Raw genomic sequence first — 72,089 nt, 5'->3', positions numbered from 1 at the left:
TCTTTTACGGCCTCATAGCGAGATTAAGGAGAGTGGCTGACGTCGACATTGGTCATGAAATAGACTATTTGTTAGTTACAAATATTCAGCCATCGGTATTTCTTTTTATTGTTTTTTTTTTCGCCAGATGTATTTTTGGTTTCGTCTTTCCTTTCGAAATACATTTCTGTATTTCACTGAACTGAAATCTAGTATTTGTTCTCATTTACACTTTCGACAGCCACACTCATGACCCACGTATTGGTGTATAATTTTATGGATCTAACCCTACGAAATTGTGCCAAAATGGGGAAAAAACATGTTCACTTTCCTACTCCCCACTTAGGCCCCACTATTTTCCCCACGAAATGGTGTACAATTTGTCGGTACACTTAAGCCCACGAAGCCTATAAGTGTATTGGTCCACCTAAGTTTAAGTGTACCAATATGTGTACCACTATACTAATTTGAGGGGTTCACCACTAAATAGGTGGGCATTTACATTTTCCCACTTAAAAGTGGGCCAAAGTGGGGTTAAAATTTTTTACTGTGTACTTTATTTCAATTACTATATTTTACTATACTATACTTTATTTCATAGACTATTGGCTATAGTCTAACATTTGGTAGCAAAATGGGACATGCTGCTACTTTTTGTTTAAAGTCAGGGAAATCACGGAAAACCATTGATTTTTCCATTTTATTGCAAAATTTATCCTCTACCATCTGCCAAGCATTTCCAGAAGTAGACTAATATATCATTGACTACCACAAAAAAAAGAAAAAACGGAACGCAGTTTGTTAATATCACCAGTCGTACGCTTCACTTCTCAGCTACTTTCGCTTTACTACCCAGCTTCTGGATATATTGGGGATTCGGTGGAAGACATAACAAAATTCTCATTGATAATTAAAGTTAGTTTACAGTTAATACATATGAATATATGGTTACACATATATCTTATTTTTGCTACTTAGAAACCCAGTGTAAACCACAATTTCTGTCTTTTTTTGTTGAATCGTAAATTTAATTCAAATATTTCAATATAAAAAATTCAATATACAATAACAAGTAAAAGAAACATAATTAGCGAAATCCATTATGTAAAAACAAAGGCTACACTGTTAAAAATTCGACCCGCTTTTTGGGCATAAAAAATACCGAAAGTCAAGTCCGCGAGAATGGGTGTAAAAAACCCTTAAAAAATATTGAAGCTGAGACCAATCCTAAAATCGGGAATTTTTAAATTATAAAATCGGTATTTATGAGCCACTAAAATTGGGGTTGAAATTTTGCTATTACTGAAAAAAAAGACAAGTATCTGGTGGGCTTTGATCCCGAAACCTAATAATTTGGACATCCCATGTCAGACGCGTTGACCAATCAGCTATGATTCATATTTTAGGGGAGACCGGGGCTAGTTGGCCTGGTTTTTACACACCCTGTCTTACCACTTGTAATTTTTCCTGTAATGATAACATTTATGGCCTAGCTGATGCTTTGTTATCTTATCTAAATTGTAGCGTAAAAAAAAATGCTAATTTAGAAAAACGTTCTGCCCAAAAAACAGTTTTATTCGGACACTTTCAGCTGTTAACTTACCCCGTAAGTGGGGCAAGTTGCCCGTGAAGTCGGGGCAAGTTGGTCTTACATCTTTGCAGAGCACTTTGAACACACGTATGAATTTTCATCTTCTCCTCTGTCATCCACAAACGACTCGCACGCCCATAAGCAACATTTTTTAATTGTACAACGAATCCAATCTTCTTTAGTGGTCGAATAACGCCCTCCGCATTCTGGGAAAAATGATTCTTTTTTCTTGACTTCTTTTTTTCCCGCTTTGCTGGCTTGCTTTTCTTGAACTCATCAGCTTTAGAGTTAGAGGGCGGCTGTTCAGATAACACAATCTTCCTTGCGGCTTCTCGTAATTGTCAAAAAAGGCGTCGCAGTTGTGTTTGTTGAAAGATGATGTTCTTGCCAAGGAGGTAGCCTTGGGTTTCCTAATTGACAAAGTATTATGTCTCTTAAGAAATGAGCTAAACCAGTCAGGGCCAGCTAAGCATTTTGCAGTCCACGACAAGGGAATTTTGATGTTCATTTTGGTGGCCAATTGAAATGCTAGCTTCCTAACGTCCAGTGGTGACAATCCAAAATAAATATCTGCTGCTCGATGCAAATATTTCACTAGTATAGCCTCCTCCTCATCTGTGAAAACCTGCTCGACAAAATGTTTACACTCATTAGCCTAACTTACTATGCCTATAGCCTAAACTCAATGTATTTCTTACCTGACGAATCTTTGAATAACCATATTTTTGTTTACAGGGTAGCTCATTCTTATTCTTGTCTACGTATCTAGCAAGACTTCTTCTGGGAATCTGAAACATTTCTCCCACCTCAGTTATTCCTCTTCCTTCTGTAAGAACAACATCAATTGCTCTTTCGATAACCCCACTAGGCGGTTTTTCCCTGTCAGTTTTTCGTACACAGTTCCTCATCCTCGTGTAATACTAAAAAAACATAAGATTTTGACACACAAATAAACAAGGTCAGAAGCTAAAACAAAAGGCCAACTTGCCCCAAAAAAACAGTCAACCTACCCCATGGGTAGGGGTCATTGTTTTCTTTAAAATAATTTACTTAAAAATAAATTATATTGAATTTTAGAATTGACTGACCCTTAGCTAAAAGACTAAGGTATCTAAAGAAAAATTTCATTAACATCCACTACATACCTTATTTCTGAAAAAGAAAAATGCACGGAAAAAAAAAAGTTCGTGGCGAAGCGTATTAAAACGGTTTTTGCAGTACAACGTCAGCATTTAAGTGCAGACAAAATTAAAATTTTTTATAGACCATCTAGTGATATTAATTAACACTTCCGCTATCCTGAAAAACTCTACTTTTTAAGTGGCGTTAAATAATACGCAAAAGAGCGACTTACCCCTAAGCCAACTAGCCCCGGTCTCTCCAACTTATTGGTCATTTTGATTGTAAACTGAAAATTCTGGATTCTTGGTTTAAATATTAGTTTTTCACTGAAAACTAAAGTAAGTTACATTTAGAACATACGATTTACAAAAGTTACAACCTATCTACTAATCAGATACTAATTTTGCACAAATATCATACATAATCCGTAAAGTGGATTTTAAAATTGCAATTATCCGAATAGTTTTCTGCTTTTCGGAAAAGTATTCTGCTTTTCGGAACACGTTCTGCAAATAGGCGAGGGCTACCGATTTTAGATTATAGCCTTTCCGTTTAATAGGTCCAGTTAATGGACCATGGATCTATGTTAAAGAATTCATATCGAAAGATACGTTCAAAAAGCTAAAAAAATTTTGTCTTCATGCCCCTCTAACGGGGTAAGTTGGCAGTGGTTTGGGGTAAGTAGGCCCACCCAGTCAAAAATCCGACACAATTAAATGCATGTTTTAATACCAGATTATATTGGGACACTTCAGGACGATATAAATTATGTATTGAATTATTGATTCTGATGATTGAAATATTATTTTTAGATAAATCCAAATTCCATTCTAGTGCGTAAGATGATAGAAAAATTTTTGAGAATTTTTTTTAATATTTGGAAAAATGTTATTTTACGTGCTAGAATTTGGTTCTCGAACATCAACGATTCATAAAATTTGATTTTGTGAAATTGATAATGATAACTTAATTTAATTGAATTGACATTATAATTTGAAACAGATAAATCGACATTATAAAGTTAAACTTAAGTATTTATGCGGATACTTGGAATATCCAAGTCGCTAAAAAAAATACCATGAAATATTGATTTTTCCCAACTTTCCAAGTCAACAAAATATTCGGGGTTTATTCACGTTTATTTGGTTCAGGCGTTCACAAGTCCAAAAAGTTCTGGACATTATTTCATAATATAATGAATGGTATAAACAACCCCGAAAATTTGGGAAAATACAAAAATTTTGCTTTTTGCCATTCTTTCTGGGCTGCTAACCCCGAAAGAATTATATCCTTTTTAACAGTCATATAATAATTTTCCATAATTTTATACTCACTAATCACATCTATGCACTATGTGAACTTTTGTTTCGGTGTGAAACATGATTTATTGAAAATTATTAAATTACTTATAATAATTAACTTCTAACAATATATAACATAAGCAATAATCGCCTCTGCCTTATATCACATTTCATACTGTTATTTTTTATATTGCATTTCATTACCAGTTAGTATAGTAACATATGATTAATTTTTATAGTAGCGATTTATTGAAAACAAGCGTAATTAATTGTTTCTGTTTTTTTAGCATGTATTAAATTGCATGTTGTTACTTTATGATCATACTTAATACAGGTTAGTATCATAAAATCATGCTAATATATCATTAATTATACTAGTATGCGATTTTTTATAAACTTGTACAATTAATTATCTCAGATCTTTGGCTGGGTAATGTATTTCAAATGGAAACTTCAGTCAAATGTTGATGTTGTAAACAAACTAAAATCACATAAAGGAAAGTTCTATAGTTATTTCAGAGTGGGAAACTCAGAAATAAGTTCTGATAGCTTAGATAAAGATTAATCGTCTCAAATGGAAAAAATAAGATAAAATAATACACCTAATTCAGTCAAAGTTTTAGTCGGACAGTAATAGTTTAAAAATCTAATTGATTCATTCAATTCAGTTTTAAATTCTGAATTGAATTGCTGAAGACAACAAGGGGGATGCAATGAGAAAAAACTGAGAAATAAATGATTAAAATAACCATAACATTGATCTGTCAAAACAAAATGCCGTCTGCCCAAACCCAAAAAACACTAGATCGGAACCCTTCCAAAACACAAGACTCTATTTAATCAATAGAACGATTAATTTATCTCAATAGGTAGCCAATAGTCTCTCATAATTTTATTGTGTTCACGGACTTTCAAATAATTACAGCAAAAGCTATTCACCCCCAAAAAATTTTAAACCCTTTGAATGAGTCGTAAATTGAAAATTCTAAATTTTACAATAGAAATTTTTATCAATCAGTGATGTTCGAAAACAAAATTTTAGTACGTAATATCAAATGTTTCAAAATCTTTTCAAACTTTTTGCAAAATTTTTCTACCATCCACGCATTTAAATTGTAAATTGTATTTTGTAATTCAAAAGATATTTGAAATTCCCAATTTATTAAACATAGCTCAGTGGCAAGACACTGAGTTCGCAATTCTATGTTCACTGGTTCGAATCCCGTTCCCCATAACTATTTATTAAAAACAATGAGATATAACCCCAAAATTTGGTAGTTTATTCCTCAATTATTAGGCAAAAGAAACCCCGTGTTTATTGTTGTGCAAATCGCCCCAAATGTTTCGGGGTTTTAACCCTAAAACTGGTCGAACGAAAAATTTTGGGTTTTTCGCACGAAAAAAGTGTGATGATTTTTAACAGTGATACTTTACGTGGACGAACCATTCTTCTTGTCTATTAACGCATCACTTTCGGCATTGACAATGAATGGTCCTTCGACGAATATATGGAACAATATGACTGTGAAGTCTTTGCTTTCGATCCATCAATGAATGTTGAAAGTCATGACCTTAGCCCTAGAATTCACTTCTATAATTGGGGATTAAGCAATCAAGATGATCATAATGTCTTCGAAAATTGGACGATGCGTTCCCTTTCTTCAATTTTATGAAAGCTTTGTCAATCATCATGGCCATAGCATCATAGATTACTTGAAGATAATTGATATTGAATTTTACGAGTGAATAGCGCTTTCGCAGATCCTACAATCTGGAATGATGCCCAAAATTCGACAAATGCGAATCGAAGTTCATTTGGATCACAGGGGCAAGGTAGAAAAATATCGTGAATGGGCAAAAATTTTGAGAGCACTCGAAAATGCTAGAATGATTCGTTTTGATTCAAAACACAACCCGTGGTCCGTTAGTAATTTCACCGAAATCGGATTATGGGAATCGTTTGGTCACGAGATTGCGTGGTATAATGGTATACTTTCACAGTCTCAGTTATAGTACCATGGAAGTCTCCGAATAGTTAAGTCATTGTATCGTTGTGAGTCTCACGCCATTTGCATCTGGGTGGTTATCAAAACGGTAATAAACAATCATTTTAATCAACTTTTTCTATTTCATGCATTAAACAATCGTGGATCTAAAGTAGAGAGTTACACAGCGGTTGTAGAGTACTTATTTTTCATACCTAATAAAAGGCCAATTCTACTTATTTACTCAGCAGCGACAAGGTATTTAATTTTTGATACTTAAAAAAGGCCAGCCTACTAGATTTTTTTTACTTAGATACTTAATTTTAATTTTACCAGTAATTTAATTTTACTAATTAATTCGTCAAACCAACGTTGTTAAGAAAATAAAAAAAATATATTGCTGACGATGAGTAAAATCCAACGGGATCCGGGCACAAGTAATTTTTTTCACAAGTAAATGAAGTAATTAACACAAATACAAATAAATACATTCGGTGGTAAGTAAGACTATAGGAATTAAAGCTCACAAGTATACTTAGTCTTAAGTATTAATAATTATTTTTAAATCAATATTATTTATAATTTTGGCAATAAGTAATAAGTGCCTTAAGTATTTACCAGCTACGCACTTGTATATATGTTCCCAAGTAATTATGGTTTCAAAATAAGTTGTACTTGCGTATTTATATTCGTAAGTAAAATTGTTCATTGCACTTATGATAATAAATTAATTTCACATGTAAATTTGGAATTAAGAAAAATATTTTTTTAAATTGTTGGTGCAAGAAAGGTTGCTCCTAAGCAACAAAGAATTAAGTAAATGTTAAAATAAGTAATTTATGTTTTTGTTGTTATTTAGTAAAAAATGCTAATTTATCGTCAAGATTGCGCTGAGAGGTAAAAGTAGTATGTATGAAATTAATAGTTTTAGTTTTTAGGCTTGTCAATGGATTAATTAAGTTTGAGTTATTAAACAAGTTGTTCTTTGATAGTAGTATAGTAGTTGGTTGATAGTATAGCTGAACTTACTTAAAGTAGCAGCGCTTTTTATTGGGTTCACTGATCTGAACGTCTTTTGAACGTCTCTTAAGAATGGACACACTGGAAATAAAAACTGGCAATAAATTGGAAATTTTGAATTTTGAATCTTTGTTTATTCACCATCCCTTTGATCATTAAGAAAAACAAATTCAATTTAAACGGGGGCATTCTTGGTGCCGTAAAAAACGTGTCTTCACGAAAAAATGGGCAGATATTTAATGGAATTGCAATATCGTCAACTACTCGGGAGATATTGATGTTTCGAATGCACGAAAGACACAGATATTGTCTACAGCAACTTATCAAATGGTCTGCTTCATTATTTGTACAAATCGTACAGTCTTCGATAAATAAATGTTGATTAAACGTTTGTTCTCAACGCGCTCTTGTTCGTCTCTAAATTCTTGCACAAGCTGCTGTCTTTCCCCATCCCCCGCCAGCCATTCCTGGTTTTGTTGTACATTAAAAAAATTTTCGACTTCCTTTTCGGCGGCCAAGATCTCAGGTTCTGGTTCAACAGCTGGTCTAAGAACAGGAGCGGCACGTCGACCGCCACGTTGTCTGCCACGATAAACAGCAGCATTTCTGAGTGCAATTTGAGGAACCGCTGGTTGATAGTTGATTGCGCGTGACTGAGGCAATGGATTGAGACGCGGACGTCCAACTCTCCTTGCTGGTTGCGGGGCAATGCAAATCGGGTCAGCAAATTGCAGTGGCGGTTCATTTGTGTTTAGTGGACGAGCCTGTGGAACTAAAACTTGAGTTGGATCAAGTAGCATTTGAAATGCAGCGTGAATGTGCGGAGCATGGTTTTCATACTGAAAAACAAATTTAAAGAAAAGTATGCTTAGGATTTCTAGAATGTTAGAACAAAATATAATAACCTCTAGTAAAAAATCTTCGTTGTCTAAGACGGCATCGGCTGCAATGAAATCAATTTGTGGATAATTTTCAGGATTATCTTCTGTTGCGGTTTTGAGGAATTCGGTAATAGGTTGAATGTCTGCATCCGGATTTCCAGTGAGAAGTTCTCTATCCAGCTGATCCGTCTTTTCTCTAATTTGTTTGTCTCTGTTTTTGTAAAACAGTTTTCGCTGCTCCGAGATAAGCATTCCACTTTCTACATTGGAAATGTCTCGGTTGGCCTTACAACCCAATGTCCTGCATATACAGTCATGCTTGGAAGTTTCTTTAGCAGGCTAATCAGTCTATATCCTTCTATTTCTTTTTGATGGAGGGGATACTTTGGTGCCTACCGTACCGCTTTATGCTATTCATATTTCTCTTTCTTTGCAACCCGCGAAAAAGGTGCAACATTAAATGTAGGAAAATTAACTGAAACGTAGAGGAAGAGAAGAATGGAAAGAAAACGAGGGTATGGTAGGCACCATAGTATCCCTTCCGTCCAAACAAAATGAAAGGATATAGACCCATTTGCCTGCTAAAGAAACTTGCAAGCATGACTGTATCTAGGAGATGAGAAAACATAAAACATATAACGATTTTATTGTTAATTGTACATTGGTTAGTTATAAATAAATGTTACCGATAAATTCAAAATAATTTATATGGTTTCCATTCATGCATTCGTTAAGTGTTCTGTGACCAGACTCACAAAAGTTGTTTGTCCGATTAATGGCACCGTAAACTGAGAATCAGGATTCCCTGGTGCGATTTATCCAAACATCTTGAATATATGAAAACCATTGGTTGAGATAAACCCGGTAGGCAGCAGGTATATCATCACTGGCGCTATTAAAGTAGTTTTCGATAGCCTAGACATAATTTTGTAGTGAAGAATAATGTTAGAAGACGCATATCATCATCAATTTGTCCATGAGAATATACTTGCCCTCGACTAAGAAAAATAAAAAAAACAAAAGATTATGCTCACCTCAAGCCCTTGTGGAATGAGAGAATGGTTTAAAAGAGGCAAGTTCATTCCCATTCTTATGATTGGACGGACGACTTGAAGTGTTGTGTATGCTGTCTTTAGACCAAAATTACACGCTTTACGATACTTCGCCTGAACCAGTATTTTGATATTAGTAAGGAAATGAAAATTATAAAATAATTATCAATAATCCGACGTTGAACAAGTGACACATTGAAAATCACATTTTTTTAGGTTGTGTTGAATTTTTACACATTATTTTAATGTTTTCATTTGTTAATGAATTGAGATAAGAAAAGGAAAAAAAATACTTGGGAAGAATGAAACCAGCAATCGCTTGATTTGCAGCCAGCAAAACATTCTGCGACCGCTCCTAATAATGCTAACTCATAGTCAGCAACAAAGATGGTAGGAGCTGGTACTCTACCAAAAAGTTCTTGGCACTTTTGTTTAACAAGATCTATGGCAAGAACATACAGTTGTTTGCTTTTTCTTGTCATCAATATAAAAGTGGCTGCAAATGACTGCGGATGATTTCAGCAATTTTTAAATAAACAAAAATTTACAGAATAAAATTTCTATGAATCTTAAGTGTCCATAAGCAACCGTATGGAGTGTTGCTAGCTGGTAAAAAATCAACGTTACGGTTCTTAACGTACCATCACCGTGCATTTCTTTAACAAGTGGATCCGCCGCCGCTCTTAGTACTTCGATGTTGCCAAACACCTGCGCCGATTCTTCGTTTCCAGTAGCTACATCCATCCATAAGACTTCTCCCAAATAGAAATCGGTGCCGTCTTTCTGCTTCCTAAAGTAAAACGCGCTGATAATTTGGATGGATTTGAAGGTAAAACTTTTGATAAAAACAAAGTCAACCTGTACTGTTCATTTTCCATCAATAAAATGTGGGCATCACAGGCATTTCGTGGATTACGTGGCTGTTCTTCATGTCGATGCAAGCTCAAACATTTTCTGATGGATTTCAATAAAACTTGAGCACGGGGATAACTTTCATAAAAAATTATGCGGAAAAAATATGATGGTCTAAGTACAGTATTTCAAAAAGGTTGCGATAAGAAAATTAAACGTGACTTACAGTTCCCAAGCTCGTGCATGAATAGCTTCGTAGCTAATGTTGGTTTGTTGGGATTGGACCTTACAATAATGTTTGAATTCCCGATTCAATATTTCTTGCTCATCGTTGGGATGGTCATTGTGGTTTACGGTCTGTACATACCGTCGAAGCTCCTCATCAAAATATACCCTGGCTAAACAATCATGGGAACGCTTTCTGTAGCACTGAAAACCACTACCGTTAACGTGTCAAAGATGAAAATTTATCGTGTCAGTAAGCACTAAATGTTGCACTCCTTCGTTTTGTGTACCACAGTCACGAGCACTTGGCAAAAATTTGAAGCGATCTTCTATTTCTTCGGCCATGATTTAATAAGAAACGCAACAGATATACACTGAAAACTCAACTAGTCCTGCTCGTTGCAAGATATCCTGGAAACGTTTTTCTCCTAGGGGATGGGATGAGCTTCGCTGCACGAGTATTCCCAAGTGATTTAAAATTAGAAAAAAAGGCACGCTCATCTGTCTCCGGGTTTAATATTGAAACAAAGGACAACTCTAATTTTTGAAATGTTTTATTACAACTATATTTCTCGTCATTAATGTTTTTTCATCTTCATACAAGTAGGATTTATCATCAGGATCCTCTAAAAAAAATTTTTTAAATATTAGCTTAGAGATAGAACTAAAATGAAAAAAACGCTAACCAATTGCAGGTTTGGAGCAAGAATGTTCCCTTTCAATCGTGGTTCCAACAACAGCAGGATTTAATTTGATAAAGAAAATTGAAAGATGTATAAATAAATATTGACATGCAGTACCATGCAATTACGTAACTGTAAAAATTTAGATCAAGAATTATTTAAACCGATTTCATATTGAAGTAACTCTTGTTTTGTACCAGTTGCCTCGAACAAAATAGCTTTTTCAAGGGATTTAAATGTAAACATGATGAATGCCATCCACTTAACTTTACCTGAACATTTTGTGTATAGAGTAGCCTATATGATTTGATGAAATTGTTAAAAATTATTTACCTTGCATGTCCTTCTTGAGATATACTTTTTAAACATCTTCCGTCAGACATTTGTTTGTTTTTTACTTTGTATACGTATTGTAATGTGATTAATTGTAATTGTAATTGTATTATATCGTACGTATTGTAATACGTGAAGTCACACCGATTTAACATAAGTTCATATCGATTCATTCTATTAAACAATACAATAACTTGTTACATCATGACAGACAACGGATAGCGTCAGGTGCACAGCCTTTCAATTAATTCACACGACCAAAAGAGTTCTTCTTTTTTCGCCTTTTTTCCATCCATCGGTTGCCATCAAAAGAGCAGGGAAACGCCGGAAATAATAAATAGCATACTTTTCCCCACGCATTGCTGGATGAGGCTGAGTATCAAGCAGATTAGCGCAATTGTCGGAGGATATTACGTTGATCAAATGAATTTTATATTCCGCTTTCAAGTGCTCGAGAAAATAATAAGAAATTTTTTTTATTTATTATAAAAATTAATATAACAGTATTACCTACCTTAAAACATTTCTTATTTTTTTCTTTCTCTCCAGACTACTCTTTCTATTTTTTGGTTGTTTTTTTTTTTTTTTTTTTTTGTGGCACCAACAGTTCGGATCCAATTTCAGTTTCTTTGACAAGGATTGAAGGATTAGTGGACGTGTATGGAATGGGTGAAGGTGGTGTTGGAGTGAAAGAAGGAAAGGGGGGACTGGATGAGTGTGGTGGTGGAGAGAAAGAAGGAATGCATGGACTGGATGAGGGTGGTGGTGGAGGGAAAGAAGGAATGCGTGGACTACATGAGGGTGGTGGTGGAGTGAAAGTAGTTTCTTCGGCAGGGATTGGGGGGTTAGTGCATGGAATGGGCAAGGGCTGATAAGCAGGAGTAAAATTTAACGTTGGTGTTGCTGAGGACAGAGTAGGGGATTGAATTACAGGAAGTATTGGAATTGGACGTTTTGCTTCTTCCTACAATTATTAATATTAAATAATCATTATCTAACGTTGTTAAAATATGTTTAAAATACTTACTTTTTCTCCGCTTCATTGAATGCTCTTATTAGAGCTCTGCATTTGGTGTTCTTCGCGGAAAGCCATTGATTGTCGGTGTCTGGGTAATCCTTGAATTTAACAAGGTACCAGACACGAAGCAATCCTTTTTCATTAGGGTACCAACTATGGGGTTAAAAAAATAACAGTTTCAATTAAACATTATAAAAACAAAAAACAAAAACAAACAAAATAAACAGAAAAAACAAACATAACATATCCGCGTTCAAGTATTTCCTCCACCTCATATTTAGGATCTTCGTCTTCGATTTTTACTTTGACAATACTTAGTAGATAAACCACAACAAAAAAATGCCTGTCACGTACAATATTTGAACTCAATGTGAATTGAAACTATGGTCTACTGACCATCTGTTTTCCCAAAGGGATTAAGCCCATTGCTCCATCAATTTTAAAACATAAATATTGCAATGTAATGTGCAGCTGTTTTCCCTAAGGGATTAACCCAATTGTTTCATAAATTTTCAAATTTTAACTTTTTTTAAATGGCAACGCTGCACACAAATTAAACTTGGCCATTTGTCAACGTTGTTGTTGTGTGTTCAGCCATGGACTACTCTAACTTAAGGACGGGATTCTTCGAAATTTCCTATGTAACCCATGTAATTTTTTTAAATTTTTTATTAAATTAAATTTTTAAAAATAATTATTGACTTACCAAATGTCCCTGTATTGAAAATTAACCCTTAAAGAGATATTAAATATTTTCTATCAAAAAATAGGGAAATTGGGCTGGCCGCTGGTGCCATCTGGTAGCCAAAAATCCTAACTAATTGCTTGTTTACTTTCTACAATTTCAAGTTCAGTTGTCAATCAGCAAGATCATGCGATTTTAGTTGATAGATGGCACCCGACAATTTCGAGTTCAGTTGTCAATCAGCAAGAACTTGCAATTTTTGGTTGATAGATGGCACCGGCGGTCCGCCCAATTCTCCCTCCTACCAAAATTAAAATCGCAATATCTTCTTAAATGATTCGTTTTATAAAGAAAAAAATAGATGGTTACAATTGCCAGGCCCACCTTTACCCACGGGCCACCCGGGCGGCCGCCCGGGGTCCACAGGTTCAGGGGGGCCACGACAGCAAAAAAAAATTTTTTTTTTAACTAAGACAAAAAAATGTGAATTAAAAAATGTATTCTTTTCTTTATTGATAATTTAATATGCTCGGTAAGTTATAGAAATATGTAATACAGATTTTATAAATTCAAAAAGGGTGAAAGTGCGAGCAGTACTGCAATAGTTACTTCAACATCAGGGTGCCTAGGGGGTGCTAAAAGTTATCTTGAGAGCTAGAGCCCTAGAGGGCAAATTTCGAAATTATTGAAACAAAAGATCAACGCTAATGGGAAGACTCACAGGGATTAGTGATGACTAGTTCGTTGAAAGAAGCAGAGTCAATTCAAGTCAGGTTACTCAGTTTATTGAGTGTCTGACTGTGTCTTTTAGTATGAATACAGAATCTAAAAATAAAAGGGCTTCAGGAGCCAAGAGAAGGAAGGAGTCAGCCATAAAGAAGAAAAAAGTTGAACAATTTTTGACGGAAGTTCCGAAACTTTCAGTGTTTTTTCGTCCGATTAGTGCAAGCTCGCAAAATTCAAGTGAAAATGAAATTGCTTGTGTTCCCTTGGATTGCACTGTTGGAGAAATTTTATCCACCAACAACGATGTAAGTCTGCCAAATTCACCTTCATCTTTTGAACAAAGTTCAGATACTCAGGAATTGGAGACTGGCCATGCGGCCCATGCCGATTTTTCAGTAAAGCCAGTGTGTAGCTCAGTAGATCTACAAATCACTGACGAAACTTCAACTTTGACTGTATTTTCTGAAGACCCGGCAAACTGGGATAGAGAAAACGAAAATTTAATTGAACACTTGATTTTGAATCCTCCAAAGAGCAATTTGAACTTAATTTGCCGTTCTAGTTCTAGTACCAGTAGCAAGTTTGGTAACGTGGATGACACCGAAAAAAGGGAAAGGTTTGTTTCAATAGAAGTTTTTTATCGAAGACTGGTTAACGGTGAAAAGCAATTAAGAGACTGGCTAGTATTTTCACAGAAGAATCAAAGTTTATACTGTTTTCCTTGTTTCTTTTTTGGGAATACAAAAAGTAACTTGGGTCAAAAAACCGGGTTCAACAGCTGGAAGAATCAACATCAGTGCATGAAAGAGCATGAACAATCGACTGATCATCGTTTTGCAGTGACATCTCTTGTAAATCGTAGCGGAACCAAATCAAGAATCGATGCTGAGTTTGTCAAAGAATTTTTTAATGAGCGAGAGTACTGGCGTTCGCTTTTAAAACGAATTGTATCCGTAATAAAATTTTTGTCGTCCAAAAAATTCTATTTAAAAAAAAAATCAATTCTGACCAAATAATTGATCAATTTTTTTCTGCAAAGATTCGTCGTAAATGTTAGAACATAAATAAAGTCAATGAGTAATGAGTTTCCCTGTATGAATTTAAAATATTTTTTTACGGGGGGTTCCAAAGAGGGGAGGGGGGGGGGCCAATGGAGAATGGTGCCCGGGGTCCCCGTCCCTATAGAGACGGCCCTGACAATTGCCTTTTAAAGCTGCATTTAAAGATGTTTTTTTTAAATTTTTTTAATGAAAATAACCCACCCGACACCCTTTAACAAGGCGAGATAGGGAATTAATCCCGTCCTTAAGTTAGAGTAGTCCATGGTTCAGCTCACAAAGTCATAGCGTGCTCGTAGAACTGTCGTTAAAAAAACAACCACCTTGGGGGTTGCAAAAATGTCCCGACCTGTAACTTGCCTTATAGCGTAATACCTTAAGGCACTTTTTTTAAATGTCTAGACTTACCCAACCCTGCCCTGACGTGTCCATCACCCCGTCTACCCTCCCCCTTAAAGAAAAACAAACAAAAAACCCACTACCTTGCCAATAGGTGGCTTTAAAAAATTAAATCGGTGTTCGGATTTTTGTGCAGGATACTGTACATGGCCTGTCAAAATGTCAGGGAATTGTAAGTCGAATTATTGCTAGATTTGACTTATGGTGAATAGTGGTATGCATTAGAGGCCAAAATTTGGCACATTTTAGATGTTTCACTTTATACGATGTTCACCTGTGAAATGTTTGCCTGAATTATGTATATTATTTTTTATGTTTTGAATTTAAGGCTATTAATCTTTATGTAAGTTATTACAACTTATTTCTGAGTTTCCCACTCTAAAATAACTATAGGATTTTTGTTTATTGTAATGTTATTCTAGTTTGTTTACAACATCAACATTTCACTGAAAATCTGTATTTGAAATACATGGGGCCAACTTACCCCACTACCCCTGCCAACTTACCCCGTTAGTGGGGCATGTAGACAAATTTTTTTAAGCTTTTGGAACGTTGATTTCGATATGAATTCTTCAACGTAGATCAAATTAAAAAATAGCGTGAGAAAGCTGGTTATCTGAGCTTTCTTTTACGATTTTTTGTGTGTCAAAATATGAAAAATTAAAGAAAACAGAGAAGAAAATAAAAAAAATTGTACCAACTAGCCCCACCCTCCCCTAATTAAGAAATAAAAATTTAAAAATTGGATGCAATATTTTTCTCTCAAACCCCGGGTGTGTGAAGAATCTGATCAGTAGGGAAATAAAAAAATTCATCAAAAAACTTGTCACAGACACACGACGCGAACCTGGTGGCAGTTACGAGCATCGCCTTTTGGCCAGTAGGGAAGACCGGGGCTACTTGGCTCACTTTTGTGTTAGATGCGTCTCAAGCCTTTACTTCTCATCAAAATGAGACAAACTTATATTTATAATATTAATTAACATCTTATCTATAAAATTGCTTGAGACAAGAAATACAAAAAAATAACGCGGTCATGATGGAAAAAAATGTTTTATTGGGACACCTTAAATGGGCGACTTACCCCGTCTCCGGGGCAGGTTGCCCATACCAACGGGGCAAGTTGCTCCAAGTAATTTCCCATTAGCACACGAAACACACATGTAATCATCGACATTTTCTTTACATGTTTCGCATGACCATTGATAGCAGATTCCAGTGCACTGTATCTATCCAACACTGCTGGAAGAATAGTCAGCGCCACACTCAATGCAGATTTCGTCTTTATTTTTAATACTAAATACCTTAGACATTTTTTGGTTTTCTTCTTTTGCCAACTTAATGGCCCTTCCAATAAGGTCGGGAGATGCTGAAGCATGGTTTGTTTTTCGAATATAATTCCTAATTCCTCATTTCTTATGTTAAAGAAGAAACAAAACGAAAAATTCAGTTTCATCACACTGAAACAACTTGAGCCAACTATCCCCTTCAAAAAAGAGCCAACTTACCCCTATATGGGGTTGGTCCACTATTTATTATTTATAAAATGTTTGCGAACAGTCAATAAAAATTTTAATGTAAGCCAATGACAGCTGAATGAATGATGAATTCATCCATTTAAAGCTTATAAGTTTAAATCACTTACCTACGCCAAGAAAAAGAAAAGCACGGAGAAAAAAAAAGTTGGTCGGCAGTTGTCGAAAACGTTTTTCGTATGCTGTTCATTTTTTTTGCACAGTAGAAAAACTGAAACAACGTCAGACCATCTAACTGTCGATTTTGAAACTATTGGCTATTTTGAAAACAGCAGGTGATAATTAACGGATTTTTAAATTAGAAATGAGCAACCTACCCTATGAGCCAACTAGCCCCGGTCTCCCCTATAGGTGACCGTAGTCTTTCCATTCTTGGTGTGTGGTGATAGATGCAAAACTCAACAAAGAATACGGCTTCGCTGTCAACTCCACCTTGAAATATTTTTCCAGTATTCTTACAAACAAGATGTACAGTATCCTCCACAAAAAAGAGGCACCCCCCCGGTAGCCCAAAAAATAAAAATTACTTATGAGCGCTAGATGGCATAGTTTTTAATTGCAAAATACAAACAAAAAAAAGCATGCAACTTTTTTTTTGTTTGTTTTGACTGCAAAAACGAGACGGTTGCCATGATTTCAGTATTTTTTGCTGCGAGCAAAATTTGGAAAACGGAGAATTCGAGAAAAAAGTCGGGGAAAGGCTAACCTCTGAATTGTTACCTTTCCTCCACCCCGACTTTTTTCTCAAGTTTTCCGTTTTTCATATTTTCTCGCAACATGAAAACTTATTGGTTACAGACGATTTTAAAAGACGGATAAAATTATAGCATTTAGAAAATAAATCTAAGAAAACATTTAAAAAATTTTTTTTTAAAGAGCATTTATTTAATCTAAACAAACTGACAAATGAAATATGTTTAATATTTCTTCCACCAGCCGTTAGCTTCAAAGCATAATTTAAGTCTTTTTGTCATTCGCTAATTTTTTACGATAAGCGTCTTTTTCAGTAAGATTTTGCCAAGCGGTCTGTGCATGGGCAAAATCTTCTTCTTTGTTTCGGGAATCTTTCGCGTCCGTCGAAGTAACACAGCTTCAAATGGTTGCCATGGTTTCCAATAAGTTTTCATGTCACGAAAAAATATGGAAAACGGAAAACTTGAGAAAAAAGTCGGGGTGGAGGAAAGGTAACAATTCAGAGGTTAGCCTTTCCCCGACTTTTTTCTCGAATTCTCCGTTTTCCAAATTTTGCTCGCAGCAAAACATACTGAAATCATGGCAACCGTCTCGTTTTTGCAGTCAAAACAAACAAAAAAAAAGTGCATGCTTTTTTTTGTTTGTATTTTGCAATTAAAAACTATGCCATCTAGCGCTCATAAGTAATTTTTATTTTTTGGGCTACCGGGGGGGTGCCTCTTTTTTGTGGAGGATACTGTATGTATAAAAGGTCACTTATTAAAATGTATTTACATTACTAAATAATATTAAATACTGCATGATCTTAGCTCATAGAGAACCAATCCGTATCGGTTTGACATCGACCATCTTTACACTAAATACAAGATATTAAATCTTACAGCCCACACTTTGACATCTTCATCCAAATTGTCATCTTCCTCCAAATTGACATATATGTACTGTACATATATAGAAATTGAAAATGCAACTAGTCATCGACTGTGCAAGAAGCCAACATTAATGATGAACAAAGAAATTTGAAGAAGGAATACCTAATACCGAATTCAAAGTGTACCTTTAGTTATTGGACAGTTTCTTGAAGCTGTTTATCAGAACACTGGGATTGTAGGCAGCACAACTTGCTCCAATTACATTGTCAGAATTCTTTTAGCTATTGATAGGGAACTATTAAAACCATTAGCAAGTGTTGAATTGCACAAGCACAGCAATGCTCTTGTCGATCTACTTCCACCAGAAGCAGATTCATCTATTTCTATGCTGGGAGCAGGTTTGTCCTACACTGTTTTCATCTCCTCCTATGCATTTTTTTTTTACAAATTCTGTTTTCTTTTTCAAGATGAAAAACCTAGTGTGTCTTATGCTGACATTGGTGAAATTAACATGCAAAAACAAGAGATGAGGGAAGCAGTTCAGCTCCCATTAACACACTTTGAGCTTTACAATCAAATTGGTATTGATCCTCCAAGGTGTTTGATGTATGGTGACACCTATTACCCCCCAGAATTCTGGGGGCCTCTAGCGACCTAAAATGCTATTAGGGTAAAAGAGCGAATTGGGACAGCGTTTGGGCAAACAGTCTTCCTTATGGAGAATGCGTGTAAAGCCGATCTGCTAATTTGGGACAAAAACCCTAATTCGTGGGACACTTTTTCTAATTTGGGACAATCATATTTTTGAAAACTAATTCATTCATTCGATTCAGTTTTTAATTCTGAATCGATTTGCTTAAGACACCAAACGGGGTGCAATAGGAAAATATTGCGGAATTTATGATTTAAAAAACCAAAACAAAGAGCTGTCAAAACGAGACTTCATCTGTACAGGCCTGTGTACTTGCAATCGAAACTCATGTCAACCACAAAATATTTATTTTTTATAAATTTATATCATACTGTTCTCTTTAAGTAGCCAATAGGCCATCATATCATGGTAAAAAACAAAAAAAATAAACGTGCCTGGAATTTTCGAGAAAATAGCATAGAAATTGCCGCAAGTATGCCGTGATGTCCCAAGTTATGAACCGAAAAAAATCACCTAAAATTTACTATGTCCTAGTCAGTATCAAAGTAACCATGTTCCTAAAGTGTATCTTTACAAGGCGGTAGAGTGTGTTACTACTGCAGTTCAAAAATATTAATCTAATTGGTGATTGATCTCGATCTCTTTTTTCCATAAGCACCCATGACGCTAAATCTGGACAGCAGACTACGTAAATATGGATAAGTTGTACATAAAATGTGGTCGTATGGCAGTGGCACAGTGGTAGAGCATTAGTCTATGAATTCTACAGTCGATGGTTCAAATCTGAGTAGTGATAGAATATAAAAATATTAACTAAATTTTTTTTACCAAAAGGATTTCTAATTTTTTTTTGCCACACATTGTTACTTCACCAAAATCATTTAAAACTAAAATTGTTCCAAGTAATATTGACATCGCCGGGTTCGCTTAAAAACCCTTTATCAATCGGAAGAATTCATAACCAAACCCAGCTAACAATATTCATCTAATCTGCAATTGCAGTTCTCATAATTTTTTTACATAAACTTCCATGACGCTAATTTGGGACAGCAAACTGTACACTAAATGGCTCATTATTATTTTAAGTTAGGTTTCTAACCATCGGTATCTGTGGCGTAGTCGTAAGGCGTTCGCTTGCAAACTCGTTGATTGGAGGTTCTATACTGCTAAAGGACTATCACTTAGGTCTTTTTCTTGATTCTAGATTTTTTTCCCCCATATTAAGAGATATTTTTTAATCATCAAATACTCCCTAAACTAACACAATAACAGCAAGTGTTTGTGATAAATAGATTCGTTTTAGTTTCTTCTACAATATAATTGATTTTTTTACTAAAATCCTGCGAGAAAAATTATTTAATTTGTGTTTGCAATAGCAATATTTTTTATATAAGCTCCCATGACGCCAATTTGGGACAGCAAACTGTACACTAAATGGCTCGTTATTTTTTTAAGTTACGTTTGTTAAGCAAAAGTATCTGTGGCGTAGTCGTAAGGCATTCGCTTGCAAACTCGTTGGTTGAAGGTTCAAAACTTTTATAGGACTATCGCTCAGGTCTTTTTCTTGATTCTAGATTTCTTTTCCCGTATTAAGAGATATTTTTAAATCATCAAAGACTCCCTAAACTGACACAATAACAGCAAGTGTTTGTGATAAATAGATTCGTTTCAGTTTCCTTTACAATATTATTGATATTTTTACTAAAATCATGCGAGAAAAATTACTTAACTTCTGTTTGCAATTGTAATGTTTTTACATAAGCTCCCATGACGCTAATTTGGGACAGCAAACTGTACACTAAATGGCTCGTAATTATTTTAAGTTACGTTTTATATATGTCAGTAACTGTGGCGCAGTCGTAAGGCGTTGGCTTGCATACTCGGGGATTGAAGGTTCAAAACTGTTTCTAGACCACCTTTTAGGTCTTTTTTTTTGTTCTAGATTTTTTTCACATGTTTAAAGATTATTTTTGATCATCAAATACTCCCTAAACTGACACAATAACAGCAATTGTTTGTGATAAATAGATTCGTTTCAGTTTCCTCTACAATATTATAGATTTTTTTGCTAAAATCATGCGAGAAAAATTATTTAACTTGTGTTTGCTATTGTAATGTTTTTTACATAAGCTCCTATGACGCTAATTTGGGACAACAAACTGTACACTAAATGGCTCGATATTGTTTTAAGTTACGTTTTATATTTATCAGCATCTGTGGCGTAGTTGTAAGGTGTTGGATTACAAACTCTGTGGTTGAAGGATCAAATAAACCTTTTACGGACCGTCTGTTAGGTATTTTTGTTGATTTTAGATTTTTTCTCCACATATTTAGAGATATTTTTTAAGCATCAAATACTCCCTAAACTTACACAATAACAGCAAGTGTTTGTGATAAATAGATTCGTTTCAGTTTTCTCTACAATATTATTGATTTTTTTACTAAAACCATACGAGAAAAATTATATAATTTATGTTTGCAATTGCAATGTTTTTTACATAAGCTCCCATGACGCTAATTTGGGACAGCATACTGTACACTAAATGGCTCGTTATTATTTTAAGTTACGTGTTCAATTTATCAGCATCTGTGGCGTAGTCGTAAGGCCTTGGTTTGTAAACTCGGTGGACGAAGATTCAATACTTCTTACAGACTTTCTCGTAAGTCTTTTTCTTGATTCTAGATTTTTTCCCCACATATTTAGAAATATTTTTTAATCATCAAATACTTCCTAAAATGACACAATAACAGCAAGTGTTTGTGATAAAAAGATTCGCTTAAGTTTCCTTTACAATATAATTGATTTTTTTACTAAAATCATGCGAGAAAAATTATTTAATTTGTGTTTGCAATTGCAATGTTTTTTCAAAAGCTCCCATGACGCTAATTTGGGACAGCAAACTGTAAACTAAATGGCTCGTTATTATTTTAAGTTGCGTTTATATATTATCAGCATTTGTGGCGTAGTCGTAAGGAGTTCGCTTGCAATCTCGAAGGTTAGAGGTTCGAAACTGCTTACTGGCTATCGCTTATGTGTTTTTCTAGATTCTATATATTTTTTTCACATATTAAGTGATATTTTTTAATCATCAAAGACTCCCTAAACTGACACAATAACAGCAAATGTTTGTGATAAATAGATTCGTTTCAGTTTCCTCTACAATATGATTGATTTTTTTACTAAAATCATGCGAGAAAAATTATTTAACTTGTGTTTGCGATTGTTATGTTTTTTACATAAGCTCCCATGACGCTAATTTGGAACAGCAAACTGTACAAAAATGGCTAGATATTATTTTAAATTATCTTTATTGTGTTAAGACACATTTTTTATAATACATTAGTTGTGGCGCAGTCGTAAGGCGTTGGATTGCAAAATCATTGGTTGATGGTTCTAAACTGTATAGGTACAATCTCTGATGGCTTTTTTTTTTATTCTAGATTTTTATCACATTTTTAGAGAAATATTTTAATCATTAAAGACTCCTTAAACTGACACAATAACAGCAAGTGTTTGGGATAAATAGATTCGTTTCAGTTTCCTTTACAATATTATTGATTTTTTTACTAAAATCATGTGAACAAAATGATTTAACTTGTGGTTGTAATCCTAATTTTTTTTACATAAGCTCCCATGACGCTAATTTGGGACAGTAGACCACATACTAAATGACATGTATACATGTTATAGTTTATAATTATTTTTCGTCAACCGTGGCATAGTCGTAAGACGTTTGACTGCTAACATGATGGCCGATGGTTCTATACTGTTTAGATGCCAGTTCCGAATTATATTTTCTATATTTTTTTAAAATCACTTTTGGGAGTTATTTTTGAATCGTCAAATAACACTTAAACCAACACGATTTTTTTTTTATTTTTTTAAGATTTATAGATTCGTTCCAGAATCTTTAACAGAACTGGTAAATGTTTCACTTAAATTATGGGACAATACCCGTCTAACCTGCGAATGGAATTCTCATGTTTTTTACATTTGCCCTCGTGACACTAATTTGGGACAGCAGACTACATATTACATAACAAGTTACATTTTTGCAACAGGTTTCGTGAATGGTGGGTCAGTCGCAAGACGACGGAGTTGCAATCTAAAGTACGATGGCTCAAAACATACTGGGGCTTTCTTATTTTTCATTTTGTACTAAAGTATGGCTTACATCACATTTTTTGAGATAATATTCAATCGTCTAACACACCTAAAACTAACGCAATATAAAAAAATATTGGGAGTAATATATTCCTTATAGTTGCATCTACAAGGTTGAGGAATTTGTCGAAAAAATTAATTTTTGGTGTCGGCTTCGAGTTTCGAACCACGATTTTTACGAACAAGAGGCCAGTGCTTTACCTCTGAGCTACCCGTCTCTTGATATAAAGATGTATATATTTAGAACATTTTTCAATGAAACCCCAAAATGCAGTCAAAAATTTGTTGTACGGGATATTATCGGACTTTAGAAGACGGACTGTTGCACAACAAAGAAAACAATTAATGAAACATTTATGTTATTAAACCAATTCTAAGGCTTGAACCAGAACGATTTCGTCTCAAGAGCCAAGCACTCAGCCACAGTGCTAACCTGATAGCCATACAAAAAAAATTTTTGCCATCCAATGCACTCCGAAAAGTGTGTCCCAAATTAGCGCGTTTGCTTAACACGCAATCATATGGGGCAAAGACGGGATAAAAAAAGCATTTTTAATAAATATTTTTACGTAAACATTAAGACTTATAAGTAAATTCCTATTACGCCGAGTTAAGGCGACATGGAAAATGTGAAAAAGGACGGAGATTTCAGAAAAATCTACAAATAAATATGTGTCCCGATAAGGGACAACATGTTCAAAAATAAATGTCGTTTACGGAGCTCATAAGATGAAAAAAACTACTAAATTGTCTTTAAAATTATTTCAAGTTTATTAGCTTTGAAGTTACGAAAAAAAATGTAAAAGGAGATAGCTTTAAATTTTTTGAAGTTTCGAGGATGAAGCCAGATTTGAATCTAAGTCCCAAAAATATTTTTTCATTATTTTGGTCAAAAGGATGCAAAAAAACATGAAAACATTAGATATCAATCGATTTCTTTTTTAATTCTGCGTCGATTGATATAAATATATCGCAAAAAAAATTTGTTTGCGTTTTTTGAAAAAATCGGTGTCCCAAATTAGCGTCGGCTGTCCCAAATTAGCAGGAATAGGGGTTTTTTTCTTTTTCCACATATTGAAATAAAAATAGTATTTTATGGGAAAGACTTACACTTAATTGGTAGAACTTTTAATTCTCTTTCATTTGATATTATTAGTAAAAGGGTTTGCTTAATATTACCTTAGATATATCTGTTGCCCTCTAAGTATCTGCTAACAGATAGTACACTCCCAGGTTTTTTGCCCGTAAGCAAAACGTACAGATTTCAATTACCGTTTTCTCGGGTTATATTATGATTTATAATTTGTCCTTTGGACGAATTGCATAACCCTTATTTTAGTTTATAATTCGCCTATTAGATATTTCAGTAGACCCTCCATCGGAATTTTATTCGTGAAATGAAAAAAATTGTATCCTTTGTCCCAAATTAGCAGGAACCGGGCCGGTGTCCCAATTCGCTCTTTTACCTACCTCCCAGAATTCTGGGGGTCTCCAGTGTTTGCTAATGCTATTGCCCCCTAGAATTCAGCGCAGCCGTAACCTCTGTATATAGTTAATCTTAGTTTGCAATGTGAGATTAGCTTTCCTGGAATTCATCCACGTACACACAAATCAAACACTCCGGCTTGAAGGACTCTTAAAACTGAAGAATTCACAGCCTCGTAAATTGGTTCATAATGTAATGATAATGACTCTCTTTTGTATGTATGGGTTACCTAGATTTTCTCAATTTTTAAAATGTCTTTTTCAAAACAGTGGCAAACAAAAAACAATGTGACAAATATAAACGATAAAAAAAAAATATATATAAAAAAGTTATTTCCAGACACTGCGGAAGACTTGTCCTTGGAAGATGATGGCTTCCTGCCTTCATGCAAATATATGCGAGCATCGTTGCTCTTGCTCGTTCACATTTCTGAACTTCGGCTACGGAAAAGTTGATCAATGATAGGCCTACTAGATTATTGAGCAGGTGTTACAATGCTACAATATTGTATATTGTAATAAACATTTCGAAATTTCTTTTCTGAATTATGATGCTTGTTATTTTATTTGTAACTATAATTACATGTGAAGCGAAACATCTAACTTGTGAAGTTGTGAAACTAGGGTAAGTGCGTAGCTGAAAAATACTTATGACAACTATTACTTGTTGCCAAAATTATAAATAATATTGGTTTATATTTAACTATTAACACTTAATAACAAATAGACTTGTGAGCTTTTCCTGTCGCCTTACTTACCACCGCACATATTTATTTGTATTTTTGCTAATTACTTTATTTACTTGTGAAATAAATTACTTGTACCCGGTTCCCCAAATGCTTATTAGCAATAATAGACATGTTTAAAACTACCAATGCGTACATTTACTTATGTCTTCCTATACTTGCGAACGTAAATAGGGGAGGGTGGGGCTAGTTGGTACAATTTTTTTTATTTCTTCTCTGGTTTCTTTAATTTTTCATATTTTGACACCCAAAAAATTGTAAAAGAAAGCTCAGATAACCAGCTTTCTTCTGTTTTTTTTTTATTTGATCTACGTTGAAGAATTTATATCGAAATCAACGTTCAAAAAGCTAAAAAAAATTTGCCTACATGCCCCACTAACGGGGTAAGTTGGCAGGGGTAGTGGGGTAAGTTGGCCCCATGTATTTCAAATACGGATTTCAGTGAAATGTTTATGTTGTAAACAAACTAGAATAACATTACAATAAACAAAAATCCTATAGTTATTTTAGAGTGGGAAACTCAGAAATAAGTTGTGATAACTTACATAAAGATTAATAGCCTTAAATGCAAAAAATTAAAAAAAATATACATAATTCAGGCAAACATTTCACAGGTGCACTGTAAAAAAAGTGCCCCAGAAATGGGAAAGAAAAATTACCTATTTTCGATTCCGCCGATTAGGTAATTACGAAGTATCTAATTTGATTTTAGGAAACAGCTACCTAAAACTGTTTTTAAGACATACCAATTCTAGATAATAATTGACCCTGATTTAACTATTTAAAAAATTCATGTAAAAAGTAGTAAACCCTTATTTTAATAATAATAATATTAATAATATTGATACCCGCTCATTACTTATTTTGGCTATCCATTAATATATAAAATAAAAATGAATCACAAATGTATGCAACAAGGTCTGTATTCTTATGGCCATAAACGATGACTGTTATACAATAAGAGCAACATAAACGATGACTGTTATACAATAAGAGCAACATATACTTACTGACTACTTCGATCTTTGTAGCATTCGATGAGACTCAAGAACACATTCAGTGCCGAACAAGAGTTTGTGATACGATCTGGTTCTTTCATGCAATAACTTTGGAGGAAAAATAGAGCTGACTTGACGTACTTGCTGTACTCGAGATCAAATATGTAGTATGCGGCAAGTAGGGCTAGAATGGCCTCGGTACTACTTTGGGATCCAAATTTAAAAAAAACTTGCCCAGCTGTCACAACATACAGCTCAGCCCCGATGGCGAGAATAAATGGAGCTGGCCGTTTAATTTCATCGATCGAGCTCTGCGTTGAGGCAGATTCCTATAAAAGAAAAAAAAAATAGATAAAACGAATGAAAATGAAAAAGTAACATAAATTTTAACTTCTCGTTGGTCAAAAAAGTGCCTGTGTGCATGTTTGTCTTTTTTCCTGGGTGTGATGAGTATCGTAAGAAGTTGCATTGCAACCCTAGACTTAGTTTCTTTCTCCTAGAACCCTAGACTTTCTTTCTCCCGTTGCCGTTCGAAATAACGCCGCAATCTTAATGTAAAAAATTGCTGAAAATAGAAAAGTTGACATCAATATAATAGAGTACAACTAAAGAGCTTACTTACCTGAAACTCCTCCTCTATACCACCTTTGAAGCGTGCCATACTGGGCCACTTCTGGAAAACACTCCGACTGACAGCTGCAAGTTGGTAAACTTGAGGGTGTGTGCCGTATGGTTTCAGGGAACGACCAACCTCCCTGCAGATTACATTGTACTCAATGTCGTTGAGGGCTGCCTTGCTTGACAATTTATTATCCACTATCGGACTAAAGCATGTTGGTAACTTGTAGTCCTTTGGCACCTCAAAACTCTGTGGTTGCTTATTCAGTGTTGATTGGGCTAGGGAAACTAAATCTTAGACGAGAACAAATAATACATATGAAGTAAATAAACATGTACTTACTATGAGCTAGTGTGCAGGGTCTTCTGTTTGGTAAGACCAAAGTGTCATCAGAGTTCTCATCAATGCCACTACCTGATAGACTGTTATCGTCTAAAAACACAAGTGTTAAATAATGATGACTTAAACAGCTGTAATACTATTACCTTGAGTTTCACTTCTACTGACGATGTCTACAGTGTAGTCTAAGCTCATAATGTTGTTCTCTTCCACAGAATTTTCAACGTTCACAGGGGGAGGATTAAGCAAGACTGTAACATCAGAGCATGTGCTGGTATTACATGAGGCTTTAGTTTGGTGGAAGTAACGAAAGCAAAAATTAGAAAGGAACAAAATAATTTAAATCATTGTTACCTTGGAGTGCATCAACATTCAACGCTTTGGGTTTTATCACACACTTTAACGTGGCACTGTCTTTAATAGGAGAGGTCTCTGACAAATTTACCCATTTTCCTTGAAATTTCAAACTCTGCTGCTTAAAACAAATTTCTGAGGCTCCGAACAATTGTTCCACGCGTTTACTTTTAAGCCGCAACTGTTGCATGACACAATCGATGTCACCTACAGTACCACCAGAATTTACAAAAGACACCTCAAAGCAATCGTTTTCTAATTTTTCATTTTCTTCCACTTCTACAAACACGCTCTTTACATGCCCTTGTTCAGCGCAAGCCATTTCTACTAAAAATACTTCTTAAATGGCTTAAAAAATACATGGAAAACGGTTAAATGTGTGGAGGGAAATACCTAACGAGGTAGGGTGAACGACAAGTATTGCAACTATTACAAATAGGGGCATCCTATAATAAAAGTGATTCGTCATGCGACGATGCCACATTTCTCTTATTTCCAATTATTTATGATGCAAACAATAGAAAAATGCCAAATTGCCAGTAAGTCAGGCAAGTCAGAAAAATTTTGCAGGCCAAATTGCTGCTTATCTTGATCTGTTACCATCCATTGATGTCCTTTGGTTTCATACCTTTAAGCGGATTCGAATTGGTATGATCGAATATAGGGCGAAGCAAACTGTTGTTTTATGTCCATTAGGAGGTGGGTCACGATGCGCTGCTGCGTTCGGTTTAATAGTAGCAATCATTAAAGACAAATGCAGGTTTCTATTCGTTTGTAAATTATTTCGCACTCTGTGCTTCGATTTACATCTTCAAGCATTTCGTGTTGCCCATCGCCCTGACAACTTTCATCTTTGTTTATTTAAAGATGAAATTATTGATCATCGAGTGTTTCATGTCCATAGCCCTGTTCATCTTTCCCTTAAAGTGACAAACCGTAATTGGTTGTACATTGCCACAAAAACTTGCTGTAGAAGTCTTGTGTTGACAGAATAAACGTTTGTCAATCCAAATATATCCAAAAAGCCAGATATGTGACTAGATAGTGCGTAATATACTAATATGTAATTTTAATTACCCAAAAGTATAGCATCTATCTGTTTTAGGTAATAGATATCCTCAAATGGAAAAAGGTTTAAAATAGGTAATTTTAAATTACCCATATGAGGTACAAACTACCAATCTTAGGTAATAGTACATAAAATAGTTAACTGCTACCAAATCTAGGTTTTTTTTTTTAAAGTTGGGACTTCGATATACCTAAATTCGGGGGTCATTTTTTACAGTGTGAACATCGTATAAAGTGAAACACATAAAATTTGCCAAATTTTGGCCTCTAATGCATACCACTGTTCACCATAAGTCATATCTAGCAAAAATTTGACTTAAAATTCCCTGACATTTTGACAGGCCATGTACTCTATACATATGCATGTATAATGCCTATGCCGACAGGCCCCATGTTGCAATGTATCAACTTGCCCCAACCCGGGGTTTATTCAAATAAAAATTTTTATTACTCCTTTATAATTGATTAAAACAAATCCATTGTTACAGTTCGATAGAGGACACAATTTTCTATAAAACTAATATTTTTTAAAAATTATATGCATACCAAGAAAAGATCAAATTGATGAATACCAAGCACGCAACTATTGTGGATTTGACGCAAAAAATTTCATTATTTTCTATTTCCTAAACTATTTGGGATAAATTTATAAAACTTTGCACAAATGTGCGCACGATAAACATCTTTGACTATGAATTATTTCAATAAAACCTCTTTCACACAATTCTTCTAAATTAGGAATTGCAAACTTGCCCTCCTGCCAACTAGCCCCACTCTCCCCTATTCCTTAGTTTGGTGATCCCATTTGTGGATTGTTGAAAAAGCCAGATATTTTTTAATGGAAGGGTTTGGACAATGTGAAACTTAAAATGACATTCTGATTTTTAGCGTATGACGAAAAGGAGCGTAGCCACGGGTAACATGCTTTTTTATTTCAGCTAAATTAATCTATATTCCGAAACTTTTAAATTTCGTCCTCTATAGCCGTACGCAAATAGCAAAAATTCTACAATATTTAACGATAACAGGTTAGTTGCTCTTATGCTTGAAGAATGATATCCCATCGATGGCGAATAACGATAGCTTTTTGGCAAAATTTTCAAGAATGTATTCGAGACTTTTATGAACTTCCCTGATGGGAAAACCAACATTTTTTATTGCTACGGCTCATGTGTCAATTCCCCTGATATTTTAACAGTTTAAAAATTAAGATTTGCATCTACAATGCTGCCTTTGAGGGCAGGATTCTGGGCGGAAAAGGCCTTTTTACGTTTACGTGCACTGTTAAAAAGGTTACAAGTTTTTCGGGGGTTTTAACCACGAAAAAATTTTCACCAATCGAATTTTTCGTATCCGCTGCGAAAAATTCGTAGCGGATACGAAATAACTGGGATTTAAAATACATTTTTTTTGGTAACATGAAATTTTTGGGGCTTAAACCCCATAAATTCGAACCCAAAAAATCAGTGTTTAAAAATGTATTACAAATAGAGAGAAAAGAAAGTAATAGTACATAGAAATATCGTAAAATATAATTTTTACTCATAATTTTATTGTGTTCACGGACTTTCAAATAATTACAGCAAAAGGTTTCCCCCCCAAAAAACTTAAAACCCTTTGAATTAGTCGTAAATTGAAAATTAAAAATTTTACAATTCAAATTTTTATCAATCGGTGATATTCGAAAAAAAAAATTAGGACGTAATATCAAATATTTCAAAATCTTTTCAAACTTTTCGCAAAATTTTTCTACTATCCACGCCCTTAAATTGTAGTTGAAAAGATATTTGGAACTAATATTGTATCAAACGGAGCTCAGTGGTAAGCAGTGTTTCGGATTTTCTAAATTTACCGGATTTGACTCAAATCCAAATCATTGCGTGTGTTTTGAAATCCGTTCCAAATCCTAAGCTCGAAAAAATCAGCAAAATCCAATCCAAATCAAATCCAAATCCAAATCCAAATCATTTTAAATTTGAGAAAATCCGATCCAAATCCGATCCAAATCCGATCCAAATCCAATCCAATTCACAATCAATTGTTAATTTTATGATTGCAACATGTAACACATAGTTACATACAAGTTCTTCTACATATTTCTGTGTCAAGGTAAAAATTTTTTAAATTTCCTTTTAATTTTTTTGACTTTAATCCCTAATTTAATATCAAATAAAAACCCAAGACTTAATTGGATTAGTTTACTTTTTAATAGAAGTTTTGCTAAAAAGTCTGTTCGACTTTTGATTTCTTACAAAATCCATATTTTTTTTTAACTATAATAACAGGTTCCTTTACATTTCTTCTTTACAGAAGTCCTTTAAATTTCTTTTTGACAGGAGTCACAGGACTCATAAGTTTCATATTTCGCTTTATGAAAAGCATTTTCGCGAAGAGAGGAGGCTTTATGCGATTTCTTGTAGCCGATGCAATGTCCGTGGCGGTGCTAAAGACCCGTTCGCTCTCTCCTCCCGAAGCGGGCACCCCGAAGAGCTCCCTTGCTATCAAAGCCAACAACGGGAATCGATGGGCGTTTACTTTCCAATAACCCAAGGGACTAAAGTGCAAGTCAGAAGGACAATAATTGTCAGGAGAATCTGACAATAATCTGAATTCCTTACCTTCTAATAGTTTTAATATACGATGACGAAATCACGAAATTTTTCAATCTAATAAAACGATAAAGAGTAGGGGAGAACGGGGTCAAACTGGACAAAAAATTTCTTTCCTCTTTATTTAAGATTTCTATGTTCTTTTACTAATATTTATTTTTAGTTAATGGTGCAGCACCTTCTTGGGTAACTCCACAATTTTTTTGTAATTTTTAAGTCTTAAAATAAACGAGTTATAAGGATTTTGATGAAGTCGTTTTTTTTTTAGTTTTTATTTAAACGGCGGGGCGAAACTGGACAGGGACGGTGTGAGATTGGACACTGCCAGTTTTCCTCATAAGGAGACATAAAATAAATTTAAAAAAAATATGGGTAGACTGCTTATTCAATATTTTATTCATTTATATTGAAATATTTGCAATAGAAATGAAAAATAGAGAGTTATGTCATTTGTACGAAATAGGGGGCTGAAATGGACAATTTGTAGGCGGGTAGAGTAAAATGGGAGGGCTTAACAGAGTATCGAGTATCGATTTGTAATCGATATCTTATTTTTTAGCCAAACGGGCGTATATGGCTTCTCCACAAGCACCTCCTACTCCAATATCGAAGTTGTCCGATATGACCCCAAAACTGTGTGTCCAAAATGACCCAACCCGGTGCTATTTAGTATTTCGTTAATAACTTAACACTGGAAAAACATTAAAATTTAAGTTTTTTATCAATCATTAAAGAAATGAATTGGCTATTTCACATATCATTATTTTATTCATTTGTAGTGTTTTTCACTTTAAAAATGCTTACAGTAATAGGGAAGAATATTACATCAAACAGGGCCATTTTTTTTATTCTGCGATAACAAGAACAATAATGATTCGATTTTAATCAATATTTTTTCTAGAACGTTAAACATTGCAGTCTATACAAAAATTTAAAAAAAATAATTTTCCATTACATGTAGAACTTAGGGTCTTTGTCCAATTTGACCCGTGTCCAAGTTGACCCCGTTCTCCCTTATATGTCTGGTCTTACACACGATGGAGGTAAGAGCAGAGGTGTGCGAAAGTTATCTTAACTGAAGTTAACGGAACGTTAACGCGTTAAAGTCAGGACGCATTAAGCTATTTCGTGATCCCAAATTCGTTTGTACGAGCGCGGGACCAGTAGACAGGCTTGTTGTCGCTAACAGTGAACCTGATGGTGTCACGATACACGAACCTCCAATTTTTCTGGAAATAATTGCTGGAATTCGCTTGACCATGTATGCTGGTATTTCTTGACCATGTTTTGAAACTAGCCGGCTTTCTTGTGATTGTTCGTCGTGGAGAGAAATGATTTATGCAAGCGGTGAATTCCCCATCGGAAATGATGACTCTTCTGATTCGTAGTCAATGTGGATAGTTCAAAATTGTTGTAGGAAATCATTTCCTTACAGTAGTTCAAAACCTGGCATTGGCATAACTATTGCGTTTCCTTTTATAGTTTTTCCTCTGTGGGCTACTACTATATCTGCCGTACTCTGTGGTGACAGGGTTTGGCCGTTTACAAGACGAATCTTCGATCCACAAAGAGTTTTTTTTGACAAATTCCGTTTTCTCTAGTGATTCAGGCGTAATTACTGTGACTGCAGCTCCTATATCAATCGGTGCCTTTGCAGTTACTTTCCACACTTTACTGCTTCCTTGAATAATCTTGTAGGATTCAGGTTGAACACGTACGTTTCTGGGTGGTCCGATTTTTCTTACAACGTATCTGGAACTGCTAAATTGATGAGAAGATTTCCCTTTGAAGTCGCTCCTGCGGCCGCATCTTCGGCCGAACCCTTGTAGTGTTCTGATTCCGGATTGTTGAAGCAGTTCGAGCAATGTGTCCTGACTTATTGCAATAGAAACGTTGCGGTTTTTCGTTTACAGGGCGACCTGTTGGTTTAAAAGGTCCCTTTGATTTCATTTGCTCGTTTTTCTCTTTTGAAATTAGCTTCTCGCCAGTCTCTTGAATTCATTCACGCATTGTCTTCATAAAATCTGCTTGCTGGTCTGGATAGACCACAGAAAGGTTTGGCAACTGCTCGTGAGGCTTCTGCGACTTCACTGTCCTATCTTTTAATCATCGTGTGTCTGACATGAGTGATGCCTCTGTATAGGATTTTGCTAGAGCAAAAAATTCTTCGCATGTTTGGGCTTCAGCGGATAAATTTTTCTGAAAAGCTTTGGTCAAAGTCTTCGAAAAAGATGTTCCAATCGGCGCGTTTCTGACATGTTCGGGTCGACCAGTCTGCAAAGGTTAAAAATTTCGAAGTAGTACCTAGTGGTTGGCTCATCCACTCCTTCACTCCTTGGGTTCTACTTCTGAGACTGGTCTCTTGAAGAAGACCGTAGTTATCTGGCATGAAATTCTTTAAAAAACACCGAACGTGGACCGGATACTGCAGGCGTTGCCGGGTTTCCTCCAGCAGCCGGTTGTGCTGCCGTGTCTTCCCAGTCATTCGGGATTCTTGCGCACCGGAACCGATTTCTGTCAGTATAATCCAAGTACATACTGAAATTATTTCGTTTCTCAGCATTGCCCCAACCGTTGTGGATAGAGATAATTTCGTAGCGCTCTAACCATTGACGAGCGTCTTCCATTGGGCTACCCCGAAAAATAAGTGGGCTTATGAATTTTCTGACATCTGCCATAGCTGCGCCTTGAAGTTGCTGCTGATGTCTTTGAGGTTGAAAAAGGTGTTGGGCTATCACAGGAACAACATGATGCGTGGGCTGACTTGAATCTGCTTCGGAGTCAGATCCTGAATCTGATTGATTTTCAGGGCTGCTGAAAAAAGTTCTGGATGCAATCGTCTACTTGGATCGCAAGGAAAACTAGGTAAGCGTAGATTTGGCTTTTTCTGCATCGTCTACAACCTAGAGCAGCACAACGTTCGTTAGCAACGGGTAACAAAAATTTCGTTAGCAAAAATTTGAAATTATACCAACATTGGATTTGTACATGGATATATATATCGTTTAAACTTGGGTTTCTGACTTTGGGGTACTATTGGCATTTCGATATTGAACACTAGCTAAAATTTGAAATTGTACCAACATTGGATTAGTATATGGATATATATATCGTTTAAACTTAAATTTCTGACTTTGGGGTACTATTGGCATTTCGATATCGAACAGCATCAAAAATTCGAAATTGTATTGACATTGGATAAATATTGGGATATATACATCGTTGAAATTTGGGTTCTGGACATTGGATTATTATTAGCTAGTCGATATCGAACAACAGGAAAGGTTCGAAATTGTATCGACATTGGTTTAGTAGGGGGATACATGCATCGTTTAAACTCAACTTTCTAAGGATGGCCCAGGATGGAATTGAGTTGATTTTTGAAAAACCACATTCCAATATTTTTCCAACCATGGACCAATCTCATGTAACTTATAACGCATTTACGACGTGAACCGACCTAAATTCCACATCGGATTAAGAATGGTCAGTATTGTTTCCTACCCGGGTTGAGCGTATTTGCCTTAAGTTTCAGTTTCCAGATCGACTCGCGTGGAACGAATAACGTTTTAGTTGTGTGGAGAAAAGGAATCCTCACGTTTAAGAGATGGTTGTGTAGGCGGGCTGCATCCTATGAGAACGCTTATAGCCTTGCTTCGAAACAGTTACATGTTCCACCTGCCAAACAGCCTTATATGTCCACCAGAACCCATTCCAACAAAGGATACGCAAGCGGATCCAGCGGCTGATTGCAATTGGGAAGACCTTTTGTTTTCAATGTTACGGTCGCATCAGTTGGAAGCCTTTGGAGTCTTCAAGCAGCTGACTACAAAAGACCGATTGTAGATCTATCAGAGACTGTGCTTCATCTGTTTAAACACTGACGCATATGTGTCACGTGACTGCAAGTTTGAGAAAACATGTTGTTTCTTGGGATTATTCCGACAAAATTTCGAGTCAAACGTTCAACAATAGAGACGAATCTAGGTGATTTAATGCGTATATATTATATGCGTATACACTGAGATATTATGAATTTATATATCTACATGTAAACAGAATCAAATATACTTGTATTCAATGTGAGTACACTGTGCTACCAAGAAATTATACTTCTATATGTAAACAGGATCAAATATACTTATATTCAATGTGAATAAACTGTGATATTATGAGTTTATACTTCTACATGTAAACAGAATCAGATATACATGTATTCAATGTGAATACTCAGTGATGTTATGAGTTTTTACTTCTATATGTAAACAGGATCAAATATACTTGTATTCAATTTGAATACACTGTGACATTATGAGTTTACACTTCTTGTGTATTCAATGTGAACACATTGTGATATTATGAGTTTATACTTCTACATGTTAACAGAATCAAATATACTTGTATTCAATGTTAATACACTGTGATATTGGGTTTACACCTCTACATGTAAACAGAATCCAATATACTTGTATTTAATTTGAATACACTGTAATACCATGAGTTTTTACTACTTTATGTAAACAGGATCAAATATACTTGTATTCAATGTGAATACACTGTGATATTGCAATAATTGAACCGTCACGGCGCTGACGTGAGGGCATTGGATTGCACACAAAAAGGAGATGCCGGAAGCATACAAATGTTGTTAGTCACAATAGAAAAGTATTCTGGTCAGCATTTGTGCGGGTGTTGAATGATTATTTTTGTTAGGATCCGGCAGCCAGTCACGTCGGCTGCCCGGATATGAAATGATCACTAGTAAAAAGAGAGAAAGGATAAGTGGTAGACTACTTAAAGTGCGGTTGTTTCCATGGCGACGTCTTGTTGATGCTGGGTAGAGGCCGCGTTGGATCTGGGGGCACGGGTAGGACTAGTAGTGAATGGGGTGATGGTTGAATAAAAAGGGAACGTGGCCTACACAACCAGTCTCAGTGTTGAAACGATTATTCTTCTCCACACTAGCTATTACCTCTCTACACGACAGCAGGGGGGGCACAAAGTAAACAACTACACACGCTTGCTAACAGGGAACTAACTCGAACATCTAAGGAACGGTGGGTTTTATACCACACCCAAGATGCGGACGCTATAAGGTTAGCGTGGGCAATAAAGATGAAGGAATGTGCCACCAATTCGCAGGCCATGCGAACTGGTGTGAAATAAAGAACAAGGCCAATGATAAGACTGGGTGTCATCGACACCTCGGTCAAGCGGAAGACAGTCATAAAAGAGATAGCGAGGGAAAGGAGGTCAATGGTGGGGAAAAGGAGTATAAGATTGTACAAACATTTAACTAAATGCAGTTAACTTAATTTTACTTCAAGTCTTAACTCTAGTGGGAGTCCTTACAATATTATGAGTTTACACTTCTTGTGTATTCAATGTGAATACACAGTGATATTATGAGTTTATATTTCTACATGTAAACAGAATCCAATATACTAGTATTCAATGTGAATACACTGTGATACCGTGAGTTTTTACTTTTACATGTAAACAGGAACAAATATACTTATATTGAATGTAAATACACTGAGATACCATGAGTTTTTACTTTAACATGTAAACAGAACCAAATATACTTGTATTCAATGTGAATACACTGTGATAACATGAGTTTTGACTTCTATATGTAAACAGGATCAAATATACTTGTATTCAATGTGAATAAACTGTGATATTATGATTTTATGCTTCTACATGTAAACAGAATCTAATATACTTGTATTCAATATGAATACACTGTGATACCATGAGTTTTTACTACTTTATGTTAACAGGATCAAATATACTTGTATTCAATGTGAGTACACTGTGATACCATGAGTTTTTACTTCTATGTGTAAACAGGATCAAATATTCTTGTATTCAATTTGAATACACTGTGATGTTATGAGTTTACACTTCTTGTGTATTCAATGTGAATACACTGTGATATTGAGTTTACACCTCTACATGTAAACAGAATCAAATATACTTGTATTTAATGTGAATACACTGTGATATTAGGAGTTTATAGTTCTACTATGGTCTATAAACTGGAGGTCTACGGACTGTCGTCTGCTAGACCCGATTTTGACGATTCGTCTGCTAATTTTTGAAGCAAAAATCCGGGCATCCACTAGAGGCGCTGACTGTCCGCATCAGTCATCAAATTACATTGGTAAGCCCGCGGAAAATAAGAAATTTTGCTTAAACATTTTGGTTTCAACTTAATTTTTGTATTACATCTGGATATCTTACACTGTGTAAATCGATACACTGATATTGCACATTAATAAACATTTTACACAACCAATTTTGACATTTTGCGGTGTTTTTGTTGCTTTTTTTTCAATTTTTGATTGTGACAGAATGTTGAAAGGGCTACTCAATATCGTTGGAAAGAAAACCGAGGCTTGTCCCGCCACCGTCTGTTAAGAAAAAGTATAAGTTAGCGGCCGATACAAGCGCTTGAATCCTCGCAAAGCTCTGCTATTTAGAGGAAGACAACAGAAAACAATTCCGCCTTGGCTTTTTCCATTGAATTGATTTCAGAGGACGAATAATATCGGCAAGAAAAAGAAAAAGAAAACCTGTTTTCTTCTTCTTCTTCTTGTTTCGCATCGGGAATGCGCGATGCTCTTTGTCGTATAGCGAGGACAGGCCAAAGAGGACGGCCTCGTTATCGTCGATGTAAATGCGCCTGAGCGAAAGCCCTTGAACAATCACAATTCGCCATTAGATTTCCTGATTCTTGTCTGATTGTTTGTCTTTCGCGCATTCCGCCCTCTGCGTATAAAATAGGCTAATAATTGTTTTGAAAATATGACAAAGTCTATAAATGAGCTGGGTGGGTTAGCGTGTTACGCAAACGCGCACGGAGAGATCAGTACGTCCGTCTGCGCGTTTCCATTGCTGCAATAGGTTGTATAGTTATATTGTCGCATAACAACCAGTTATGCGACGGGGCGCTGGTCCATCGAGCCATTTTTGAGCAGAACGCGCATCTGTGTGTTTATATAAAGAGGTTTATTAGATTCGGGGTATTCTTATCAAGAACCGCGTGCCGTCTATATATAGTAAGGGATATTTCCAGCAACTCTTTGGGCTGTCACACATTCCCAGTCACTATATTGCCGGCCAGCCAAGAAGAAGAAGAAGCAGAAAAAGAAAAACGCAGCGAATTTATCAAGAAAGGGAAAATCGGCTTTGATTCTTGTGTAAGAAGACGAAGACACGGCGAACGTCACCGCTATAGCCGATCGTTATTTAAAAGAGAAGAAAGAAATGGTCCTGAAAGTCCATAATAAACATGTTAACACATTTCACACAACATAGTTAACTTGTAGACTTGTCAGAAAATAATTAAAAACCAAAAACTTACTTTTCCAAATGATGCACCAGGTCCTAACCATGTCCTAACAATGAATTGTTATGACTGATGCGGACAGTCAGCGCCTCTACCGGATGCCCGAATTTTAGTTTCAAAAAATAGCAGACAAAATCTGGAGCAGACGACAGTCCGTAGACCTCCAGTTTATAGACCATGGTTCTACATGTAAACAGAATCAAATATAGTTGTATTCAATGTGAATACACTGTGATCTTATGAATTTATACTTCTACATGTAAACAAAATAAAATATAATTGTATTCAATGTGAATACACTGTGATACCATGAGTTTTTACTTCTGTACGTAACCAGGATAAAATATACTTGTATTCGATGTGAATACACTGTGATATTATGAGTTTATACTTCTACATGTAAACAGAATCAAATTGTTGTAAACTAACCGTAAGATAACGATCGTTCGAAAGGCGATGCGACAAAACGATCAAAACCGAACGGGCAGGGCGCAAGAGAAATTTATTAAACTTTAAAACTCAGACGAAAGACAATAAAAAAAATGAGGTGACAAAAAATGGCGACGAGACGCTACCGTTGCAAAATTGTGACTGCCCTTCTTGCCTGACACGTCATTCCCCTTGTAGCAGACGGCCCATTTATCTCCTTACCCATTCCTCTCAGTTCCCTGTTTGGGCCCCCCGAAGCCCTTGCGTAGCCTCATTAGAGGGCGCAAGCGGCCCAAAAGGATTGTCTCTCAAGGGTGTGTAGCAGTAGTTGTGTGTACTGACGTGTAGCTGAACGTCATCTCGTTTCACGTGTGTGAGATCGAAACCTAAGGAAGGGTTGCGGCGTATGCCTGGCCACTTCAGCGTAAGTGTCAATATATTTTGTCCCTAGTCATTTTTGTAGTCTTTTATTATTTAGCTTAGCATAAGTCCCTTTTCCACATTCGGCTTGTTTAACTGAAACCGCTCGCCAGTCGACGAGCCGCTCCATTTACCATCAGAGAAGGACTGATTGCAACATTTGGTGTCAGGAGTTGGGCACGGGCCATTGAATAGTTCTCTTTTCTTTTTTTTCATAATCTCTTTGTTTCGTAAAATCATTATTTTTCTGTTAGAACTGCCCGTGCGAAATTCACGTAGTTTTTTTTCTCTTTTTTTTCTTGTCGCGTCACCAGCCCCCTCCCCCAAATTTTTCACATCCCTTTCTTTTTTTTTTTTTTGGGTTGAAAACGCCCCCTCCCAACCCCCCAACTTTTCACGCGTAAAACCACGTGGCCTGTTGAGGCCTTGGAATAATTCGTGTCATTTTTTTGTGTGTGTGTGTGTGTGTATGTGTGGCTTATATAATCTGCGTGATAGCCGCCATTTCTTTTTTTTTCCTTTCGCGTTAATACGCTTTTTGCTCCGGTATTGAGCAGAGTTGGTATTATTTCGTTTCTTTTGCTCTAGTATTGAGCAGAATCAGTATTGATTCTGTCCTTTTTTGTTTTGTTTTGTTTGTTTGTTTTTTTTCTCTTTCCTCGATAACGCTGTCCAGTTGTCATGTGTCGTAACGACAACCACCACCCGTATCTGTATTTCGTCTATTTATTTTTTTTCTTTTTTTTTTTTTTTTTTTTGTATATTTAACTAACATTTGTTAGTAAGTAAGTGTGTGGAGTCCTATCGATAGTTCTTGGGAAATCATATGCCGCCTAAGCGTACAGATTCTTCAGTGCCATTTCAAATAGTAACGCGTTCAACCACCAGGACGGTAGCCACGCCGTTGAAACCTGCACGAGTAGTAGTGCCGACCACACAAGTACCGTCACCGTCCCTGCGTGGTGGCGTGAGTAGGCTCACTTATAATTTACCAGTTTCAGCAACTGCAGTTTCAAGGGTACCAGACATGGCGCTGCCCCAGGATCTAATTGATGCGCTGAGAAATCTCACAACGGCAATAGGCCAAGATCGACTAGCTGCCCAAAATCAGGCGGCAGATCTTTTGAACGCGTTGGACCAACAGCGTCAACAGTCGGCGAACTTGGTGCAACAGCTGGCCAACAATGCAGCAGCCGGACAGAACTAGCAGCAACAGCAAAATCTTCCCCAAGCTCCAGTTTTACCCATTCCACGTATAGCAAATGCGGCTGTCGACTCCATTCCATGCTTTGAAGGTAAGCTGATGGATTTTCCGCAAGATTTTATTGATTTCGTTGATAGGGTAGCCGTGGCCGAGGGTTGGACAGATGCGCAGCTTATTCAAGTAGCAGCAAAGCGTCTGTTGAAAACAGCGTTGGATTGGCATATTCACACAGGCCATACGCATGCAACCTGGGCTGACTGGTCTGGAGCGTTCACCACGAATTTTTCACCACGTTTACATGTTAGTGAATGGCTCAGGTTGGTAGAAGAGAGACGACAGAAAATCGATGAATCAGGTATTGAGTACGCTTTAGATAAGCATAAATTGTTACGTGTTGCCCCAATCCCCCTTAACGAAGAGAAGATGGTAGCTTTTCTAATAGATGGCCTGGCAAGTTGGCAACATGTGGCCGCCATGACAGCGAACCGCCCAGCCAACGTCGCGGAATTTATCCAGCGGATTCGTGCTTTGGAGACCCTCTGTGTTGCATCACGTGTCTTCCCCCACCAGTAGCGCCACCAGTAGCTCCACCAATAGCTCCGCCAGCAGCTACACCCGGAACAACGACTACACCTACTGTTCTTGATCTAAACGCCACTCTAGCAGCATTTGGCAACCAGCTAGTTAACCAACTGACTGCACAGTTCAGCAAGATGGCTATTGGAAATCGTGGTGCCGGGCGTGGAGGAGGCGGAATTGATCGTGGTGGAGGAAGTGGAACTGGACGTGGCGGAGGAGGATGGGTTGATCCAAGCAAAAGAAAATGCTACAACTGTGGAGTGATTGGTCATATCGCTCGCCATTGTCCAACAGCATCGGGAAAAGGTACAGCCGGAAGCTAGGAGCAGGGACCGTGCACACCGGCTACGCATATATACCCTGCCGACCCCTACTCCCGCTTGTAAAGGTATTTATTGAGAATATTGGTGAAGTAATTGCACTCGTTGATTCCGGTGCAAGTATGTCTGCTATCAGGATAAGTGTAGTAAGAAAGATGCTCCCCTCAAATAGAATTAAGTCATCGTTAAAATTAACTGGTGTTGATAATAGAAAAGTAGTTGTTGATTCTTTGTTGCCTTTAAAAATAAAGTGGAGCAATCGGGTAGTAGAATTAAAAGAAGTTGCAGTAGTAAAATCGTGCCCATTTGCGACGATCCCCGGGTCAGATTGGATTATTAAAAGCAAAACAAATTTAACAGTAGAAAATGATAAAATTGTGATGAATTCCAGCTATTCTTGTTCGTCGGGAATTAAGAAAGTTCGTTTTGCTGGTATCGAAGAAGCGAATTTTGTTTGTAATGAGGAAGAAAATCCTATGTTTGTGTCGGATGAGTTAATTGAATCGCTGAAACAAGAGAATCAACCGGGTAGGCGCTCAACAGGCAAAACAGTGAAAGTAGTTCAGTCAACAATTATACCACCCGAATCACTTTGTTTTGTACGCGCTAAGATGGCAAGAAATTTTTCAGGTAGTGCGATGATCAGAGCAAATTTGTGTGCCCAGCCGGGTAGTGAATGGGTTATCCCATGTTGTGTTGTTAAAGTAGAGGCCGGAAAACTTAAAGTTCCTGTTCTTAATCTGCAAACTTGTTCTCTCAATCTACACCGTAAAGATTTTTTAGCATTTATAGACAGCATCGGAGTCGATCCGGATAAAACTTTCGTCGTTCAAGAGGATCAGCCGGATATGCTAGCCTGTTCACTTATACATCCGGAGGAAACGAATGTATGGAAAAATGCGCGTGTTGGCGAAAACTTGTCAGCGGCGGAGAGAAATGCGGTGTTCAAGCTTTTAACGCGACGTCGACGGTGCTTTCCACCAGCAGATGGCATTTTGGGATCAACAGACATGATGGAACATGCCATCGACACCGGCGATGCTCGACCAATAAGCTGCGTGCCGTACCGCGTTTCTGCTGTTGAAAGAAGAATCATCACGGAGAAAATAGCTGAAATGCTCACACAGCACATCATTCGTCCTTCTTTTAGCCCTTGGGCTGCTCCGGTGGTATTAGTTAAGAAGAAATCAGGTGACTATAGGTTTTGTGTAGACTATCGGCGTCTGAATGCGGTTACTAAGAGAGATGTATACCCTCTACCCCGCATGGACGATGTATTTGACCGTATCGCCGGTGCAAAATATTTTTCAAGTCAAGATTTAATGTCTGGGTACTGGCAAGTACCTGTAGCAGAGGCTGACACATGTAAGACTGCTTTTGTAACACCAGACGGCCTGTATGAATTCGTTCGTTTGCCTTTTGGATTGAACAATGCGCCGTCTACCTTTCAAAGGCTAATGGATCGCGTTCTGGCCCGTCTAAAGTGGCAAATTTGCCTCGTATATCTAGATGATACTCTAGTATTTGGAAAGTCTTTTGAGGAACATCAAGAGCGGTTAGACTGTGTGTTGAAAGCTCTAGAAAAGGCTGGATTAACGTTGAAAGTTTCAAAATGTATTTTCGCAACTAATATTATTTTTCATTTAGGCCATATCATCGACGAAAAAGGCATACGGCCCGACCCAGCGAAAATCAGTTCCCTCGTCAACTTTAAAGTCAACAACATCAAGTCGCTGAGAGCATTTCTTGGCCTCGCATCATTCTACCGTCGGATCGTCCCGGAATTCGCGTCGATGGCGCATCCATCACACGGCTTGTTGAAGAAAAACGCCGTATGGAGATGGACTGACGCACAAGCAGCCGCCAAGGAGAAACTCGTGAAAATATTGGTATCATCGCCTGTGCTGGCTGATTTCGATGAGAACATCGATGTAATTGTGCAGACGGATGCAAGCCTGGTAGGCCTTGGAGCCGTCGTGATGCTGGACGGAGGTGAAGGACTACGGCCTATTGCTTACGCCAGCCGGAGACTGACCGATGCCGAAATGAAGTATCACGCAAACGAGTTGGAATGTTTGGCTATTGTTTGGGCTTTAAAAAAGTTTAGATCGTATGTATACGGTCGACGGTTTTCAGTGTTGACGGACAGCTCAGCTGTTCGATGGTTGTGGTAAAAAAAGAAGTCAATGGGAAATTCGCTAGATGGATTCTTGCTCTGCAGGAATTTGATTTTGAAATACGCCACGTTAAAGGAGTAGATAATTTGGTGGCCGATGCCCTATCTCGAAACCCTGATGAATCCTGTATTGGACCCAGTGGCTCCGAGATCGGTCATGTAGTATGTATTCTGGATAGTAGAAAGCCTACGGGCATGAATAGCGCTGAGTTGGCGTTCCAACAACATTTGGATAGCCAACTGCGTCCCATTATTAATTGGTTGAAATAAAATACCCCTGGTAAAGTGTCAGAAAACTTCAAACTCTGTCGTAAAGGATTATATAAGAAAAATCCCTCCCAAGGTCGTAAATTTCTTTTGTGTGTCCCGTCCATTTTACGTAGAGAAATTATTGAATTCTGCCATGATGACCCTTCTTCTAGTCACATGGGCATAGATAAGACAATCGCTCGTGTATCTGAACGCTATTGGTGGCCAAAGTTTCGCAAAAGTGTAAGAAAATTTGTGTTATCATGTAATTACTGTCAATTCCATAAGTGTATCCCTGGTTTTCCTGCTGGACAGCTGCAACCTATTCCCCCACCTGATCGTCCGTTTCATACTGTCGGGATGGATAATCTTGGTCCCTTTAAAACTACCACTGGAGGAAAGAAACATATTTTAATGTGTATCGACTACTTAACTAAATATGTGGAAGCGGCGTCCGTAGCAGACACTACCACCGCACTTGTGGTCGAGTTCGTGAGAGAAAACATTAATTTCCGTCACGGTGTGACCACTAGAATTATAAGTGATCAAGGCACCGCATTCTCTTCGCATCTTATGGAGGATAACGTCAAGGAGTGGGGAACGCATCACGTGTTTGCTACAGCAGAACATCCTCAAACATCTGGATTGGTCAAACGAGTAAACAGGACGATGACGCAAGCTCTGGCAGCGTACGTCAACACGGATCACGGTGATTGGGATCGCCATCTGCCGGCAGCAGTGTTTGCAATTAACACAGCTCGACAAAGTACGGTCGAAATTTCACCATTTCAGCTCGTGTATGGCCGACTTCCCTTCACAACATTGGAGAATCATTTCCCGTGGCCGAAAGAACGACCGGAACCTTTCGACATTTTTCTTGCTCGTGTCGGAGAACTACGAGAAGCCGCACGTCTCAACATCATCAGAAAACAGGAGAAGTCAAAACGCCTGGTTGACCAACGGCGCCGAATTGTTCGAGACCTCCGACCTGGTGAGCTGGTGCTCGTTAGAAGAAAATTGAAGGAGAAAAACAAGACCAAAAAGTTCCTGCCTAAGTATGTTGGTCCATTTAAAGTCGTGAAAAAGATCTGGGTCATTCCGCTGAAATTGAATTAATTCTGGCGCTCGACATCACCGATTTTTTTAATTTTTTTACAGTGTATTCATTGTGTTGGTATAAAATTTTCTGTAAAGGGAAAAATTTTTCCCGTTTACCAAATTCGAAATAAAAAATCTAAAAGATTCAGTTTTTTTTTATTTTAAAAATGCTTTTTTTTCTTAAAATTGTAATTGTCACCTCTTCCTTTTGCGCTACAGGGTTAAAAAGTAGTGAAAAGATAGAGAATTTTTTTCTCTTTTTAATGATCTATTTGGATCGGGAATTTTTTGAAAATAAAGTTAGGTAATTGGGGTTTAAACATTTTTTTTTTAAATGAGCCTAGCGGAAATATGTTAGCTTCGATTTTAATTTTTTTTTCACTCCTCGATAGATCTCGAGTATGCGCATTCTTTTGTAAAAATTTTGAGTCTTACCCGTTTCCCGTTTATTATTTATAAATTTTCAAAGTTTTTATTATTCGCCCTATCTCTTACACGGAGAACCTGTTCATGGTCATAGGGTCGTCTCTAGAGACTTTCAATTGGCAACCGCTCAGGGTTGCTGGGTAAAGGCGCGAGGCTTGAATTAGCTTTCGTAAATATATATGATTAAACGCAAACAAATTTTTGTTAAAATCCATCCGCCATACGGTTTGTATATTTAACAGAAATTTCATTATATTCTTCTTGGTTAATTTTTAAAATGCGGGGTAGGCGGGTAGTATGACAAAGAGAATCAATTTTCAATAGAACACTATGCAGTGACACCATGGCAAAATCATTCGTTGGTTTGTACCCTCTCATGAAGCCTGACTCACCATCAGGGGACATGAATTTAATTTTAAATTCGTTGTTTTCTTCATCAACTGTACAGATTTGCGCAATATACCATAAACCGTTATCTTCATATATACAAGCAATAAAATCATTAACATGACATGTTTCAAATGTGAAAGTGCTTTGATCAGGCAGTACATCACATACTTTAAAGTCTGAATCCATTCCAGAAAGGGGAGAAGCTTTAAGCTGGAAGGAATGAAGCGGAACATAGCAATGAAGAGAGCGGGTTCCCTGAACTACGGAAGCTTGCTCCATCCTCCTCTCAATTGTAGCCGCATTACTTTGAACGGAATGGGAACTCACATAAAAGGTCTTTATATCGACATTCTCCGTTGCCCAATTAAAAAGTTGTTCAGGGAAGTTATGTGATTGTTGCTGTGTCGTTGCAGGCTAGCTAATCTAGCTAAACGTTTCAATGTGCCCCCAATGCCGTCACAGGCACTTTTGCCATGACATGACGCAAAAAAATGCCATTCGGCCATCAAACCAAAATCTGCTTCATGGCTGCACAAATTAGCAAAATTCTTTTTGTTTTTGTATTGGCTGGCTGCTCCATCGGTAAAGTAAATCACTTTTTTCAATAGAGGATTGATTGATTTCAAGTGAGTCAGAACCGGTCGCAGAAACGCGTGAACGGCAAGCGTGTCGTGCGTCGAATGGTCACTTATTACGCAAAGAGGCACGTTAAAAGCAGAACCATTTTCATTTTTCATGTATGCCATAAATGGCAGTAAAGTTGCGCTATCGTTCATCCAATAATAGCCCTGAATAGCATCTTGAATTATAAATGCGAAATTTTCCGAAAAATCACTTACTAGTACGCAAGAATCGATGCCGACGTTTGCCTTGCTCTGAGCGAAAAAAGAGCTCTGAGAGCGCGCGATATAGTGATGTTTTGTTAAATTACTAATTAATTTAACGAGTGATTGAATGAATTCTTCTTTTTCTTCCGTGATCGTTTCAAGTTTGCTGCCATCAGTCTGTGTCCATTTCTTATATATAATTTGTTCCTCTTCTTCATCTGATAAGTCACTGAGAAATTGGCGCAAAATTTCCGTCCCAGGACAAGATGCGCAACGTGTCATCATACATTCCTATTATAAAAAAGAAAAAATATAGAACTTTGAAAACAATAATTTAAAAAATAATTGATAAACCTTGTTGTAAACGTTGCAGACTAATTTGTCCATAAAGTAGTATCGCTCGTCAATTATATGAATTGCAGCCAATCTTAATTTGACGTTCTGGTGATAGACGCATACGCATACGGAATGCGTACCGCTTGATCCCACGGTGATAACATTCGGCGGCCTTAACGACGCAAATACCGACAATCCAAAGGCTCTCAATCCATCAGAAGTTAGTTTCTTTTTGTAATCTCGATGTAGTTCATCGATGTTAACCAACAATAACCGTTTTTGAACATTAAGTCGTTTTCCGTCTGCTTGTTTTACGCTCTTCACGTTTTTCATACCAGGCAGTTGCCTACTGAACTCGTCCGACGTATAGAACTCCACAATTCTCTTTTCGTCATCTATAATTAATGCAAAGTATTTTTTTATTATTATTTTTATATTAATAAAAGAAGCGTATAAAGCAAGTAATCGTCTTACCTTCTGTTAGACCGCCTTTACGCTTGTTACCACCTTCAGCTTTAGGTAAAATACCATTCTCACGATAAAGAGCGGATGCCTTAGCAGCGGCACGCAAACTCACGCCAAAATATGAAGCAGTTTGAGATTGTGTCCAGCTTGACGGTGCCAAGGTCAATAAAGAATATTGCTCTTTGGAATTTGATGCCGAGTGTATCTGAAATGTAGACAAACGATACAGTTAATACATAACGCTCGAATTTTAATCCCAATTAATCTCTTTGCGGAGAAAACTTTTACCTTCTCACGAAGTTCGCTCATCAATCGCGAATAATCTTCTACTTTGAAGATAGGAGAATCGTCTGATTCAGTCATAACATTCCGTTTAACGGAGTCAATGGCTTTCTCAAAAAGATTCAAGCGCCTTTTTTTAGAACACCTGTTGAGATTTGCGACTGGGCTTATAAAAGATGCATCCACCAGGGCACTTATTACTTTTCGGGGGTTATGTTCACACTAAATTCGTCATCAACACATTCGGGATAATGCGGCTCACTGTTTTCGTCAATCGAATTAAAATCTTTCGCCTGTTTGTAACATCGCGGGCAGAGTTTTTACCAGGAATCAGACGAATATTTCCCGTAGCTTTTATGACGAAATCACTTAGTTCAATACTTATAACTTGAATACCCTTACTCGTCTTTTTATCGTGTTTATCAAAAGGATCACAACACTTTTTATTTTTTTGCGCGTTCGCATAGTGAATAAAAAACACGTAATAATGATGAGCACAAATTGTTTCAATGTTCTCGGACTGAACGCGCAATTTAATCACACGTTGATCAGTCAATGGCAAATCACTAATCAAGGCGTTGGATTTTTTTGTCGTATGAATTAGCTGATGGCAATCGCGATTATGAAAAATATTTCCAACGCAACAATTCGGAAGTTTTTGATTTTCTCCCATATCGACACAGAACTAAAGAGAAACATCTCAAGACAAAAACCAACAGGAGACTGAAGAACTTCCTTGCCAAAAGTAATAGGCGACGGCATAATCAAAGAGAATTGGGTAACCATCTAAGACCGCAAACAAGCTTGATTTTTTGCATTTGAACCATCCGCTGGTTACATTCCAACCCCGCGCTTTTACTCGGAAACCCTGAGCGGTTGACGATCAAAAGTCTCTAGAGACGACCCTATGACCATGAACAGGTTCTCCGTGTAAGAGATAGGGCGAATAATAAAAACTTTGAAAATTTATAAATAATAAACGGGAAACGGGTAAGACTAAAAATTTTTACAAAAAAATGCGCATACTCGAGATCTATCGATGACTGAAAAAAAAAATAAAATCGAAGCTAACATATTTCCGCTAGGCTCATTTAAAAAAAAAAATGTTTAAACCCCAATTACCTAACTTTATTTTCAAAAAATTCCCGATTCAAATATATCATTAAAAAGAGAAAAAAATTCTCTATCTTTTCACTACTTTTTAACCCTGTAGCGCAAAAGGAAGAGGTGACAATTACAATTTTAAGAAAAAAAGCATTTTTAAAATAAAAAAAACTGAATCTTTTAGATTTTTTATTTCGAATTTGGTAAACGGGAAAAATTTTTCCCTTTACAGAAAATTTTATACCAACACAATGAATACACTGTAAAAAAATTAAAAAAATCGGTGATGTCGAGCGCCAGAATTAATTCAATTTCAGCGGAATGACCCATCTGCCCAACAAAGTATTTGGTGGAGGATTTGCCAGCGAAACGTCAGAAGAAGCGCTTCCGTCGCTTTAATGTTCATGTCGTCCAAATCCGAATGTTCCACCCAAGAGAAGACGTCGAGTGGGACGATTGGCCGGATGAGCCGGAGGAAAATGCGGTTCAGCAACCACCCGAAAATGTGAGAGCTGCACCACCCGTCCGTCCCGTACTTCAACCAATCGATCCGCCAGAAGCAGTAGAAACTCCTCCTCCTCCAACAAGAACAAGATCAGGAAGAACAGTAATCCCCCGAAAAGATATAGAGATTGATATGTATGTGTGTATGTCTCTTTAATATCCCTTCCCGTTTCCTCTTCCTTTTTTTTTTTTTTTTTGGTTGTGTAGTTAGTTCACACCAGGTCAAATTCGAACATAATGTTGTGTGTGTCCAACTTATTTGTATTTCGATTTGATTCCTCTGTCTGTGTGTTTATTTTAATTCAAATCGAGTCAGGAAAGGCCGAATGTAGAAGACGGCCCATTTATCTCCTTACCCATTCCTCTCAGTTCCCTGTTTGTACCCCGAGGCCCTTGCGTAGCCTCACTAGAGGGCGCAAGCGGCCCAAAAGGATTGTCTCTCAAGGGTGTGTAGTAGTAGTTGTGTGTACTGACGTGTAGCTGAACGTCATCTCGTTTCACGTGTGTGAGATCGAAACCTAAGGAAGGGTTGCGGCGTATGCCTGGCCACTTCAGCGTAAGTGTCAATATATTTTGTCCCTAGTCATTTTTGTAGTCTTTTATTATTTAGCTTAGCATAAGTCCCTTTTCCACATTCGGCTTGTTTAACTGAAACCGCTCGCCAGTCGACGAGCCGCTCCATTTACAATCAGAGAGGGACTGATTGCAACACCCTAATCTTTAAAAACAAATGAATAATGACGAGTGTGAAACAATAAGCATAAAAGGGGGTGGTCCAGTGGATTCGCAATAATTTTATATAGGTGGCGCTGATCATTACTGTTTAGCCCTAATTGCCGTTTTTCCATTCCCCTGTCATTTAATAGTCGTCTGTGGGCCTAATGGCCGGCGTTTGTCAGTCTATTTTTTTCTCACATTGTGAATTGGATTTTACCCGACTTCTCGTCAGTGATTCGTTTGGTAACTTGTATTATAGAATGATGTATGGATCTTGTATTTATAGCCTATGTATTTTATTCAGAATATTTGCATTGTCTTACCCACGACTGATCTGAACTGTGGCGTGAGCTGGGCATGAGCCCAATTGATCCTGATTTTATATTCCCTCGTGGTAATTCTTATTTATAATGTATGATTTTGTGTGTCTTCCTGACCCGATGGTATTTATGTAGGGATTTCGATTGTAAGAAGTATTGTTCCCATTTATCTCAGTTAAGACCCATTAGTCGACCTGACATACTCACCCAAGATTGAGTTAACCTCAGGTAAAGCCGTAAACTCTATTCCCCTACCTCATGTTTCTAACATGTTCTTTGTCTCTCAGAATTGGTGATATTTGTGCTCGAGAGAGTTTGCATGTTCTCAGAGATTGACAATCTAATACAGTCACACCACTTGCTCTCTACCGAGTTATCATCTGGTCCTTCGAACCGGAGCTGAACTGATTTGAAAGTATGTCCAACCTGAATGACATCCCAGCATGGAGTTTGGATGACTGTAAGGCTAGGCAGAGGGTCGTGCGGAGGAGGATTACCAGCCTACACACTCGAATCAATGCCAACGTGACGGGTGGATTGTCCCGAAGAGATGCAGAGAGACATCTAGCCGACGCACGAACCTTCCTTGGGGAATGAAAGGCCATCCATGATAGGATCATCGAGTTTTTGGACGAAGATGATGACGCAGCTGTGCATACTCAGACCACGCAACATCTTACTTATGCTGCTACCGTGGACTCTGCCTCGTCTTTGGTCGAGAACTATTTGACCCTACGCCTAGGTGACCCTGCCTCAGTAATTGTTGAGACGCCCGAAGAGATTACAAGACGACAAGCCCTGCAGGCAGCTGAACAGCGACTCCGAGACGCACGAGTGGAGTTGGAGGAGGCAGAGAAGGCTTACGTCGATTTAGGAGGTCAGATCACACCTCAAGATGGATCAGAGATCGGGCCCTCGGATTCAGCCTCACAGATCGGTGCTCGTCCAATTCACAAGTTTGAGCACTATCCGATTCGCCCTGCCCTTCCCGCTGATGCATGGATTGAGACGTATCTGGCTGGTCAAGAGAAGCCTTCGTTCGAGAGGAAGGCGATCGGTCTTCCGTGAAGGTCCAGTTGGAAGACTATTCTGGCCGGGCACTCGACTGGTTTAGCTGGATCGGCATGTTCTATGCCCTAGTTCATATTGCACGCAAGACAGCAAGGGAAAAGCTGGCCATTCTCAAGAATTATCTGAAGGGAGACCTAGCAGACATCGTACACGGCCACGGAGGTGGAGATCAGGGATACAAGGAGGCCCTTCAGCGTCTCAAGAGCCCTTGCGGTAACCGTACGGTCATTCGTGCAGCTCATTTGTAGGTGCTTGACAGAATGGAGGCTCCCCGAAACGATCCGCAATCTTTCCAACGATTCGCCGAACGAGTTCGGACCCATCTCTTCAATCTCGCCACTATAGGAGAATCAGGCCACGTAGACATTATTGAGAGGTTGACACTGAAGCTGCAACTTACCGACCGCTTAGCCTGGAACGACAAGCGAGGGTTAGAGCTAGATCAACGTACGATCAACGATTTTGGGCGTTGGCTGACGACACGGGCGGTGTCATATCAGAACGCATATGCCATCACCGATGAACAACATCATCTAGCCTCCAAGAGCGACCAACACTGGCCACAAGGACAGCAGCGGTCACAACACAGGAGAAGCGCCAGGACTCATCATGTAATGTCCAGCGTGCGTGGACAGACGGATCATGGTTCGACTGAACTGAAGGAGAGGAGGCCGGCGGATGCTTCACAGTGTTTCAAATGCAAGGGAGTTCATCGACTAGAAGAATGCCAGTTCTTTAGGGATCTGCCGGTTAGTGACCGGATGACTTTCGTACAGCGGCGTGGACTATGCTACGGATGTTTCGGAATCCGGCACGGAGCAATGCACTGTACCTTTAAGAAGACCTGCGGGGTGGAAAGGTGTAGATTGAATCACCATCGTCTCTTACATAGGAACCAGGGGCATTCAGATCGGACAGTTCGGCCCCACACTCTACGCTCTACGCCACGAAAGATCGGCTTCAAGATTATTCGCTTGGATACTCTCGACGCGGAAGGAGAAAGGGTGCCCGTCAATGTTATGATGGACGACGGAAGCGACGCCACCTTGTTCCGTGAAGGATTGACACATCGCCTGCGACTCAAAGGAAAACGACAGACCCTACTGGTAGAAGGAGCGACGGAGGGATCAGCACGTCACGAAGATTCGGAGTTTCTTGCTCTTCGTTTGGTGACAGCCTCCGGCGAGGAGTTTTCGATTGAAGGATCCACGGTCCGCTCCATTACCAGACCGGTACCCGTGATCCGGTGGGACGAACTGAAACGACGGTGGAGCCACTTGACAGACGTCCCTGCTCAGCGAGACTGCGGTGGTCGAGTCGACATTCTACTGGGGTTGGATTATGCGCCCCTCATTACTCCGAGTGAATCTCGGATTGGGGGAGCTGACGAGCCCGTCGCATCAAAGACCCGTCTTGGTTGGACCCTGCAGGGTGTAATAGGCTTAGATGGAGGATGGAACGCGGCCCGTATTCATCGCGTATGCGCGTCTACTGACATCACCGCGCAGTTAGTTGCGCAATTGAAACGATTCTGTGATACTGAAGCTTTCGGAACTGAATTCCGAGGCGATGGGATGTCAACCGTGAACCGGAAGGCTGTGGAGAAATTGGAAACCGAGACAGTACGACTGGAGAAGGGATATGCTGCTCCGGTATTGTGGTTGGACGGCACGCCCCCTAACATCTCTGATAGCCGTCGCATGGCGGAAAACAGGCTGCAGAGCCTATGCAACAAGTTCAAGAGGATACCCGGATATGAACAGCATTATCGGGCAGCCATGAACAAGAAATTTACGGAAGGATATGCCCACCGCCTTTCAGCGGGTGAAGTCCAACAGCAGCCAACCAAGTATTTTCTACCCCATTTTGGAGTCCCGAAGGTGATTGGCCAACCCGAGCTGAGACTAGTGTTTGACGCGGCCGCCAAGTCAGGTGGCAAATGCCTGAACGATTTCATCACGAGTGGTCCAGCACTTCAAAATGCGTTGGCAGCAGTGTTGGTGGGGTTCCGGGAAGGAGCCATTGGATGGTCGGCCGATATTAGCGCGATGTTTAGCCGGATTCGGCTAACAGATGTGGACTGACCCTATCATCGATTCCTATGGCCCGAAGAGGACGGGAGGGTGACTATCTGCGAGATGACGCGGGTTACGTTTGGCGTTTCCTGCTCTCCCTACGTGGCCATTCGCACCACCTGGCGCGCGGCAGAGGATGCTGGATCGGAGATGGAGGAGGCCGCGCACGCGGTCAGAAACAACATTTATGTCGATGATTACCTGGACTCTGCTGGGGGTCTGGACGAGGCCATCCGAAGGGCAACTGCAGTGCAGAAGGTGTTGGCGGGAGGCGACTTCCACCTCAGCCACTGGGTGTCAAACAGCGCTCAATTACTCAACGAGGTCCAGCCCCGTGACGATGCAGGTACGATGGTCGAGTCAACCACGATCCAGTTAGGAGCAGACGACCCAGAGATGGTTTTAAGAATCGTGTGGAGGCCGGGCAAGGACACTCTCGGCTTTCAAGTGAAGCTGGACTATATCGTTTACACTAGAGTAGGCCTTCTGGCCAAGGTCGCCGGCCTTTTCGACCCTTTAGGCACCGCCTCACCATTGACTGTGAAGGCGAAGATTAAGTTGCGGGAGCTCGGTGTAAGGGGACTCCACTGGGACGAGCCGGTCACAAAGGAGGACCGACAATGGTGGGAGAAATATTTCCGGACGATTGATGGCCTTAAGGAGGTGGAGTTTCCGCGCTGCCTATTTCCGGATGCGGACGAAGTGAGAGGTTTGGAGCTACACACATTTGCCGATGCGTCCGAGGAGGCTTGTGCAGCATCCTGCTACGTTCGCTTGATCTACAGCGACCAACGGGTATTGATCCGACTGGTCAAGTCGGCCATCAAGCTGGCACCATTGAAGACTGTGTCAGTTTGTAAGCTGGAGCTAAATGCTGCCTTGATGGGGGCCAGGTTGGCTCATTTCGTCCAGGGCGCGTTGAGGAGAAGGTGTGACGCCCGATTCTTCTGGACTGATAGCAGCACGGTGCGGAGTTGGGTCTGTGGAACGTCATCGCATTCCCAGATGTATGTGAGTCACAGGATCGGCGAAATCCAAACACTGACCGAGCCGGGGGAGTGGTGGTTTGTTCCCGGACGCTACAACCCAGCGGATGCTGCCACGAGATCACAGCTGGAGGAGGAGAGTATTCCGCCCTGGTGGATAAACGGGCCTGAATTTTTATACGACAAGGAGGAGAGCTGGCCAATTGATTTGCCGTGGACGGTGGCAAAAGAGGAGTTAAGGGCTGCCCACGTTCATCTGAGCGTCACGGAACCGGCATTTGACTGAACAGTGATTAAGATTACCGCTCGCGACCTCCCCGCTCTCATCCGCCTAAAGGCTCCCTACGACGAACTGCTGAAGAGGGGCCAGCAGGAAAGTTACCACTGCGAGCTTGATCGGTTGAAGAGGAAGAAACCCATCCGGCCAACATCGGCGCTACTCCAACTAACCCCTTTCCTAGACGAGAAGGGTGTGCTCCGTCTTGGTGGACGGTTGCCGGGTCATAGGGCCAAGTTGCCCTATGATATACTCCATTCCCATTTTACCGGGTAGACACCCATTTACCTGAGGTGTTATTCAGGCATTTCACGAATCAATGCACCATGCGGGAACCGATTTTGTATTAGCTCATGTGCGGCAGCATTTTTGGGTCACTTCTGGACGGGAGGCGGTCAAGCGGGTGCGAAACAGCTGTGTACCTTGCCGACGCTTCCGCCCCAAGGCTGCAATTCAAATGATGGCGGATGTTCATCGCGCAAGGCTTGGAGTTGGGCAACTGCCCTTACATTTACCTCGGTTGATTACTTTGGACCTATCGACGTTACGCACGGACGGGGATGTGCAAAGCGGTGGGGGCACTTTTTACGTGCCTCGTCACTCGCGCAGTATATGTAGATGTGGCGATATCTTTGACCGCTAGTGACTTTTTATTGGTGCTACGACGTTTCGTCTCAGTTTACCGCAAGCCAGCCCACATGTTTTCCGACAATGGAACAAGTTTGACCGGAGCGGAGCGGCTGTTAAGGGAGGAGCTGGACCGACTGAAAGGAGATGGAGATCTGGAGGTGGAGCTGAGAGCTCTTGGAATAGAGTGGTTCTTCCAGCCGGCCCAGACGCCCCATTTTGGCGGCTCTCACGAGTCAATGGTGCGGTCTGTCAAGAATGCCTTGTATGCGGCACTGGACTCGGAGGGGGCGGTGCTGCGGAACACCAGCGACGAGATTCTAAGGACCTTACTTTTTGAGGTGGCGGGATTACTTAACACCAGACCACTCACTTATACCAGTTCCGACCCAGACGATTTTCGGGCCCTTACCCCGAATGATTTTCTGAAACGGGCTCCAATCGCCGATCTTCCTGCAGGAGATTTCAGCAAGACGCTGCCGAGGGAGCACTATGGTTATGTGCAACGCATGACGGGCTTTTTCTGGGACCTTTGGCATGGACCGTTTTTGGAGTCGATGAACAGCAGGAAGAAGTGGCAAAGCTCAACCCGAAACCTCGCAGTCGGTGATTTTGTATTAGACGACTGGAAGAATGTCCCCCGTGGGCGTGGCGGACCGGCCGAATCGTTCGGGTCTTCCCTGGTGCGGATGGATTGGTCCGGGCCGCCGACGTCCAGTTTCCGACTGGGATATTCCGACGCGGGACGAATCAGCTGGAGGAGTCGCCAGACCCAGCTGAGTCTGCAGGATCCGGCTCGGGGGAGGATGGTCCAGCGGATTCGCAATAATTTTATATAGGTGGCGATGATCATTACTGATTAGCCCTAATTGTCGTTTTTCCATTCCCCTGTCATTTAATTGTCGTCTGTGGGTCTAATGGCCGGCGTTTGTCAGTCTATTTTTTTCTCACATTGTAAATTGGATTTTACCCGACTTCTCGTCAGTGATTCGTTTGGTTACTTGTATTATAGAATGGTGTATGAATCTTGTATTTATAGCCTATGTATTTTATTCAGAATATTTGCATTGTCTTACCCACGACTGATCTGAACTGTGGCGTGAGCTGGGCATGAGCCCAATTGATCCTGATTTTATATTCCCTCGTGGTAATTCTTATTTATAATGTATGATTTTGTGTGTCTTCCTGACCCGATGGTATTTATGTAGGGATTTCGATTGTAAGAAGTATTGTTCCCATTTATCTCAGTTGAGACCCATTAGTCGACCTGACATACTCACCCAAGATTGAGTTAACCTCAGGTAAAGCCGTAAACTCTATTCCCCTACCTCATGTTTCTAACATGTTCTTTGTCTCTCAGAATTGGTGATATTTGTGCTCGAGAGAGTTTTTATGTTTTCAGAGATTGACAATCTAATACAGTCACGCCACTTGCTCTCTACCGAGTTATCAGGGAAATGGAAATCGCGTGCGCGAAGCCCGGCCGAGTTACCACGGTAACTCGGTAACACAGCCGGTCCTGCAGCGGTAAACATTAAGCAGCACTAAAGGCTTTCAAGCGACCTAATCGCACAACTGGGCGGGTGTAGGTCTTGCCGGACTTCGTAATGATTTCGGCCGCGCGTACTACACCATTAGGGCCAGGTAAAACTCTGGCAACACGACAAATTGACCAGTGTCCGCGCGGCGACTATGGATCCACCATAAGCATGTCTATGCCATGCATACCTGCCAAAAAGGGGGCTCTACTTTTATTATTTCTTGGGGTTCTCTCCTCGGCAACTTTCTCGCTTGACACAGGACACGGACGTAACTCACTACATGTTGTTTTCGTTGGTGCCTGTAGTACTTTTCTTCAATCCGGCTTAACGTCCTTCTTGTCCCAATATGCCCTGCTAACGTGCCGTCATGACTTGCTTTCAGTATTTTGTCCCTTTGCTCTGGAGTCACGCACAGCCCTAGTCGCATGCCATGCTTACCAAGTGTCTTTACGTGCAGCAGTCCGTCGACCGCCATGAAACTTTTGTACGGGATGCCGTGATTTCCCTCCATTTTTTTCATGGCCATACACCATTTTGGCACGGGTTCTGCTCCTCCATTGTTTGTTGACGTGCTTTATCCCAGACCGTTACCCAAACGAGTAGACATTCATCTTCTGCTCCCTCTTCATCTATCATATCTACCGGATACCTGGATAGGGCGTCTGCATCCTCATGTAGTCGACCGCTTTTGTAGACGATTTCTGGTTCGTATTTCTGGATCGACAGTGCCCATCGTGCCAGCCATCCTGCAAGATCCTTTTTTGTCGTGAGCCAGCAATGTGCATGATGGTCCGTCACTACCCGTACTTTTGCTCCCCAGATGAGGCTATGGAAATTTCTTATGGCCCACACGAGGCAAGGCACTCCTATTCCGCAATGGAATGGTTCCTCTCAGCGCCGTTCATTAGTGTGGTTGCAAAGGCCACGGGGCGTTCTCCAGTTTCACCTTTTTGGATAAGCACTGCCCCAATACCATAATTGCAAGCGACGGGATGAATCTCGAACGGCTTATTGTGGTCGGATTAGCCTAACTGCCTAGCCTCTCCGGGTCCCCTTTTCAGGGCGTTAAAACTTCCTTCCGCCTCCTTCCCCCATCGAAAAGGTGTCACTGCCTTGGTCAGGTCATGTAGCGGTTTAGCCAACTGAGAAAAATTGCTGATTAACAGAGCTAGGGCTTTCATGTTATTACATTTTTTTTATTGGCTCTAAACTTATGCAAACTTAGAAATGTCGGCATTTAACATCAAGGCGATGCGAAAACCGGTGTTTTTATTTTACATATATATGCATATATTCCGATTTTTTATTTTAAGACCATATTATATGTATTGATGAATATTTTAAATATTTAAATACATATTTTGAGGTTTTCACATGAAAACAGCTCGTTTTTGCAACAATGAAAAAAGAACACCCCCCTTTAAAAAAAAGACCGACCTTGAAAGAAAAAGAGGAAAATTCTCCCTTTTTTTCTTAAGATTCCTTCAGGGCTTTGTTTTACTGACGTCTGATGAACTGCTGTTTAGTCTCTTGTCAACAGTCCTCAGAGTTATCTACTCATTAAGTCATTTCATTCGCTACTCATATAGTCGCATGAGAGAGAATGCCGAAAGTCAAAGTCCCAAAATCGGCCCAATTAAGGCAATTTGTTAAACAATTCGGGGATAATTTATTGGCACTTGATGGCATAAAATTGAATTGCCTTCCCTGCGGAATCAATATCACCAGTGATACAAAATTTCAAGTTGTGCAACATTTTGCATCAAAGAAGCATGTCAAAGCAGTCGAAAATCAAAAGAATCCTAAAGAGAAACAGTTGTTTGTTAATGCTGCATTCGAAACCCAAGGGAAGCTTTCTCAGTTTAATTTGGATTTGGCCCTGGCACTTACATCTGCCGACATACCATTTTTTAAAATTCAAAACCCCGAATTGCGTACATTTTTGGAAAAGTACTGCACTAATCAGTGGATTCCGCATGAATCAACTTTGAGAAAACGATATCTTTCAATATGTTACAACCAAACTATGAAGAATATTGCTGACGAAGGGAAAGGTAAAATGATTTGGGTGTCTGTTGATGAAACCGCCGACGTAATGGGCCGAATGAATGGAAACGTGGTTATTGGAATTCTATCAGCTGAAGAAGCAGGCAAGACTTATTTGCTAAACTCTGTGCATCTTAAGCACACATTCCACGCTACCATGGGCACTTTATTTTTGGACTCCATCAAGCTTTTGGAAGATTCTTTCGACGCCAAAACCCAAATTTTGCTCTTAGTAACGGATGGAGTCGCCTACATGCTTCTTTTTGGGAAGACCATCAAAGATATTTATCCAAAAATTATCCATGTAACATGTTTGGACCACGGGTTGCACCGTCTCTGTGAAACAGTCAGATTATTGTATTCTGATGTGAACGAACTAATTTCGAACGGGAAAAAGATTTTCAGAAAAAGCCCTTCTAGGATCCAAAAATTTAAAACACTTGCTCCGGGTGTACCCCTTTCCTCCTAGACCAATAGTCACTCGTTGGGGTAAATATTCTAAATTTCAAATCTCTGGTAGTTTTTCTAATATTTAAACTTTGTAAAGGCACCTGGATTGATGCAGCGAAATATTACGCCGATTATTTAGACAACGTGCACGAAGTTATTTTTAGTCTGAAGGATGACGCTGCCGAATCGATTGGAATTGCACAAGGCATGCTGACAAAGCCCAACATTAAATCCCAATTGACTTATATTTGTTCAAATTTTCTCCAACTCAAATTTGCCATCCTTGAGCTCGAGAAAAAGGTCTACCTCTTGTTTCTGCTGTTAACACAGTTTTGAACATTGATGACAATCTTAGGCGGTACAATTGGGCTTGCTGTTAAAACCAAGTGGAACTATTTGTTAGAAAAAAATAAGGGCTTTAAAACAATTCGAAACATTGCTAAAGTCTTAGAAGGGGACGAGTCAGCTCACACCGAAATTGAAGAGAATTTAAGTCCTTCTGATCTTGCTTGCTTTAAATTTGCCCCAAATTCGTCGGCCGAAGTACAGCAATCATTATCCATCTACAAAACCCTACTTGCTGACAAACGGCAGTCTTTTACGTTCGAACACCTTCGTGAAACGTATGTCACGAAATGTAATGCTTATTAGTTGTCTCCTTAATAAACCCTTGGTAATTTGAGTCATTTCTTTATAATTTAGCCTTTTATATGGTTTAATTTAAATGCACATATTTTTCCTTTATCGTGCATATTTTTCATATTTTAAGAGCATAAAGGCATATATTTAAATACATATTTTTAAGTTTTTAAGTACAGTATCCTGCACAAAAAGGTGAACACTGATTTATTTTGAAAAAGCCATCTGTGGGTAGAAAATATTAATAGTTTACCTTTTTAAGGAGAGGTAGGGCGGTTTTGGCGCAAAATCATCATAAGGGGGTTGGGTAATGTCAGTCCAGACACTTTTTTTGCCCTAGGTATTAAATGTCTGGAAAAGTGTAGACTGTATCATCGGTAGACTCCACTACCCCCCGGCTATGTAGAACTATTTTTGCAATACAAAATAGAGTCTTTCCATTACTCGTTATTGTCACTATCGGGTCGGGTAATCGGGTAGCATATGGAAACACAAAATTATTTTTATCAGTATGCTAGCTGTTAGTTATCAAATTGTTAGTGGCTTGTTGGATACTTTTCCGTCAGCGACGCGGGAGATCCGCGTTCGAGACTGATGAGATAACTGTATACAAAATTATTACGTTCATGAAAAAGTGTAATTGATTACGTAGTAAATAATCATTAATCGTATATAAATACTTTTTTCAAAATTTTAAATATTATATATCTCATCAAAATCTTACTTATTAATATTCATTAGTTAGATTTGCTCTGAATATTATTAACGCTAACAAGCTTTGAACGCTCATTTGATACTCCTACAGTATCCTGCACAAAAAGGTGAACACCGATTTTTTTGAAAAAGCCATCTGTGGGTAGAAAATATGAATAGTTTACCTTTTTAAGGAGAGGTAAGGTGGTTTTGGCGCAAAATCATTATAATTTTATCAGTATGCTAGCTGTCTGTTATCAAATTGTTAGTGGCTTGTTGGATACGTTTCCGTCAGCGACGCGGAAACATATAGCAGACAGCTGGAACATAAGCTAAATTGTTTCTGTAAGCAACATTATCAAGCCCAAGCCCTAAATATCCAACTGTCGTTTTAAAAAACACACCACCCTGGGGTTTGCAAAAATGTCCCGACCTGTAACTTACCTTAAAGCGTAATACCTTAAGGCACTTTTTTTAAATGTCTAGACTTACCCAACCCTGCCCTGTCGTGTCCATCCCCCCGTCTACCCTCCCCTTAAAGAAAAACCAACAAAAAACCCACTACCCCGCCAATAGGTGGCTTTAAAAAATTAAATCGGTGTTCGGATTATTGTGCAGGATACTGTACATGAAATCCTGGGCTTTGCTGATAAATCTGCGGTAATACGAGCATAATCCTAAGAACCCTCTTAAGTGCTTCACCTTCCTTGTATGGCTGGTCTCAGCTACCAGATATGGAATTCTTGCACCGCAGTTATCTTTTTAGGATCTGGAGCAACCCTTTTCTTGTCTACAATGTGTCCCACCGCTCGGAGTTGTGGCTCAGCAAATTCACGTTGCTTGAAATCACCTTGAAGTTGCCCCTCGTAACCGGCTGAGTACCTCCCTGATCCCTTCCACGTGTTAATTCAGGGTTCGCAAGTACACTACAAAGTCGTCCAGATAAACGAGAAATGTTGTCCACCGCAGGCCACTTAACACTGCGTCCATCATCCTCTGGAATGTCCCCAGTGCTAAGCAGAGTCCCATTGCCATAACCATGAACTGATAGAGGCCATCAGCTGTGACACAAAGGCCGTCTTAGGCCAGTCACTTTCCTTGATGGGCACCTGCCAGTAACCTGTGTGTAGATTTATTATTGAAAAGAATACGGATCCATCTAGCCGGGCCAGAGTCTCTTCAATCCTAGGCAGCACATCATTTAGGGTAACTGCGTTCAGTCTTCTGTTAGTTCTGTAGCCTACGTGAAAACGAAACCTACCGTCCTTCTTCTGGACTAGTCCGACTGCTGCTCCCTAAGGACCGTTTGACTTTCGATCACGCCTTCTCTCTCAATTTCCTGGCACTGCAATCCCCACTAGCATCCTTTCTTTCAAGACGCTCTCGTACGGTGCCTGCCGAATCGGGCGAGTGTTCCTGGTTACGAATATGTTTTCCACTGCAGTACACCCCCCAATGGATCTCCTGGCCCCACGAAGCAGTCTCTCCATTCAACAAGTACTCGACGAATTTTTCTTTTGTTGGTCGTGAGTAGATCCCCAAAAATCTGGCTGTCGCTGTCTTGCTTGTGTCGTTCCTTTCCTTACATGGCAATTATGGCTACTGGATCCCCTTCCTCCATGCTGTTGTCCATACCCTCGAGTTGGCCCAGCATCGTTCACGGCTCTAACCATTTCTCCCGCTCAGACAGGTTAGTGATGGTTATCTTTAAAATGGTTCCGTGACGTTCATCATTGCTCTACGACTGGTTTGATTTCAACCACCATCATTGTCCGTTCTGGGATTCACTGCCCCCGTTCCATAATAAGGTTCGATTCCCCTTCCATTTTCTCTTCTACCGGGGTCCCGATCGGTAAATCACCGATAAAAAATTCGGGAGCCATCCAATTTGCATTCAAGTTCCCAGCTTTTCTAGAGTGTCTTTCCCTAGAAGTAGATCGATGTCCCCCTCCAATTCACGTTTCCTGTCTTCGTGGGCAATTTGGACGAATATGCCCCAGTTCGTTGCAGTCAAAGCAGATGACCTTCCCATCAGGTGTGAAATTGGTACTTCCCCTCCCATCTGGCCATTCGCTCGTTGTGGGCCATTCAACTTCATTCCATTCTGACGTCGAGTAGAGCTGAATGGGAGCCGCTGCGTTTGGGCTTGAAAAGAGTTTACCGGGACTGGAGCTGCTGCACGGCAATAAAGTTTACAAAACTAAAACACACTATGTTAAACTACTTCACACGATAACTACGGGGTAACTAACTCGACGGACAAAATGATAGAGGGTTTTGTACCAGATCTCAACCCGAGGACGTTAAGGTTGGCGTGGGTTGAAAAAGATGAAAACCTATGTTACCAGTTCAGGAAGGAATGTTAACTGGTGAGAAAAAGAAACAAGGTCACCCGATAAAGTCGAGTCACTGATACCTCGGTTAAGCGGAAGATAAAATAAATAGCGGGGGAATGAAGGTCAACTAAGAGGGGAAGTAGCGAAAAAAAAGCTTTAACTAAATTTTTATTTTGAAAATGCCCCTCATAAAAAAAGAAACACGGATTCAGCGCCTCAAGTGGAAACGAGGCTGTTAACCACCGAAATAAACGAGACGAAATATGGCTAACTCAGTGGCCAAGAGGTCCACGCTGCGATGTATTAAACACGAACACGAGGTTACAAACGAAGAAAACGGGAACAACAGTTTGCGACTGCAGCTATGACGAAAACGATTGAGACTGACCTCGTTGCAGCATCTCCCTCCGTCTTCGACTACGGCGGAAATGCATAAAAAAGGGAAAAACAAAGAAGGAGCGCTAACGCGAACAATTAGCTTTAGGTGTAAATGGGGTGGCGGAAGTGTAAGGGAGAGTAACTTTTTAGCAAAACCAAAGGGTATTAGTTTAGCCAAGGTCAGACAAGTTCAGACTTTTCTGCCCCTCGGCAATGACACGAACACACACACACACACGTACATACAGACACAGACACATGAAGACGAAACGTAAATTAAATTAAAATAAGCCCTAACGACTTCTGTCGTTAACAGCGGGGCCTGTTACTGATTATAGAGAGAACACACAATCATTCATCAGTAACATCCGATTCTAATAAACATAATTTTGACCCCGGATGGTGGTATTCTCCAGTAGCAGTCTTGACGAACACCGATCGGACGATTCCATCTGGACTGAGGATGATTCGAGTTATTCGACCAATAGGCCAATGTCCTCTAGGAGAATTCGGGGCGACCAAAAGCACGGTATCGTCCACAGCCAAATTTTTCTTATCGAAAAGCCATTTTCGACTGTCAGTGAGTGTGGGGAGATATTCTTGAAGCCATCGGCGCCAAAAGTGGGTCGTCATGACTTGCATAGCCCCCTAATGTTTTCGAGAATACAATTTCTCGTCCTCAATGACGCCGTCTTCTGTATTTGGCGAGTTCTGCGCTAACAGAAATGATTAGGGGTAAGTGGTTCTGGATCTCGAGGGCCCACGCTGACGTAAGTCAGTGGACGTCCATTCAATAGTGATTCGGCTTGAATCACAAAACCACGCAGTAATTCTTCAGTGAGCGGACGCGATTCAACGATGGCTTCCAGAGCCACCTTTGTCGATTTCGCAAGACTTTCTCAACCTCCTCCGAAGTGCCGCGCTAATGGTGGTGAGAAATGATATTCGATTTCTTGTTTCACCATTTGACCAGCGATATTCTGCTCCTTGAGACGCTCGATGCCTTGTTGGATTGCCTTGTCCCCAGCAACAATTTGAGTTCCATTGTCGCTATACACGACTGACAGACGACCTCTTCGGGCGGTGAACGAAGCAAAGGCGATCAAAGAAGACGATAAGTCAAGTGAGGCTGCAACTTCCAAGTGTACCGCTCTAGTATTGAGACATTTTATCAGCAAAACATATCGTTTTACTTTACGGCGATAAATGGTGATGTTGCACGGTCTGAAATAGTCCAATCCCACATGAGTATAAGGATGCTGGAACGGAATAAGACAATGACGCGGAAGCGGGGCCATTAAAGGAATGCAGGGAGTAGCCTAGGGTGTTTCATTTTTGATTTTTTGATTTTTTTATTTGAACGAACTTTGGTTTTGGGGTGTATAATAATACAAAAAAAATCTCATCAAGTTTGAACGTTCAAAAAAAATTTTAGTCCGCCCCCATCGAAAAAACATGAAAAACGCGTGAAAAAGCGTGATATTTAATTTTTTTCACGAACCGCTCGTTTGATTGAAGAAAACTTGGGATATGTTTGAGATGTATATTAAAGGAACACACACACCAAATTTCAACGCTCTAAACCAATAATGAATCCCCCCTTTTAATAATAATAGCGCCAGCAGCTACGTAATAGGCATTAGGGGATTACAGGGGCACTACAGGGAGGTCTGTGAAGGACACTCGCCTTAGCCCTTTCTTTTGTTTCATTGTCAGTTTTGATTACTCTGTTGCTGCAACAGTCAAGGTTTTTGTTCTCGTTTTTCCCAAGTTGAATTCCAGTGAGAAATATTGAGAGTGAAAAGTCATGTCCAAGAACACGAGAAGTGCGGTGCGGTCTAGTGTGGATTGGTTACTCGGAGACGGTATTAACAGAAGCTTATCATATTCCAATAAGCTTCCACTCAATCGGGTAGTCATGAAGAGATTTTTATTTCTACGACACGAAAACAAAACAATGCCGATTCGCCAATTGTTTACAGTGATATTTGAAGAGTTGAAAGAAATTTGGAAGAAAGCGTTTCTACCAATGAAAGAACACAATAAAGGTCTGGATCAACTCGTTTTGCTACACAAAGAGTGGTTGATTCTTAGTAAAATACAAGTGTGTAGGCGGAAAACAACAGCCACGTTAACCAGAATAAAACTATTTCAAGATAACATGAATAAACTTTGCGATTTTTGTCCAAAAGATGTGCTGGAAAGACTAAAATCTAAAAGATACCAACATTGGCAAGAAGACTACGATTTTCTTTTGGGACAACGGAAGTTTCCACAGATAGGATTTATTGCTGGAATTGATAAACTTATGCTTGAACAAGAGAAAAGAATGGATGAGCGACAACAACGATACACTAGGAATTCAAAATCAAACAATCAATCTGAAGACGAATCAACATCCAGGGAAATTGATGACGACTCATCAATACCTGACACTACCGAAACCATCGACGAAGATTCCCGTCCACCGTCTTGTTCTAGACCGAGCTCAGTAACACTTGACATAAGCACAAATTCGATGGCAAAACAAACAGCACAAGTAGCTTTGAGCCGAGGTTTAAGTGTAAGAGACCATGTTTCAATGCAAGCTTCATTCGTGAAGTCAGGTGGCTGTAACGTTAACGACTTCGTGATGTCTGTATCCACAACTTGGCGTCATAAACAACAGAACCTCAAGGAAGTTTATGAAAAAATAAGAGAAGAGTGGATAAAGCCGAATTTCTCAGTAATTCATTTCGATTCCAAGCTAATCAAGTATGTATAATATTTAACTCTGTATAACGAGGAAGTAATATTATTATATTTACTATAGATATCTCAGTGGCTTAGTTGATGATCGACTCGCAGTTTTAATTAGCGGATACCCCCTCAACACGCCCAAACTGCTGGGCATTCCAAGCATTCCAGATTCAACTGGGGATTCCCAAAACAATGCGGTGGTTTCCTCCTTGAGGACTGGGAAGTAATGGGTACTGTCGATGCTATGTGTTTTGATACAACTTCCAGCAACACTGGAAAGTGGAAAGGAAGTGTTTCTCTCATCGAACGCAGACTAGATCGCTCCGTGATGTGGCTTGCGTGCCGGCATCATGTGTATGAGCTCCACATTAAACATGTTGCTGAAACGGTGTTGGGCAAACGGAATAGTCCGTCTGAAGGGTTGTTTCGTCGCTTTAAAAAAGAATGGGACCAACTAGATCAAGATGTTAATGGTCTTACGTTGTTTGACTACACTGGAATAAGCAGTGACTGCCGAAAACAAGCAAAACATGTCCTGTCGTGGGGAGAAAAGTGTATAAAAAAAATACTTTCCCTAGAGAAGACTATCGAGAACTTCTGGAACTGACTGTTATTTATTTAGGTGGAATCATCTCACGAAAATTTAAGCTGCGAAAACCAGGAGCTCATCACCATGCACGCTTTATGGCGTATGCCATATATTTCTTGAAGATAGAACTGATGTCTGAGCGTTTTAAACTTGACCAGACGGAGCGAAAACAATAAAAAAGAATGGCTCATTTTATTTCTCTCTTTCACTCCGAGGCCTTTCTACGATGCCGACTCAGTTCTATTTCACCAGCTCAAGATCTACGATATTTACGGTTGATGCAGTATTACAGAGAAGAAGACCGTGATGTTGCTGATGCAGCAATTAAATCCATTTTAAACCACCTATGGTACGTCACTCAAGAGGTGGTAGTCTTTTCTCTCTTCGACTCCGAACTGCCTGCTGATTTACGAAGGGACATAGCTCAGAAATTGATGTCTTTTCCTCGTCTAAAGAACTTAGTCTCCGGTAAACCAAAATTTCCTGTCGATCAACTAAAAAAGGAAGAACCTATCGACATATCAACTGCTCTACTCTCCTGTGTTGGTGAACGTTCATGGCTTTTCTTTAATCTTCTTCAGTCATTCGATGAATCAGTTGATTGGATGTTTGCCCTCGTTGAGTGCTGGGATAAAATGATAGGTTACCAGAAGCTAAAACGATTGGTCAGCACGGTAGAAGGGGTAAACGATTGCGCTGAACGCGCCATTAAATTAATTTCTGATTTTAAGGACGTTACGAAGAGTCAAGAACACCAGCAATATGTTTTTCAAGTGGTTGAGGCACATCGTCAAAATTTTTCATCTTTCACCAAAGAAAATCTGAATAAAATTTAAATATTCAATCTGATTCCCGCTGATTTGGTTATTTTTTTACTTTATTTTGGAGGGGGGATTCATTATTGGTTTAGAGCGTTGAAATTTGGTGTGTGTGTTCCTTTAATATACATCTCAAACATATCCCAAGTTTTCTTCAATCAAACGAGGGGTTCGTGAAAAAAATTAAATATCACGTTTTTTCACGCGTTTTTCATGTTTTTTTATGGGGGGTAAAAATTTTTTTAACGTTCAAACTTGATGAGATTTTTTTTATTTATTATTATACACCCCAAAACCAAAGTTCGTTCAAATCAAAAAATAAAAGTCAAAAATGAAACACCCTAGGCCTCCTTACACGAGCGAACCAGACGCTCCCATACACCTCCGAAATGCGGGGCTGCAGGCGGGGAGAAGTGCCAACGAATTTTTTCTGAGCAAGTTGGTCAGCGATTTTCACGTCTTTAAGGCAGGCAACCGCCTAACTCAGCTCACGCTCTCCTGCTGTCAGATTGGTACCATTGTCGCTAAAAACATCGGTTGGGGCACCCCGACAACTGAGGAAACGGGTAAAAGCCATTAAAAAGGAATCTACATCCATGAACGGGGTAATTTCGAGGTGGATAGCACGGGTGCAGAGGCAGGTAAAAAGTGCAATCCAACGATTTTGTGTTCGCCAGCCAATTGAAATAGGGAAGGGACCGAGGTAGTCCACTCTAATACGGGTAAATGGAGGGCTTAACGGTTAAACCCGCTCCGCTGAAAGCGGGGCCATCATCGGCTAAAACGGCTTGGCTTTCATGCGGGAACAGTACAGACAAGTCGTGATGACCGACTTTGTCGCTTCTCGTCCTTTCAAAACCCAGTAACGAGCACGAACTTCCGCAAGAGTGCGATCAGCTCGTCTATGAGCCATGGAAATATGCGCCCAGCGTATGAACAATAGGGTGAGCGGATGCTTGCGTTCCAGAACGGCTGGATGACAGGCTTCAGCGCTGACGGGGGCATTTTCAAGGCGGCCACAAACACGAATGATTCCGGCGTCATCTAGATAAACGGCCAGTTTCAGCAACCGAGACTCAGGGCGAATGGACTTCGCCTTCCGCAAACTGCTTAAATCGCCAGGGAAGGAGTCGCGCTGCGAAACATGAATTAAAAGGAGACGGGCTGACTTCAGCTCGCCCTCCTACTCTGCTGCCGGCCCGTTTTCGACTGCTCACTTTGTCCGGTTGCTGCTTCTTCATGATTGCCATCCAGAATAGACCTTTCTTTGGCACGTCTCCGGTGAACGAGGATCTGGATGTTGCAAACGAATCTTTCAATCCAAGCGGCGACGCGATCTAGGCGATGTAGATTATCGGCTCGTGCCACAACGTAATCTACTGGCCCACTAGGATTGGCGATTAGGAAACAGCCAATAGGACTCGTCTTCGTGGTCGATCAATTCAGTCTCTGGAATCTGGGCCGGCCATTGCTCGGGTGGCAAAACTAGAAACTCGGGTCCACGGTACTAGCGATGATTTGGATCGTTCTCGGACGGACAGAGACCACGGCTGCATTCGTCTGCTGGGTTAAGTACACCAGGAACATGTCTTCATTGCCGAGAGGTCGTTGAATCCAGGATCTCAGCTATTCTGTTTGCGACGAACACGTTGTAACGACGATGGCTGGCGTGGATCCACCGAACAACAGTCATCGCATCAACCCAGAAAAACACATTCGACATGGGCAGAGCCAGCTCCTTCAACAGATAGTTTGCTAACCTGACTCCTAGCAAAGCACCTTGATGCTCCATCTTCGGAATCGAAAGCTAATGGATGGGAGCAACTCTTACTTTTGCCATTACGAAAGAGACTTCGACTTAGCCAGGAGTTTCGCCTCGAAGATCAATTACAGCACTGAAACCGTCTTTCGATGCGTCCGAAAAAGCATGCAACTGAAAAGAACGATACACCGACTGAGGACTAGTCAAGAAACTTCTCGGAATATTCAGCAGTTCGAGCATCGGCAGATGTTCCACAAAATGCCCCCAATGATTCAGAATATCGGCGGGCAGAATCTCATCCCAGCCACCTTTAAGTCGCCAGATGTCCTGCAGGATGACTTTCGCCACCAAAACGACGGGTGCTAGGATACCCAGGGGATCCCAGATGCTCGAAATTGCAGAAAGAATTGAGCGTTTCGAAAAGGCCTCTTCTGTCTTTTTAAAACGAAAAACGAACTCGTCTCGCTCACAACTCCACAGATACCCCAAAGTAAGCTCGGTGGGCCAATCGTCGAAATCTATATCGAGCTCGGGAACCAGACGAGAGGAAGACGGAAGTTGGTCCAACAACGAACGCGAAGATCTCAGAAACTGGACGAGGTCGAAACCACCGAGTTTGAGTAGTTCAACAAACTTCTGACTGATGGAAACGCCTTCATCCACTTCGTCGAACGACGGCAACAAGTTATCCGCATAAAAGCTGGAACGAATACGCCTCGCGACTTCCTTCAGATGTTTGGGTGCATCCTTTTCGAGACGCTGAAGCGCAAAGCTGCAAACCATTGGCGACGAGACAGCACCGAAAATGTGCACCGTCATCTGAAATTCCTGGATAGGATCTCCGGTTCCAGGCTTGCGCTACAAAAAACGAAACATCGTGCAATCTGACTCACGAACCAGCACTTGATAAAACATTTTCGCAATGTCCGCAGTAAGGCCCATTCTCCTTTCACGGAACCGAAGCAGCACGGCCAATAACTGCGTTGTGAGATCCGGACCTTTCAGCAGGATGTCATTGATCGCGGTTCCTTTAAGCCGGGCAGCAGCGTCGTAAACGAGACGAATCTCGATGGGCTTCGTTGGATGTCGAACCGGGTGATAAGGTAGGAACCACACCTTGGAACCGGGAGCTGTAGAAGTGACTTACTTCGCGTGGCCGCTGCGAAACACCTCCTTCATCTGCTCCGTAACTGCTTGGCGAAGGTCGTTGTCTAAAAGCAGTCTCCTCTCCAGTGCAAGGAACTTGCGACGTGCAAACTCTTTGTTGTCTGGCAACTTCGGACAATCCGGGCGAACAGGCAAGCTTACTTCGTAACGAACGCGTTCCAGTGTGCCGAATGGTCAACTCAAGTTGGTCCATTGCGGCACGGTCTGACGACGACATAAATGTACTGGGGCCTCACGAACTGGAAGAGATTGGGTTTTCCAAAACCTTTCGACGCACTCTTCCAGCTGCTCGATCGTTCCCAGCTTAACGAAATTTATGCTTGGATTTTCCACTGCCGGTAATAGATAGGTCATTCCAACAACGCACCAGCCAAATGGGGTGAGCACAGCATTAGGGTCCTGAACTCCAGTTGGAGAGCGACGAACCTCGATGTTTAGATGGGCGTCTTGAACGTCCATCCCGATCAAAATCTGGACTTCACTAGCGTCTCGGAGCAGGAAAGTTGAGATCACGAAGATAATCGAACGAAGCGAGAACATCTTTTGTCTTGCGTTGCCCAACATTTAGACGAGGCACAACAAAGGCGTCGGAAACCTGGTAGCTTTGGTCTCCCTCTAGCGACGAAACGGAAAAGCCCACGAGACGAGTCTCGACAACCGGATCTTTCCCATGGAAGGTTCGAAAACCTAATTTTGCGTAGCCGACCCGTAAGACCAAGCACATTAGCCGCGTCTTCACGCAAAAGGGTAGCTTGGCTCCCGGTGTCGAGCTGGGCGAAAACGTCCAGAGTCCGGCATCCAGCAGGAAGTCGAACGGGAACCACAGCCAAGAGAACATCAGATGTCAGGCGGGGAGCAATGGCGAGTGTTTGAGGTCCCTGAAAACATTCTTGGCCTCCGACGGATGAACGGGAACTGACGAGGTGTACTTTTCTCAAGAAAACTCTCCGCACTATGCAGCAGCGAATGATGACGTACACGGCATCCGGGGATTCACAAGCGGGTTTGAACGACAACCCACACTTCGATGCTTTCCTCCATGACAGTTGAAACATACACCTTTCTCCTTCGCAACCAGCGCTTGTTCACTCGGTGACTTCCTCTGTAATTCAGGGCAAGAAACAAGTCGATGAGCGCCGCCGCAACCTGGACACTCGACATCTACGTCTTTCGCTGTTTGGGTGGCTAAGACGGTAGAGGGTGGCCGAACGGTTGGCGGTTTCAGAATTGCAGGTCTGCTTGAAGGGTGCTTTTCAACGGCTGGCTTGGGAAACGTAACACGCCTTTCACGAAGATCAATCTTAGGCGCCAACTCGAATGCCGAACGAGCCATCCGCTCCTCTTCCACGACCTCTTCTATGAACCGATCCAAGTCGCTAAGGTCGACACCTTCGGTAAACTCTTACGTGCGTAACGGGCCCAGCGATGTCGAAAGACAGGTGGCAGCTTCTGTACTGCCTGATCACGATTAGCAGCACTCTTAAGATCGTGCTCCAATCCCCCTTGTTCCAACACCACAACAGCTCCATGCAGCTAATCAGAAAAACTTTCAAGCGCTTGGCGATCACCCGGCTTGAAGAAGGAAGACTAAGAAGATCGTGTATTTGACAGCGAGCGATCTGCTCGCTCGAACCATAGTGATTCTTAAGA

The 72,089-nt window shown here is 39.7% G+C and overlaps 4 protein-coding genes, 1 long non-coding RNA gene and 2 pseudogenes across 9 annotated transcripts; 4 read left to right on the top strand and 3 right to left on the bottom strand.

The window, feature by feature from the left end:
• Positions 1-1,362: 1,362 nt before the first annotated feature.
• LOC116923213 lies at positions 1,363-2,485 on the bottom strand. The gene is made up of 2 exons (XM_032929681.2): positions 2,269-2,485; positions 1,363-2,195 (listed from the first exon to the last, which is right to left on the bottom strand). Exons 1-2 carry the CDS (start codon positions 2,476-2,478, stop codon positions 1,749-1,751), a joined length of 657 nt encoding a protein of 218 aa, XP_032785572.1. The 5' UTR covers positions 2,479-2,485; the 3' UTR covers positions 1,363-1,748.
• Positions 2,486-5,456: 2,971 nt separating this feature from the next.
• LOC116923925 lies at positions 5,457-7,398 on the top strand (annotated as a pseudogene).
• Positions 7,399-25,965: 18,567 nt separating this feature from the next.
• On the bottom strand, positions 25,966-27,892 carry LOC116936046. Of its 5 annotated transcripts, none has more exons than XM_032943265.2 (6): positions 27,369-27,892; positions 27,161-27,265; positions 27,018-27,107; positions 26,679-26,953; positions 26,448-26,621; positions 25,966-26,385 (listed from the first exon to the last, which is right to left on the bottom strand). In XM_032943265.2, the coding sequence occupies exons 1-5, from the start codon at positions 27,688-27,690 to the stop codon at positions 26,553-26,555; spliced, it is 861 nt and encodes a 286-aa protein (XP_032799156.1). In that variant the 5' UTR covers positions 27,691-27,892; the 3' UTR covers positions 25,966-26,385; positions 26,448-26,552. The 5 variants fall into 5 exon arrangements, with proteins under 5 accessions (XP_032799156.1, XP_032799154.1, XP_032799152.1 ...); XM_032943263.2 differs by having other exon boundaries at positions 26,448-26,604; positions 27,161-27,301; positions 27,369-27,880; XM_032943261.2 differs by having other exon boundaries at positions 27,161-27,301; positions 27,369-27,878.
• Positions 27,893-37,253: 9,361 nt separating this feature from the next.
• LOC116936047 lies at positions 37,254-38,544 on the bottom strand. Its single transcript, XR_006652597.1, has 2 exons — positions 38,415-38,544; positions 37,254-38,323 (listed from the first exon to the last, which is right to left on the bottom strand). It is a non-coding gene; the product is annotated as an uncharacterized LOC116936047 (long non-coding RNA).
• Positions 38,545-50,557: 12,013 nt separating this feature from the next.
• LOC116935326 lies at positions 50,558-51,564 on the top strand (annotated as a pseudogene).
• A 12-nt stretch (positions 51,565-51,576) lies between these two features.
• On the top strand, positions 51,577-53,400 carry LOC123477414. Its single transcript, XM_045180748.1, has one exon. The coding sequence runs from the start codon at positions 51,577-51,579 to the stop codon at positions 53,398-53,400; it is 1,824 nt and encodes a 607-aa protein (XP_045036683.1).
• Positions 53,401-53,454: 54 nt separating this feature from the next.
• LOC123477413 lies at positions 53,455-54,663 on the top strand. The gene has a single exon (XM_045180747.1). The coding sequence runs from the start codon at positions 53,455-53,457 to the stop codon at positions 54,661-54,663; it is 1,209 nt and encodes a 402-aa protein (XP_045036682.1).
• The last annotated feature ends 17,426 nt before the right edge of the window (positions 54,664-72,089 follow it).

This window comes from Daphnia magna, unplaced genomic scaffold (assembly GCF_020631705.1).
Source record: "Daphnia magna isolate NIES unplaced genomic scaffold, ASM2063170v1.1 Dm_contigs021, whole genome shotgun sequence".
NCBI classification, from domain to species: Eukaryota; Metazoa; Arthropoda; class Branchiopoda; order Diplostraca; family Daphniidae; genus Daphnia; species Daphnia magna.
The sequence above is the reverse complement of the archived record's forward strand: the minus strand, read 5'-3'. Positions and strand labels throughout refer to the sequence as shown.

Coding starts and splice junctions, on each gene's coding strand:
- LOC116923213 (XM_032929681.2), bottom strand. CDS start 2,478: ATGAGGAACTGTGTACGAAAAACTGACAGGGAAAAACCGCCTAGTGGG. Junction 2,196..2,268: donor GTTATTCAAAGATTCGTCAG/GTAAGAAATACA, acceptor TTTGTCGAGCAG/GTTTTCACAGATGAGGAGGA.
- LOC116936046 (XM_032943262.2), bottom strand. CDS start 27,690: ATGGCTTGCGCTGAACAAGGGCATGTAAAGAGCGTGTTTGTAGAAGTG. Junction 27,302..27,368: donor GAATGTTGATGCACTCCAAG/GTAACAATGATT, acceptor ACCAAACTAAAG/CCTCATGTAATACCAGCACA. Junction 26,954..27,017: donor ACCCTGCACACTAGCTCATA/GTAAGTACATGT, acceptor TAGTTTCCCTAG/CCCAATCAACACTGAATAAG.
- LOC123477414 (XM_045180748.1), top strand. CDS start 51,577: ATGGAGGCTCCCCGAAACGATCCGCAATCTTTCCAACGATTCGCCGAA.
- LOC123477413 (XM_045180747.1), top strand. CDS start 53,455: ATGACGCGGGTTACGTTTGGCGTTTCCTGCTCTCCCTACGTGGCCATT.